Raw genomic sequence first — 72089 nt, 5'->3', positions numbered from 1 at the left:
TGTAGATAAGCAGTTTTTCATGTCAATATTCCTTGACATGTAGAAGGCATATGACACAACATGGCGCTACGGCATCTTGCGAGACCTGTCGGAAATGGGTATCTGTGGCAATATGCTGAAAATAATTGAAAGCTATTTGTTGAATCGAATCTTCCGAGTGAAAATCGGCGACGTATTGTCGCGACCTTTCACACAAGAAACAGGTGTACCACAGGGAGGCGTGCTGAGTTGTACGCTCTTCATCGTGAAGATGAACTCGCTTCGTGCTTCGCTACCACCTGCCATTCTTTATTCTGTCTACGTTGACGACATTCAAATCGGCTTCAAATCCTGTAACCTCACAGTATGCGAGAGACAGGTGCAACAGGGCTTGAACAAGATTTCCAAGTGTGCAGACAAAAACGGATTTCAAATCAACCCCCACAAAAGTACTTGCGTTCTTTTTACAAGAAAGAGAGGCCTGTTTCCGGATCCTTCCTTAGAACTGTGTGGATACCAAATACCTGTCAACAAAGAGCACAAATTTCTGGGTATTATACTTGATTACAGACTCACTTTCATTCCACACATTAAATATCTGAAAGAAAAATGTCTAAAAACAATGAACCTAATGAAACTTCTATCTAATACTACGTGGGGTAGTGACAGAAAGTGTCTAATGAATATCTCATCATCATCATCATCAGCCTAGTTACGCCCACTGCAGGGCAAAGGCCTCTCCCATACTTCTCCAACTACCCCGGTCATGTACTAATTGTGGCCATGTTGTCCCTGCAAACGTCTTAATGTCATCTGCCCACCTAACTTTCTGCCGCCCCCTGCTACGCTTCCCTTCCCTTGGAATCCAATCCGTAGCTCTTAGTGACCATCGGTTATCTGCCCTCCTCATTACATGTCCGGCCCATGCCCATTTCTTTTTCTTGATTTCAACTAAGATGTCGTTTACCCGCGTTTGTTGCCTCACCCAATCTGCTCTTTTCTTATCCCTTAACGTTACACCCATCATTCTTCTTTCCATAGCTCGTTGCGTCGTCCTCAATTTCAGCAGAACTCTTTTCGTAAGCCTCCAGGTTTCTGCCCCATATGTGAGTACTGGTAACACACAGCTGTTGTACACTTCCCTTTTGAGGGATAGTGGCAACCTACTGTTCATGATTTGAGAATGCCTGCCAAACGCACCCCAACCCATTCTTATTCTTCTGGTTATTTCAGTCTCATGATCCGGATCCGTGGTCACTACCTGCCCTAAGTAGATGTATTCCCTTACCACTTCCAGTGTTTCGCTACCTATCGTAAACTGCTGTTCTCTTCCGAGACTGTTAAACAGTACTTTAGTTTTCTGTAGATTAATTTTCAGACCCACCCTTCTGCTTTGCCTCTCCAGGTCAGTGAGCATGCATTGCAATTGGTCTCCTGAGTTACTAAGCAAGGCAATATCATCAGCGAATCGCAAGTTGCTAAGGTATTCTCCATCAACTTTTATCCCCAATCCTTCCCACTCCAGGCCTCTGAATACCTCCTGTAAACATGCTGTGAATAACATTGGAGATATCGTCTCTCCCTGTCTGACGCCTTTCTTTATAGGGATTTTGTTGCTTTCTTTGTGGAGGACTACGGTGGCTGTGGAGCCGCTATAGATATCTTCCAGTATTTTTACATATGGCTCATCTACACCCTGATTCCGTAATGCCTCCATGACTGCTGAGGTTTCGACTGAATCAAACGCTTTCTCGTAATCAATGAAAGCTATATATAAGGGTTGGTTATATTCTGCACATTTCTCTATCACTTGATTGATAGTGTGAATATGGTCTATTGTTGAGTATCCTTTACGGAATCCTGCCTGGTCCTTTGGTTGACAGAAGTCTAAGGTGTTCCTGATTCTATTTGCGATTACCTTAGTAAATACTTTGTAGGCAACGGACAGTAAGCTGATCGGTCTATAATTTTTCAAGTCTTTGGCGTCCCCTTTCTTATGGATTAGGATTATGTTAGCGTTCTTCCAAGATTCCGGTACGCTCGAGGTTATGAGGCATTGCGTATACAGGGTGGCCAGTTTCTCTAGAACAATCTTACCACCATCCTTCAACAAATCTGCTGTTACCTGATCCTCCCCAGCTGCCTTCCCCCTTTGCATAGCTCCTAAGGCTTTCTTTACTTCTTCTGGCGTTACCTGTGCGATTTCGAATTCCTCTAGGCTATTCTCTCTTCCACTATCGTCGTGGGTGCCACTGGTACTGTATAAATCTCTATAGAACTCCTCAGCCACTTGAACTATCTCATCCATATTAGTAACGATATTGCCGGCTTTGTCTCTTAACGCACACATCTGATTCTTGCCTATTCCTAGTTTCTTCTTCACTGTTTTTAGGCTTCCTCCGTTCCTGAGAGCCTGTTCAATTCTATCCATATTATAGTTCCTGATGTCCGCTGTCTTACGGTTGTTGATTAACTTAGAAAATTCTGCCAGTTCTATTCTAGCTGTAGGATTAGAGGCTTTCATACATTGGCGTTTCTTGATCAGATCTTTCGTCTCCTGCGATAGCTTACTGGTTTCCTGTCTAACGGCGTTACCACCGACTTCTATTGCGCACTCCTTAATGATGCCCATGAGATTGTCGTTCATTGCTTCAACACTAAGGTCCTCTTCCTGAGTTAAAACCGAATACCTGTTCTGTAGTTTGATCCGGAATTCCTCTAGTTTCCCTCTTACCGCTAACTCATTGATTGGCTTCTTTTGTACCAGTTTCTTTCGTTCCTTCCTCAAGTCTAGGCTAATTCGAGTTCTTACCATCCTGTGGTCACTGCAGCGTACCTTGCCGAGCACGTCTACATCTTGAATGATGCCAGGGTTCGCGCAGAGTATGAAGTCGATTTCATTTCTAGTCTCACCATTCGGGCTCCTCCACGTCCACTTTCGGCTAACCCGCTTGCGGAAAAAGGTATTCATTATCCGCATATTATTCTGTTCTGCAAACTCTACTAATAATTCTCCTCTGCTATTCCTAGAGCCTATGCCATATTCCCCCACTGACTTGTCTCCAGCCTGCTTCTTGCCTACCCTGGCATTGAAGTCGCCCATCAGTATAGTGTATTTTGTTTTAACTTTACCCATCGCCGATTCTACGTCTTCATAAAAGCTTTCGACTTCATGGTCATCATGACTAGATGTAGGAGCGTAGACCTGTACAACCTTCATTTTGTACCTCTTATTAAGTTTCACAACAAGACATGCCACCCTCTCGTTAATGCTATAGAATTCCTGTATGTTACCAGTTATTTCCTTATTAATCAGGAATCCGACTCCTAGTTCTCGTCTCTCCGCTAAGCCCCGGTAACACAGTACATGCCCGCTTTTTAGCACTGTATATGCTTCTTTTGTCCTCCTAACCTCACTGAGCCCTATTATATCCCATTTACTACCCTCTAATTCCTCCAATAACACTGCTAGACTCGCCTCACTAGATAGCGTTCTAACGTTAAACGTTGCCAGGTTCAGATTCCAATGGCGGCCTGTCCGGAGCCAGGTATTCTTAGCACCCTCTGCAGCGTCACGGATCTGACCGCCGCCGTGGTCAGTTGCTTCGCGGCTGCTGGGGACTGAGGGCCGGGGTTCGATTGTTGTATTCATATAGGAGGTTGTGGCCAAGTACTGCACCAGGGTGGCCAATCCTGCTCTGGTGAGAGAGTGCGTTACCGGTTCTGGTCACCGGGATCAGGCCGCACTCCAGGCCTGTTTGTGCAATTTTCTCAACACACGGTTTTCTTTTTGTATTTTCCGGTGGAGAATAGCGCGGCACCGGGATTTGAATCACGGTCCTCTTGCACTGGAGACGGATAGTCTACCGTCCCAATAGGAGTTAAATTAATAATTAATTTATGGGGTTTTACGTGACAAAACCACTTTCTGATTATGCACGCCGTAGTGGAGGACTCCGAAAATTTCGACCACCTGGGGTTCTTTAACGTGCACCTAATTCTAAGTACACGGGTGTTTTCGCATTTCGCCCCCATCGAAATGCGGCCGCCGTGGTCGGGGTCAGATCCCGCGACCTTGTGCTCAGCAGTCTAACACCATAACAACTGAGCAACCACGGCAGGTCCCGCAGGAGTTGTACGCCTCATTTAACCTACAGTGGTGCCCTATTTGGTCAGTCAAGGTGGAACAATCTGAGCTCGGTTATACCGCATGGATGGCACTCGGCTAGAGAACCTGGTATTTATGACCTGCACATGTGAGTGTGAGGCCATACATATTTGAAGATATATATCTTTCTTTTTTGTTAGGAGGGTTCCCGTACAGTGATGAATATCTACAAGAGCCTAATTCGGTCACGATTGGATTATGGTGCCGTAGTATTCAACTCTGCCGCCCCGAGCGCGCTAAGGATGCTGGATCCTGTCCACCATTTGGGCATCCGCTTAGCTACTGGCGCTTTCAGAACAAGCCCGATTCAAAGCTTATATGCCGAATCGAATGAATGGTCTCTCCGCCTACAGATATCATACATTAGCTTTACATATTTCCTTAAAGTACGCTCCAATCCTGAACATCCATGTTTTCATACCGTTACCGACATGACGTGTGCTACACTTTTCAGCAATCGCCCCTCTATAAGACAGCCTTTCTCGCTGCGTGTGAAGGAGCTTAGCAATGAAATGCACGTACCACTCCTCGAGCATCGCTTAATGCACACAATCAAGCTCTTACCTCCTTGGGAGTGGCAGGTGATAAAATGTGACATATCCTTTATAAAAGTTACAAAGCACGCTCCTGAGGACGAAATCAGAATTCATTGCCTAGAACTTCAGTACAAACACTCCTGCGCAGATTTCTACACAGACGCTTCAAAGTCAAATGCCGGGGTATCCTATGCAGCCGTCGGCCCATCCTTCTCGGAATCCGACGTACTACATCCGGAAACAAGCATCTTTACTGCCGAGGCCTACGCATTACTCTCTGCCGTGAAGCACATAAGAAGATCAAAACTTTCAAAAGCAGCGATCTATACAGACTCTCTAAGCGTCGTGAAGGCCTTAATGTCACTCTACAAACATAAAAATCCCGTATTCAATGATCTGTATTCGGTATTGTGTAAAGCGTACTCATCTAACCAGAACATCATAATATGCTGGGTCCCTGGCCATAGGGGAATCGAAGGTAACGTTCTCGCGGACGAGATGGCTACGTCAATCACATCGCAAGCTGTTAACCCTACCGCTGAGGTGCCTGTCACAGACCTGAGGCCTTTCTTACGAAATAAACTGCGACATAACTGGCAGTGCACGTGGGACGCGCAAACAAATAACAAACTGCACGTTATAAAGCCCCAGTTAGGTTTTTGGCCCTCCCCAACAAAATCTCGGCGAACAGATGTCCTATTCTGTCGCCTCAGAATAGGACACACATTTGGCACCCATAGTTACCTGCTTACTGAAAGTGAACCTCCAACCTGTGGCAGATGCGGTGAGAGGCTTACTGTCCTCCACGTGCTCCTGGAGTGTCGGGAAGCCGAAACGGAGAGAAAGAAACATTTTCCGCTTGCTTACCATTATAACATCCCTCTACACCCGGATATGTTTCTCGGCGAGGAACCGCTTTTTGACACCAAGGCAATCCTCAACTATTTAAATGATGTCGTACTACACGTTATATGCCCATTAAATTCGTAGAGCATCCTCGCTCCAGAGGATGCCACTGCGATAACAGTTTTGCATAGCACATGCCTCCAAGCCCTTGCTCTTCAAGGGCTCTAAGGAGGCAGCAGTGCTCTAGCATATCTTATAACCATATATATATTTGACACATGGTATCATTCTTTTTAAATGCACCTTAAATGCTCATAGTACACGTCATAAGACATCGCCATAATCTTATTGTACAGATTTTGCGCACGTTAGCGCGAACATTTTTAAGGCCCCTCTACAGCCACGTCACACCAACTTCATCGAACTCATCATTTCATTGCAAACTCATTAACACGGACATGGCGCTCTTTGGCCATAACTGGCCCTTGCGCCATTAAAAACCACATATCATCATCATCACATTGAAAGTAGACAGCACTTCTTCCTTAAAGTAAACTGCCATGGCAGGGCGCCAGGTCCATGGAAGTAGGTGGCAAAGCTGTCGCGCACGTCTGCTGCCCTCCTAGAGTAGGTATTGGAACCATGCGGTACGCTTGGGGGAGTTGTGGGGTGGATTTCCTCCAGTCACCTGAAATAAGCTCTCCTGAGCTTCCACTGGTGTCTGTAAACTGCAGAGGACAGTAGCCTGTCTTCCCTCCTGTATTAGGAAATTGTGCAGGCAACAGCAGACAGCTACTACTAGGACGGCATTGTCTGGTAGAAGGCTCATCCGGTTCCTCAGCTCCCTCCAGCGCCCACACATAACGCCGAAAGCATTCTCTATGCACCTACGAGCTCTTGAGAGCCTGTAGTTATAGATCCGCTTTGCACTGCTGGCCGCTTGCATCCCAGGGTACGCCTTCATCAAATTTGTCTTCACAGAGAAGGCGTCATCAGCCACGAACACATAAGGGAGCACTGGGCCTCCGTTTGGAAGTGCACAAGGGGCGGGCAAACTTCCCCAGCTCTGACGCCGCGAATACACCACCATCAGTTTCACGTCCGTAGCATCCTATTTAAAGAGAAGTGAACTTGTAACCTGCATCACAGGACGCCATCAAATTCACTAAAGCCTTGCTTATAATTGAAGTACAAGGTACCCTAGTTCGGCGGCGCATCTAAGTGAATATGTTTGCCGTCAATTGCACCCGCGCAGTTTGGAAAGTTCCACTTCCAGCAAAATTCTTCGGCAATGGCTTTTATGCTTTGCTCATTTACTGGTTTCAAAAATCTAGGCTGAAGAGCGATCCATACCGCCAGGCACACCCTCGGAACAAGTGTCAAAACTCTCGATTTTCCGACCTTGAAGATGTATGACAGAGTCTGGTAGCTGTTTCCAGTGGCCAGGAACCTAAAAAGAGAAAGAGAAAGCATGTATGAAGGTGGGAAAAGTGGTAAAAGAAGGCAAACTTCAGTATAGGTAACAACACACGCAAACTATTTAGCGAAACAGTGCTCTGTAGCGAAACGCATATGCAGCGCACAAACTCGTGAGCGGCTTGGTACTATGCCATAATGGAGGCTAGTGTGCCGACTACAGTGTGTCGACCGAGATGGATTTATGTGCGCCACAATATGATTCCTACACGCATCTCCTTTTGCTAGAGGAGTACTGCCTTTAAAGTAAAAAAGAAGGCTTTGCCTGAACTCCCACACCGTGGTGAGTTCTGTTTCCACAGAAATAGTTATCCTGATACTGGTACTCTGCAATATTTTCGTACAAATGGCGCTGCTGATGAACGCCGACACCTATTATTTTCAGAAGTATGATAAGATGTCGGCAGAAAATATTGAGGAGCTCCATGCTCTCGTTGAAGGGACGCTCACGAAGCCCTTCGTTGTATGGGAACCCATGCCGTCACGCGCAAGACTTGCAATGACTCTCAGGTAGTTCACCACTTTCCATTGATGAATCGCTGATCCGAGTAAGCCAAGCTGACATTACTTCGGCGCTGCCCCCCAGGTACATGGCAACAGGGATGAAAATTCAAGATGTCGCCCTGGCAATCTGTGTGGCCATCTCCACAGCTGATATTAGCAAGTGGCAAGTAAATAAACATCGTCCTATGCGCGGGCTATGCCACGCTAGACGTCCATTGGTCACGTGGCGAGGCGGGCCGTCATTGGTTCGGAAACGGCGCTGCCGCCGTGATGCAATTCCAACTTGCCCAAACCTCACCGCTCTAGCCGCTAGTGTCGCCGCTGTTCCTCGAAACAGGTTTTTGTCTCGCAGCGGCTGGAAGCGCGAGCATTTTCGCTTTCATGTGAAACAGGCTTTAGGCTCATCTTGCAGCAGTCTTCAATGGGAACGAACATTGTCGGATTTTGTGAGGTCGTCTACGGGCACGGATGTAGCCTTGGCTCCTATTCTGGCAGGTAACGCTAACCGAAGTCTACACCTCTCCTACTAGCCGTAGTAAGTCCGGTGACGTGAATGTGAGCGCAGCGTCGACCAGCAGCGGCAGTGTTGCTTTCATAGTGTGTGGTACAGCGCGAAGCGAGACAGTGCACACGTACAGGAACAAAACGGGGAGAAGCGCCTACTGCCAACTGAAATATTATTGCCTCCTAGAAGGTGTTATATAGAAAAATGGTTTGATTGTTGTGTTCATATGGGAGGTTGTGGCCAAGTACTGCACCAGGGTGGCCGATCCTGCTCTGGTGAGGGAGTGCGTTACCGGTTCTGGTCACCGGGATAAGGCCGCACTTCAGGCCTGTTTGTGCGATTTCATCAACACGCGGGTTTTTCTTTCTTTCATTTTTTTTTAAATCCTGTGGAAAATTGCGCGGCACCGGGACTCGAACCACCGTCTTCTTGCACGCGAGGCGGATGCTCTACCTCTACACCATCACTGGAATCTGAACCTGGCAACGTTTAACGCTAGAACGTTATCTAGTGAGGGGAGTCTAGCAGTGCTATGGAGGAATTAGAGGGCAGTAAATGGGATATAGTAGGGCTCAGTGAAGTTAGGACGACAAATGTAGCATATACAGTGCTAAAAAGCTGGCACGCCCTGTGCCACCGGCGCTTAGCAGAGAGACGAGAACTAGGAGTCGGATTCCTGATTAATAAGAATATAGCTGGTAACGTACAGGAGTTCTATAGCATTAACGAGAAGGTGGCAGGTGTTTTTGTGAACCTTAATAAGAGGTACAAATTGAAGGTCGTACAGGTGTTCGCCCCTACATCCAGTCATGATAACCAGGAAGTCGAAAGCTTCTATCAAGACGTGGAATCGGCGATGGGGAAGGTCAAAACAAAATACACTGTACTGATGGGCGACTTAAATGCCAAGGTAGGCAAGAAGCAGGCTGGTCGCAAGGCAGTGGGGGAATATGGCATAGGCACTAGGAATAGCAGGGGAGAGTTATTAGTAGACTTTGCTGAACAGAATAAGATGCGGATAATGAATACCTTCTTCCGCAAGCGGGATAGCCGAAAGTGGACGTGGAGGAGCCCGAATGACGAGACTAGAAATGAAATAGACCTTATACTCAGCGCTAACCCTGGCATCATACAATATGTGGACGTGCTCGACAAGGTGCGCTGCAGTGAAGCAATGAGCGACAATATCATGGGCATCATTACGGAGTCTGCAATAGAAGTCGGTGGCAACTCCGTTAGACAGGATACCAGTAAGCTATCGTAGGAGACGAAAGATCTGATCAAGAAAGGCCAATGTATGAAAGCCGCTAACCCTACAGCTAGAGTAGAACTGGCAGAACTTTCCAAGTTAACCAACAAGCGTAAGAGAGCTAACATAAGGAAGTATAATATGGATAGAATTGAACATGCTCTCAGGAACGTAGGAAGCCTAAAAGCAGTGAAGAAGAAGCTAGGAATAAGCAAGAACCAGATGTATGGATTAAGAGAGAAAGGCGGCAATATCATTACTAATATGGATGAAATCGTTCAAGTGGCTGAAGAGATCTATAGAGATTTGTACAGTACTAGTAGCAACCACGAAGATAATGGAAGAGAGAATAGTGTAAAGGAATTCGAAATCCCACAAGTAACGCCGGGAGAAGTAAACAAAGCCTTGGGAGCTATGCAAAGAGGGAAGGCAACTGGGGAGGATCAGGTAACAGCAGATTTGTTGAAGGATGGTAGGCAGATCGTTCTATAAACTGGCTACCCTGTATACGCAATGAGTCATGACATCGAGCGTACCGGAACCTTGGAAAAACGCTAACATAATCCTAATCCATAAGAAAGGGGACGCCAAATACTTCAAAACTAATAGACCAATCAGCTTATTGTCCGTTGCCTACAAAGTATTTACTAAGGTAATTGCAAATAGAATCAGGAACACCTTAGACTTACGTTAACCAAAGGACCAGGCAGGATTCCGAAAAGGTTACTCAACAATAGACCACATTCACACTATCAATCAGGTGATATATAAATGTGCCGAATATAACCAACCCCTATATATAGCTTTCATTGATTACGAGAAAGTGTTCGATTTAGTCGAAACCTCAGCAGTCATGGAGGCATGACGGAATCAGGGTGTAGATGAGCCGTATGTAAAAATACTGAAAGATATTTATAGCGGTTCCGCAGCCACCGGAGTCCTCCATAAAGAAAGCAACAAAATCCCAATAAAGAAAGGCTTCAGGCAAGGAGATACGATATCTCCAATGCTATTCACAGCGCGTTTACAGGAGGTATTTAGAGACCTGGATTGGGAAGAATTGGGGATAAGAGTTAATGGAGAATACTTTAGTAACTGGCGATTCGCTGATGATATTGCCTTGCTTAGTAACTCAGGGGACCATGCTCACTGACCTAGAGAGGCAAAGCCGAAGGGTGAGTCACAAATTAATCTGCAGAAAATTAAATTAATGTTTAACAGTCTCGGAAGAGAACAGCAGTTTACGATAGGTAGCGAGGCACTGGAAGTGGTAAGGGTATACATCTACTTAGGACAGGTAGTGACTGCGGATCTGGATCATGAGATTGAAATAATTAGAAGAATTGGAACGGGCTGGGGTGCGTTTGGCAGGCATTGTCAGATCATGAACAGCAGGTTGCCATTAACCCTCAAGAGAAAAGCATACAACAGCTGTGTTTTACTAGCACTCACGTACGCGGCAGAAACCTGGAGGCTCAGGAAAAGGGTTCTACTTAAATTGAGGACGACGCAACGAGCTATGGAAAGTAGAATGATAGGTGTAATGTTACGGGATAAGAAAAGAGCAGAGTGGGTGAGGGAACAAACGCGAGTTAATGATATCTTAGTTGAAATCAAGAAAAAGAAATGGGTATAAGCAGAACATGTATGAGGAGGGAAGATAACCCATGGTCATTAAGGGTTACGGACTGGATTCGAAGGGAAGGGAAGCGTATCAGGGGGCGGCAGAAAGTTAGGTGGGCGGATGAGATTAATAAGTTTGGAGGGGCAACATGGCCACAATTAGTACATGACCGGGGTAGTTGGAGAAGTATTGGAGAGGCCTTGGCCCTGCAGTGGGCGTAACAAGGCTGATGATGTTGATGATGATGATATAGAAAAATGGAGGGAAAACGACATAAAAATATGTACGTAAACATCAAACAATACGGGTGAAAAAATAAAGAAGAAAAACACTATAACGGTGTCATCACCGCTCGCTGCTCGCGCTGCCATTTTATAAGAATTCGAACTCTCTTCGTGATAAGGTCTGGGATGGCTAACGTATGCACAGCTATTCTTCGCGCGCCATGCTAGCTGATTCGACAATGATGCGCGTTCGATCATCTCTGTACGTGAAAAGCCCATGTTTTTCTTCAAACAGATTGATGCATCCACACGCGCTGCAATGCAGGGCTAAGAACCCTTGCTTTCCATTCTTAACATTATTCGCATGTTCACGCAGACGATCGTTCAGACACCTCCCTGTCGGATGTACGTAGCATGCGCCGCACTTGAACGGGATTCCGTACGCAACCCCCTGCATATACACAGTGGCGTAGCTAGGTCGTCTGGCACCCGGGGTCCATAGGTCTTCTGTCACCCCCCTCCCCGGGTGTAGCCGGCGGAAAGAGGGGTGTCTTCAGACGTATATGACACCCTCCAACCCCCCCCCCCCCCCCATTGGGCCTTTGCACCCGGGGCCCACGGCCCCCCGGCCCCCCCTGTTGCTACGCCACTGCATATACAATCCACGTAACGGTTGCGGTGCCTGACTTAGCACTGTGCTTTTTGTTTCTTCATAGGGGTGCTTTTGCTTGATATCGAAGAAAGTTTGTGTGGGGCCGGAAAACACTACACGTACACCAACCCCAACCCGCTCACCGATTATTTTAAGTCGATGGGCCATTTGATGCTTGTGTGGAATCACCGCGACCTTAGGGTCCTTTGCTGTGGGCTACTCTTCGGTAACCATGGTTTCGCCGTTAGGTTGTCTTCTTTTTCTGTGGATTGTGTCAGCTGCTGAGACAAGTAATCCGTCAGTATAGCACGAGGTTTTCAGGCGTGCAATATGAGCTTGGAAACTGCAATTTAGTCTGTGGTGGCAGGACCAGTCTAAAGAGTTAGAGAAACATGCCTGAAGAATAGCCATCTTTACTAGCTTGCTCTGTGCTGAGAAGCGCAGGAGACGTTTGTGCGCACGCGTTCATATTGCTACACGCGTGTGGCAGTTGATTGTTTGAACGAGGCACGTGGGCGACATCACCCGAGAAAAAAGAAGGAAGAACGAACTTAGCTCGCACGGTGAATCTAACCGGTCGGCGCTGCAACCGCTTTTGTGAATATGACCTGTAAATAGTTGCTCGCCTTACTGACTCGTCCGTCGCGTAACAATATGTCCAGCGAACTTGATCATTAGAAAACACAAGCTTTAGGTCGAGGAGACGCATGGAATCATCTTGTGGCCTTTCCTGTGTTGAGACCAGGGGGGATAGACATCCTTAGAATATGCCGACAAGTTGTGACGAAGCGGGAAACAACTCCGAGACAGCACAGTGCAAAACTACCAAAAAGTCGACCACGTATCTGAAGGTTCTAGGAACCTTAGTTTCTTCTAGTAGTTGCTCCAAGACTCTCGAATTTTGCCAAAAGCAGGTCCCTCAACAAAGGCGCAATACAAGACCCGATGGACACACCTTTGTTCTGAAGATAGATTTCGTCATTGCATTTCCCGTATGTGGATTCAAGGTAAAACTGTACCAGGCTGAGGAAATTTTCCCAGCTCAAGTCTGCTCGGTTTTCATAGTCAACCTCACCTGAATATTACAGGCAGTTCCATTTAAAGCAACACTGCCTCCCTGCGAAAACCTACTACACGACAGAATAAAGACGCACGTCGCATAAAGATATCAAATAAGCAGTTCAACAAAGGTGTTATTAGTGCTCATTAAAAGGAGTAAATATTTTCGGAACCTCTGTCCAGTTACCCCTTGAAGTTCGTATTTGCTATCAAATTCCAGCGATTTGCACTGTAATAAATAAATGATACGGTTTAATCCGCTGGTACGTTGTTCAAATTATACCCGCCGTAGTTACTCAGTGGCAATGGTGTTAGGCTGCTGAGCATGAGGTCGCGGGATCGAATGCCGGCCACGGCGGCCACATATCGAGGGGGGCGAAATGCGAAAACACCCGTGTACTTAGATTTAGGTGCACGTTAAAGAACCCCAGGTGATCGAAATTTCCGGAATCCTCCACTACGGTGTGCCTCATAATCAGAAAGTGGTTTTGGTACGTAAAACCCCATAATGTATTTTACGTTGTTCAAATTATGAATACTGTCTACGCGTGAAAACGTTGCTCACCGCCACCACAACCCGTGCATGAGCTATGGGCATATGTAAAAGGCGCGAAGCAGAAGCAGCCCTGCGGCTAGTAACGTATGCCACCTACATAGTTGGTACATGGCTTTTAGAAACGGTTCTAGGTGCAAAATATAGGACACGGACAATGTACAGGCGCACACTCGCAAGTGATTTTTATTTTCCCCGGTGCTTCACCTATATACCCTAAGACATGCGCCCAAGAACATACGCAGTTGAGGTCACGTGAGATACAAACCAAACCTAATAATATCCTATCAGCCAGGAAACTAAACTCGTATCGTGAAATGACAATGGCTTTGCTGAAACAAAGCTTTGTTGAAGAAATTTTGGCGTGAGCCTACCAATGCTTCAGAAGAATGCGAAAAGAAGCAGAAAACGCGCCTTGCTGCCGTTCCCTATGTACACAAAGTTGCTCATTCGCCAAGGAAAGCCGCTTCTAGGTTCGATGTACGGGTAGTGTTTTCGGCGCCTCTAAAACTTTCGCACATTTGTGTGTACCTGTCGTCCGTAAATATGGTTGAGTGTGTAAAGAACCACGTAGAGTGTTTCTTGAAAAAATGCTCCACTGGCGTCGTGTATAAGATTCCTTTAGACTGCGGCAAGGTATACGTCAGCCAAACTGGGCGTTGTATAAATGATCGCCTGCAAGAGCGTGTGCTATCACTGAAGAATGGGACTGGCTCACATATTCCCTATCACTGCTATGTGTGCAGGTGCGAACCTTTGGTTGAAAACACATGCATGTTACGAAAATTAAAGATACGATGGCACTGGAACTAGTAGAGGCGAAGTATATATGAGAAAGTGTCAAGACCAGTGTATCAGCATCGCGTGAGTGTATCTTAACGAAAGTGACTTTAGTTTCCTGGCTGATAGGATATGATTAGGTCCCGTTTCTATCTCATGTGACTTCAACTGTGTACGTTCTTCTGCGCATGCCTGAGGGTATATAAGGGAAGCATCGTGGAAAATAAAATTCTCTTGCGAGTGTGCGCCTGACCGTTTTCTGCTCGCATTTTTGAAAGTAAAATCGTCGGAAACTTTCATCCGCTGGCGGACCACGACTATGATGCAGGTACGTGAATGAATCTACGAAACCACGTACACGTTCCTTCACGCAGTGAAAAGCTGAAACTAAAGTAATTACGCACTTGTTTGAGCACACCGTGTGTATGCGCCGTGTTTCAGCAACACGAAACCTCAACGTACGGGCGTTTGCGCCTTAAGAAGTACTCATTTTCTCTATATTTTTGCGGAATTCCAACGCGACATTATTAACGCCATTTACCGATTGACGGCGCAAAGTCTCTCCCAAGTGCTCCGCAGGGCTCGGACAAACTTTTCCGCCGATTTGCTCCGGTAACCAGGCAGTCGCCATGCACTACGGTAGGGACAACATAAGCGGCGCCATTGTCGAGGTCTCGCCAAGCACGGGAGTGGAGCGGAGATGGAATGTGGTTGCCGCTAAAACCCCACAAACTTTGTAAACTAGCGACATCCTTCACTACCCCTCAGTTCTCCTCCCGTTCATGCTGCTTCCTCGACCACGGCGCCGCTTACGCCGCTTTAGCGTTGCACACGGCATTTCGCAGAGTAAATGCACCCGTGGCAAGGCGGTGCGCTTTAATTATTCGCGGTGGCTTTCTAGCTCTGAGTAACTTCGTGCACAGCATATATTTTCTAAACAGACGGTTATGCAAAATAAGTGACAGCTTTTTCTAATCATTTGATAGCTATTTTTCAAAAAAAAAGTTTCCGAACGAGCATTTACGCTATGCACCGAAGACTCTGAATGTATCGCGCGCGTTTCAATTCGGTAACTAACCTTTGTGATGTATTTCTCGCAAGATTTTGTTTGGAATAGTTGTGAATAACACAAGCACGATCGAATGCCAACATCCTGACCTACAGAAAGCCCTCGGCAGCCTAAATATTCCGCGCCATGCGCACCGCGCGAATTCACAGCGCGTATCAGCTATGACGTACAAAGGACGACAAAAGGCACGAACGAAAGCTGCTCTGAAGGTTCGAAAGAGTATTACAAGCTACAGTGCCGCCAACGTGCGTGCTTGCCTATCTTCAGAGCTTCCAATGGCCATTGGCTAAGTGGCGCTACCTTACGAAGTTTAAGGGGTTTTAGTTGGCGCTACTTTTAGAGATCGAGGGGTTTTAACAAAACGCACGCACGAGCGCAGCATACAAGTCGATTGTTATGGCGATGTGCAGATGGGCTACTTCGTTGCCATGGCGTTCGGGCTCCTGCGATGGCTTTTCGCCGCCGTGGTCGCTGCGCTGCGGTTCGCGTTGCGCGGCGCCCGCAGCGACCCCTTCAACGTGGCAGCCGAAGGCCAGCTGTCGGCGTCGACTGAGGAGCCCGACGTCGAGGATCTAAAAAGACTCAACAGGCACCACAAGAGAGCCTTGCATCTGCTGCGATATGCCATCGCATACGATGAGGAGAATGGCGGTGAGTCTGAAAATGCTGCCAGCGTGCTTTGTTTGTGCTGACCTGCGAGCAAGCTGCCCTTCGGAGGGCAAACGGGCGCGTCGGAGCGTAGGGCTAGTCTTTAGCGGGCCACTTTGCTCACACGTTGATAAACACTGTGGTATAAGTTGGCTGTCATATGCACGTCTCTTTCTGTTCGCTTACTCGCGGTCCTGTAGCCCGTCTCGGTTCTTTGCCTCAAGGGCTGAATCTGCGCATGGCTGCCATTGGCTGTTTTTAAGCAGACGCTCTTTCGATGCTAGTGCTAAGGCCCCCTTCAGTTACGGCCCTAGCAGGAGGGCGATACTTTGGTAAATTGGCGGCGCACAGGAGCCGCGAGTCGCTTCTTCGCCCTAGCGCTGTTTTTTCTTTTTGCTATATTATTACGGCCAGCTACGTTCCCTTTCCACCAATACCATGCCCCTCTCCTCATTACTTTTGCTTTCTTGCTGCCTGTCAGCGGCGCCTATTGTTTTATGTCACGTGCGCGCTCTACGCCCGGCACTGGCATGGTAAACTGGTGCGTGGTGCGCCACTAGTTATTTATGTTGTCGCACGCATGCAGCTTTGTCCATACTTTGAGTACGCCAGCGTGTGCACCAACATTCATAAATTCCACTTCCAACACAACAGATCTTTGGCCTCATTTTATTGACTTCCGTTTCGGAGAAAAATTTTTTTTCGCATAACTTCGCATGATACACCCTCCGAAAATAAACAAAAGGGAAAATACATGACATGTACATTATAAACACGAAAGTTCAGACAGGAAAATAGGGAAGAAAATAACTCAAGCAAACGCGAAGACAAAAAGACAAAGTATAGAAGAGCTTCCGATGTACTCTCGATATGTTGCAGAAAACTGGACGAAGTTTACGACAGTCATGACGCCTTAGGAAAAAGAAATCACTTCTAATGGCGTAAACAATAACGCGCGAAACATAACGTAAACAATAACGTAAACAATAACGCGGCCTAGAGTTACTCTGTTTATTTTTTATTTTCCCTTTAATTAAAGCATTATAGTTTTATTTAACTAGCAATTTCAGTATTCGCTGCAGACCCCAAGTGTGATAGCAAAGTTGTAGAGCACCTTGAGAAACATCTGCATAAATTGTTTGTATCACAATATATATCACCTGGTCCTCTCTTCCGCGCTTCAAGGAAAGCCGAGAAATATGAACTTACCACGGGACGGGCGATTGTGCACTGTTGTGCTGCTCTGTTGCGTGTGATGGATGAACAAGGTCGGCTGCAGCGAGACTAGCCCGGGCCAGGGCGTTATGCCTGGCTTAGGAATCTGGACATGCAGCTTTTATCGCATGACGGCGCAAATGCGTGCTGCTGGTCCACTGGCAGCGTTGCCATGTCTGGTGATTTTTCTCCGAATTTCCTATTTGAGGGGCTCCTGGTGACTGAAAATCGTGATTGGCAAATTGGCTACTTCCTGGGAACGTTTGGAGGCGGTAATTGGTATAGGTAGAGCCCTAATCATACTCCCCTGACGAGCAACAGCCGCAAACACCACATCAGGAAGGTCGTGCCTTTGTTTATTGGAAGCGCCTGAAGCAAATTCAGGAGCTGAAGATATATCATAGCTGCCGTGTGGTCCGCCCTTGCTGGGCTGTCCACGACTGCCCGAGATGCGACATATGCAACACTCGTTGGCTGACATCAACGTTTCGTGCAGTCTGCAACTGTTGTGGACGCATGAATTGAACAGGCCCAAGCAGCCTTAAATAGTCTTCAACGAATTTCTTTTTCGTCCTTCGTAAGACTGAAGTCATAAATGGGGTACTAATATAACTCCCAGTGACTCTTACATCTATAGAGTACCTCGAAGACAATGGTTCTTAGTGCCAGAAGCGGCTGAAACCGGAAACGCGTCAAGGCAGCTATGCCGTTACAAATGTCGATCTCTTTGTGACTATGCGACTGTGTTCAAGGAATAGAAGCATGTGACGTCACACGCTTCACACGGTGACGATTGAAATCAAGTCGTAGGTGTCATCATTGAAGCAGGAAACTACAGATGTTTCTCGCTTTTTTCATTTTTCTATTGTGGCAAATTGGCAACTGTTGGTTTTTCGCTCCGCGCCTACTTCTTTCGCTACCAATTAATGCTTTACTGCAGTAGGCCACTTTTCTGGCTACTTTTCGTAATACTTCAGCACCTTTTTCTCCCGAAGACCTGGCAGCCCTGCCGAGCAGTTCCTGCCTGGTAGTGCCAAAGCGATAAAGCGTCTAAGGAGGCTAAATAGAACAAGAACATAGCTTTATTTCTTGGTGGTTGAAATGGGCAATAGGTGGCCGCCTGCCGACGGAGTGTAATGAGGGTTGGGTGGGGAGGCGACGTTAGGGCTGGAAGGATTTTCAGTGATCTTAAATCCGAAAATCGCCCTTTGATGACAATGTGTCTTCGAAGGGATTCCCATCTGCTGCAATGCACATTTGGCTTCTAGTAGGCACATTTTTCGAGGAGTCCGTGATCGTGGATGGAGTTGCAGACTTGTTTTATTTTCCTTTTACGTTCTCTGATGTGGTTGGCGTCTGGTACACTTGATACATGACGTAGCCTTAGAGAAAGAAATCGAATGGAATTAAATCTGGTGACCGTGCCGGCCAAGCAATGGGTCCATGCCTTTCAATCCACTGCTGTGGGAATACTTCATGCAGCCATTGGCAAGCTTTGCTGCTGCCATGCGCGGGAGCACCAACTTGCTGATGCAAAATATCCTCGAACCTAGCCAGTGGAACTTCACAAAGAAAATCTTAAAGCGCACCATCAAGGATGTGGTTGACGTATCTTTCGACCGTAAGCACGTTATCAAAAAAAGGTGCCAGTGATAGTGCCACCGTAAGTTACCCAGCACTCGTTACCCGACCGTCGATATTGCTGATGTGACTTCGAAACCCCTTGAGGGTTTTCGTCGCTATAATAGTGAGCATTGTGGATGTTCACTTGGCCATTACAGGAGAAGCTAGCTTCATCGGTTCACACTATTTTGTTTACGAAGCCTGGGTACTCTTTCTTCTTGATTACGACTTGACTACGAACACTTGCACGTTGGTCTCAAGAAAACTCGCCTCGCCCAGTATTGAAGATTTGTTGTTTCTTCGTAAAACTCTCTCTGTCTCAGTGTTTCGTATGCACCCCCAATCGTAATTGACTTCCGACGCGTATCTGGATGCCAGCGTTGAAATATCTCAAATGCACGCCTTCTATGTCGTTTTTACGCACATAAAGCCAAAACTATATCTGCATTTTCCTCATTGGACCAAGCCTATCTGCTGATCAACGGCGGGCACGCCCAAATAGCGTTGCTGTGTGGGACACTCAGGAATACGGGCTCCTCAGGAGAAGTGAATGTGTTACAGTTCACTGGGATTCGTTTAAACAAGGAACATAAGGTATGGACTACAACCGGTAAACTAGTACAGCCTGTGGGCGCACTGTCAGGGACTGACGCACTGGATGCGGTGCACAAGTGTGAAGCCAGACGCGGCCATCCGATACTGCGACTGCGAAGCGATTCGGAGTGCTATATCAAAAAGAACGTCTGGTAGACAGTAAGTGTTGGAAGCAGAGCAGATGGTGCCAGTGCGAAATGAGTCATCGTGTGAAGGCATGCTTAACCTTCTTTGAATATGGCCAAGATTTTTTTTAGCATTAGTTAGTTTTGTCCCCGTGTTATTGTCCGCCATTATTGGAGTACTAAGGTTTGAAGTTGTAGCATCCTCGTTCAATTCAAAAACCACTACACGGTCATTTGTGTACAACGGCAAAATTGTAGCAGCCGTCATCGCCTTCCGTCGTTCTCACGCGCTTCGCAATTTCATTCTTTCGTCTTTCTTTTTCGTGGCCTTAGATGCTTAATCAGCTCGGCAACGCTTGGCTACGAGCATGTGAGCCCCAAAGCACCACGTGAGATATATCATGCTGGAAACAATTTATTGAGAGGTATCTCAGGTGCTCTGGAACATTGCGTATCGCACTTGGCCACTGCAACCAATACCTACGAAGTTGACTAATTAAACATCACTACTCCATTATTTAAGGCAAAAAATAAAAGCAATGGCCTGAATAACTCTAGGCCAGTGCCAGCATTATGCATTTGGTTCACCTTGTGTCCAGAGTGCCTTCCATTCTTTAAAAGATGACTCAACTTATGTGGGACAACCTGTATACCTACACAAATGTACATGAAATACGTGACATGTTCATTACTTCTAAACAATAAGAAAAAGACATGGCAGAAAGAAAATAACATTGTACTAAAATAATAAATACACATTATCACTTTATTTTGCAATGGTCCAGAACTGGAGTAACGGTGGCAAGGGGGAGCAGAAGGTAGTCGGCTTTTGCAGCAGCACATAGGTCTCATTAGGAGACAGACCTATTGCTCAATCAAATACCAGCGGAATAAGCCAATTGCGCGACTTTTCTTTCACCACGAATGCAATGTTTAGAAGTAAACTTGCGTCAATTAAGAAGAGCGAACTGCTGGGCTAGGTGGTTATCCGACATAATAAACAAGGTTTGCGCCAAACCACACACAGGAAGCGCCCGTGTTGTCTCCTTTCTTCTGTGGGTGGTCGTGGTGAAAAACTCGTTTATTATGTCAGTTAAGGCACTAAGTGATACCCACTAGGTACTCCGTTGTGTAAAAACAGGAACTGCAAAAATCTGCATATAGGACACTTGCAATGCTCATGCTTTCAAGAAAAAAAAGAAGCGTATCGTGCCTTCGCATTTACGTTGTTTGCGCGGATTTTCCATCTGCAATTACTGAGCTAATACATAAACACGTGCATAAATTTTTCATCTGTTTGTACGCTGGTATAACGGTGACGCACGGAAAAAGCACTGAGAGCGGAATGAAAACCCGGGTGATGTACTGAAGTTCCAGAATGAGACTTGGACCCAGTCGGATAAATCTAGACGATTCTACAGGTCCCTATCTTCTAAGGATTGGTGCTGGTTAGGTAATACTGGTTGATACAGTTGCTCAATTAAATCTCGGTAACGAAAAATATTGCTGGAAGCTACTCCACTAATAAAGGGGAAATCAGACATCCACCCGTTCGTAGCAATTGCTAGATAGGAAACCCAAAGCAGTCCCCTTTAATAATTATCGCCACCTGGCGGGTTCCCGCAGAACTATTACTTCATCTACTCCACTGTACTGCAAGTATGGTATGGTATGGTATTCCTTATGCGATGGCGCACACCCACTGTGGGGGATTGGCCAAGATTTGGGTGAAATTAGGCCATCTTTATTAAAAGACTAAAATTGGTAAAATCAATATGCACCTCGTTTTCTTCCAGTAACACATTTCTCCTCTTTTTAAATCTTGGTGCGCGATTGTTAATTGGGACACCCTGTATATATTTGACAGTTGAATGCTACTGACGGCATTTCCATACCTAAGAAATGTTGTAAATTGTTAGAAATTTTTTCTTGAGTCGTTGGCATTGCTTACTGGAAAGTGAAGGAATACTGACTCGCAACGTTCACGTGCATTTCGCCCACTGCTGAACGGATTACTGAAGTCTGTGTTTTTCCATGGTAAAAAAAAAAGCACGCAAAGCAGTTCGAAGCATGGGGAACATACAGCAATACATTCTTTCTCTAGGCACATGCTACCGATATCTTTAGAAATAATTTTTATTGGCTGCATAAATCTCTTTAGAATATATATTGAACTTTGTCTTCTGCGTATATTTAAATACATTGCGTGTGTGTATGTTGTTTACAGTGGAAATTTAAAACCATATTGGAGTTAAAAATATACGGATGAGGCAGCCGCCGCTAGTGCTTCTAATACGCGTGTCCTCCGATAATGAAGAACCCTCAAATGATGTAGGCGACAAAGCAGTGGTAATGTCACTTTAGTTGTGACCAATGGGCTCAGCGCTCCCGGAAAACTCTGGAGGGGGATCGGGCCCCGGAGCCCCCCGTAGTCCCTGCCTATGGTCGTAACACTACACTTTGTGTAGTGTTATGCGAAACTCTAGGCCTGCTTGCGCGGGCAGCACTGGCGGACCGTCCAGCTTCGCTATAGTTCTAGTTTGGCGTAGCTCCGCTGATGAGCGGAGCGGAAGCGCGCATGCGCCCTTCGCATAGCCACAAACACGGTACGCTTGCAAGCTTCCTGAGCGGAGCGTGCTGCGCAGCCGTTCGCTAGCGTTGGCGCCAGAACGGATTGGGTGCAGAAAGCAGGATCGCTGGCTATCACGTGGCATTCCCCAAGACGGCGCTTTGTTTTCCACTGGATAAAATTGACCGGTACTGCACTAGATGCGTAAGTTTAGATACTTCTTGGACAAATAAGTCCGGACAACTATTTGCCTGTATTGGCTACGTTTATACACACACACACACATATCTATGTATACATGTACGTGCATATCTGTATGTGTGTATGTATATAATGAACGAGAAGAAAGGAAACGGCCTGATAGTTGTAGTCTCGTCTGTACGCCACGTAAACTGACATTTTATAACGTGCAGGGCTCTCCGCTATAGCTGAATATATGCCTTTAGGTGCTCGAACTTATAGGCGAGCGTGCGCTATTACGGGATAACGGTTGCACGCGCGCACTTCCTGGCGCAATTATGAGTCAGGGGGTGGGCGAGGTCGGCGTCATTTGCATGGCCACGGCCGCTGCATAGGCGCGCGCGGGGGGCTCCGTCTGTTCTGCTCGGAGGCGCGCCCTCTCGCGTCGCCTCCTGTCACCACCGTTTCCCGAGGTGTTCGCGACGGCGTTGGCTCGCTGTTGGCGCCTTTGGTGGTTGTTACCGAATATTGCAAATTTACGTTTTTAAGAAAAAAAATACAATGGAATGATCTTGAACTGCCAGAGAAGCATGCTAAACGCAATGTGAACACGTTTGTATGTCAGTAAAGGCAGCTCTCCAGTGTCTGCTGTCTGCTTTCAACCACGGACCGAATGCGCAATTGGTAGCGGGACATCCGACTACTCCACCATTACGCAATCGACAAGGGACACATAATCTACTAGTGGATACCGGGTCACTGCGGAATTTCGGGAAATGACAGTGCGGATGACGCTGCCGGGTCGGCCCATGATGGTGCCCAGATTATACCCATACTGCTGTCAAGAACAGATGCAGCCACAAGTCTTCGCTTCCTCGCATGCGAGCTCGCGCGAACTCTGTGGTACACCAGTGAATTCACGAACACACGTCTTCACAGATTGGATCCAAGTTTGCAACTCCGTCTTCCACCAGTGTTACCACGAGCGGAAGCAACACTTGTGTACCGCCTATGGCTCGGCGTGGCATTCAGGAACTCATATTACTTCCGCATTGGAAGGGCCGATAGTGCTGCTTGCGACACCTGCCGCTGCGAGGAGACGATCGCGCACCTCCTCTGTGACTGTCCACGTTACAATGTGCCAAGAAAAGTACTCGTGACCGCGCTCGAAAAACTGCACAATCGCCACTTCCCAGAAGAGAAAGTTCCAGGACACTTGTCCAGACGGGTTTCGGCACTCAAGGCCTTAAGGGCTTTGCTCAAGTTCTTAAGAACATGTGAATTGTGCGACCGCCTTTGACTATTGTTGCGCGGAACATCGCGTTACTGTGTCCATTTTTCTTGTTTTTTTTCTCTTCCTTCTCCTTTTATTCCGTTTACCCCTTTCCCCAGCACAGTGTAGCCAGCCGTCATTTACACTGGCTAACCTCCCTGTCTTTCCTTCCCTTTTGTCTTTCTCTCTCTTGTATGTCAGAATAACACAGCGATATGTCCGAAACAGAATGTAATGAATGGTGCTGCACTTGTACTTCAATCCGCTTGGTCAAATTTTATGAGCACGACTTGTACTTCCATTGTGCTCTGTGGTTGTGGAAGCTTCCTTTTGTAAAACGCGCCTTGGTACGTTAGCACTCTGCCTCAATTATGGCGTATATTAGAACACTCATGACACTTTGCTGCTAGGATCCAGAGCTTGAGGGATTTCTGCAGTGCCCAGTGCTTAGACTAATTATGCTAGCCTGCGCATTTCGCTGCACTACAATAGGCCCAAGTTCCTAGCTTACTGACATTCACAGCAGTTCACTGAGCTTGTACTTTCAGTTGCCTTGATATGATGTGCAGCTACTTCGACATGCAGCTTACGTAACCTGCATGGTTTGACAAGTATGATTAAATTGGACATGCAAATAGGGCAGTTGCCGTAGCATTTTCAAATGCAACCTGAACTGTGCCAGCCGTTGTGTGTTGTCAATGAATGGTGGATATTAAGGAACGAGTGTTGTGGCTTATGGTGGATTGAACTGAATCTGTCAAACGTGTATATGGAACTATGAAAGCATTTACACAAGTTAGAATATGAAAGTCAAGTCTAACCTTCCTGCTTGCAGATCTCAAGGAACTGGCCATGGGGCTCTACCGGAACGGTATTGAGCAGCTCCAGAAGGGTATTGCTATTGACTTCTCCCAAGGACAAGGTCTGGTTCCTTATTACTTACTCTTTTGTTGGCTTATAATCATTTTTCAGTCATTTGGGAAATAAAACATGGGCGTTCTGCTTTAGATGCTGCAGTGGAACAGCAGAGCCGCTTTGCTAGCTACCTGAACTGTACTGTCATCAGATGAACCATTAGCTTGGGATGCACTAATGTTTCCGTATTCAAATACTGCATTTAAAATGTAGAAAAGCTCGGAATTTGCACCTGTTCTAACAATTTCACTGAAATTTGTTGCTTTGACAAAAAACGTTTCTCTGCCAACTGTAGGAAGCAGAATCTTTTCTATCAAAATTTATGGGAACTGGCAAGCATAGAAAGAATAGACATCACATGGCAGCATGATCAAGCGAGTGATAGCGGTCAGGTGAGCATATGCATCTCCCTCGGTCCAGCCATGGCTGCGCATTGCTTCCTGTGCTGCCTAATGCACTTGCAGCGCATGTGCTGTATCTTGGAGGTTGTCAGCGGCAGCTGCAAGCGCTGGCGAGGCTGAGATGGTGATCACTTCACGTGCACTATCTTTCCGAGCGCCTAGTCTTGTGTGTTATGTAATTTCAAGTTTTCAGAAGCGGAAAAGAGCTTGAATCGCTCGATTTCAAGACGAGACCGGCGCTCTTCATCATGTCAGCATTGTGACACTGAGTGTTTCTAGTCATAAAGTGATAGCTAAATGTGCCTGTGCGTCCGTGATGCCATGCCTCTTTAGTGTTACTTTAACAGCCGAAACTTTACTGCTACCGTATTTACTACAATCTAGGCCAGTCCCGATTCTAAGCCGACCCACGCATGTCCGAAGGTATGAAAAGTAAGCTTACCTTAAATGTAGGCCGCACAAAAAAAGGTGAGGACAGCGTCCGCAAAATCATAACAGCATTTACTTAACATGCCGAGGTCACTCTACGTCGTCGCCACCGTCAGCCTCGTCACTATAGACCAGACCACACGTACCCTTGCGGACACGCGCCATTGACGCGCCAATGCATGCGCAGACAGTGGGGCATCGGACGCGTCGAAACGTGGCGCGATCTGGGTTAACAGCTCCTTCCTGTTATTGCGCGCTTATCTTCCTTATCCCTGTAATCTCCTTATTGCGGCACGGCAACGGGAGACGCAAAAGCGTCTCCCGTTGCCCCTTCCAACGACCGTCTTTTCGTTATCGGTGCTGAAGTCCTGCCTGGCTTGCTGTGCCTTTGCTGCTTGTAGTAGTTGTATTAAGAAAGGGAGTGGGGGAAAAGGGTTGAAAGAGCCATGGGTGGCTGCCTTAGTCCTGGGCTCCACTGGCTTTGTCGGCCCGGTGGTCTTGCTGGAGGAGCGTCCTCTGCACCCACAGGTCCGAGCTAACAAGCTGTACCTCCCACAGATCGGCTAATGATTGTTTGTTTATGTTAGGCCGAATAGCTAACTCGGGCCGCACTCTTTCACACGCCCGCGAAATGTGGGAAAGGGTTGGTCTACCGCCACACCACGGGCATCTAGCTTGATATTGTGTAGGGTAGAGCGCGTGAATTTTCGGATGTGCGGTAAACATCGTTCTGGATTTTTCTGAAGCTTGTGGCCTCTTCACCTTTAAGGTTTTGCATTTGATTTATATTTGTGAGCGTATTTGTCGTGTGTCAAACGCTGGTGTTCCGACATTTCGCGTGGGTGTTTCGGCACAAGCAAGGCGCGTGAGCTGGATTGCTCCACTTGGTTACGAAGGTCACGAGCTAGAGCATCAGCGTGATCGTTGCCTGCGGGTCCTGGGCACCATATTGCTGTGTGGTAGAGCTGTAGCTTACGGCCTAGCAACCTAAGGGTAGTAGAAGGTAAACGGCCTGTCATAAATAAGCGACACGCCTCTTGAGAGTCGGGTACGATGGTTGAAAGGGTGGCCTCTCCTCATTTTGGATATCTGGGACTAGGGCTGCAGTCTCCGCAAATGTTACGCAAGATGTGGTTAAGAATGCGATGTCAAGGGTCTAGTGTTTCTTGCCTACAACTACTGCTGTATAACGTCATTGTGCGTGTGAAGCAGCATCTACATATATTAGACGTGGTTTGAGTGCCAAGTGGTGCGTAGCTATTTGACCCTGGCCAAACAACGAAATTTGTGGGTATCGTTATGCAGATACTTGCAAACGGTATGGTGCATATGGGATTGCGGTACTCTTTAGTCATATCCATATAGCATCTTATGTATTCATAGGGGGTGGGACTCCTATGTGGGCTAACATATTTCTGCCTGCAGCGGTAGTGCTGAGGTGGTCTCTCTGCGAGACCAGTACCGCACATTAAAGCTCCGCAAAAGTGTTATGTAGGCCGAAGGCCTAAAGCCTCTTAGTCAGTTTGCATAGTCGCCCCTAAGGCAGATTTATAAGAGCTACGAATTATAGCTTTTACTTCGTATTGTTCGGACTTGCTCAGGTGGTGGTACGGAAGCCCGTACGATATTAGACTGAGGAAGAAGGCTTAGACTAGTCGTAGGGTGTCTTTTTAATTCCTTTATAGTGATACTTCCTGCGGCCTATCATCTTCGAGATTTGTTTAGTTGTGCTGCGTAAAGTTTTCATTGTGTGTAGCCTTGTCATTGCTTTTACTCAGAAACCCAGAATTTGGGCTTGGGTGACCAGCAATGGAGCGGCCGTCCACGCTGAGATTTATTTGTCCATTCGTTCTATATCGAGGATTGTGAACACTGATAACGTTTGATTTATCCGGGGCGCAGCTAAGTGCGTTGTTCCTAGCGAAACTAGACTATGTCGGCCGCCTCCTTAAGTGTTTGCTGTTTCGGCGCTAGAGAGTCCTATGTAGCCCAAAGGGTTATATCGTCCGCCTATAAGGTGTAGCCCATTCGCGCGACTTCCTATAGGGCAAGAGCGAGTCTGCGCATAGCTATGTTAAATAGGAGTGAGCGATGTTATTCCTCCTTGAGGGGTTCCTTTGTTAGGCATGTCTATAGGATCTGACCGAGTCTGTCCCATGCCTATTGCTGCTGTTCGGCTAGAGAGGAAGAACTTGACATATGCAAATTCACTCGCCCCATCCTATGACATTGATTTATTTGAGTATAGCCTCATGTAAGACGTTATCGAAAGCCCCCTTGATGTCGACGTCAAGAATTAGGTGCTCGCTACCCGTAGGTATGCAGCATAAGACTTCTTTCAGAAGAAGAAAGGCGTCCTGTGTGGACAATCCTGACTTGAAGCGTAGCATCCTAGGGGGGAAAAGGTGATCGAATTCGATGGAATTTGTAAGGCGGTTCTGTATGACACTCGTACAGTTTGCCGGTGCAAGAGGTGAGCGAGATGGGACGCAAGGCCTTGGTTGCTGGGGTTTTTTCTCGTTTAGGTATGCTTGTTGTATTTGCTTTCTTCCACTCCAGGGGTACGTGACCTTGTTCTCATCAGCGTTGGTTAAGGTAGTCGGTAATGTAATCCAAGATATCATCACTGAGGTTCCTACGCATAGCCTTTGTAATTTTATCTGCCCCCAATGCCGTGTTTCTTTTTGCTGCTTGTGCAGCCACAAGAACTTTTGCTATTGTGATTGCAGCATCCAGTTCTGGGTTGGGTGCACCACTATACTAAGTGTTACAAGCGGGTGAGGTTGGTCTAGACTATAGCGTGCGACTAAGGCTTGAATCAAATCTTTGTAGCCGGGAACTCGTCCGCCATTCTTTGCAGGGTTCTACTCAGTTATTTTGCATTTGTCGCGTTCCAGCATGTTACGCAGAACGCTTGACCTTTGTGCACTGCCTAAACTGTCCTGTAAAGAAATACATAATTTTAACCCATCCTTCGGTAACTAGCTGCGCTGCGTAGGCATTGGCTTCCACTGAGGGGGCCGCTAACCTGTGTTACAAGGTGCGTTTGAGGCGTTGTTTTTTCCAGTCTGAGCAAGCTTTTGCGGCTCTTCCACAGATGGAGTGGGTGGTGGTCTATTGCTGGTGTTTGCAACGAGTGCGCGAGCTTTTTGAATATTACTCGTGGGCCTCTTTCATGTGTGGAGCCCATTCCTGGATATTGTTCGGAATGTGGTCAGGCAGTGGGTGGGAGCGGAAGGGAACCCAGTCCGTTAGGATGGTGTCACCTATGGCTCTAGGGAGCGTGGGAGGTGATGTGGATACACTCGGGATACGATGATAGCTTGACGAGTTCTCTTCTAGATTGGTCCAAGTTGCTCGTTTAATGTAAGTGAAGGTGAGATCTGGAATTGTGTCTCTACTTATACTGTTGCCTAAATATGTGGGTGTTGTCAGTAGGGTAAATAGTTGTAGTCTTAGCTTTTCCTCCAAGTTGAGGATGTTCTCTCCTTTAGGCCACGGGGTATGGGGAGCATTGTAATCTCCGACAACCACTACTTTGTCTTTGGTGCCCATAATAATTTTACGAGGTTAGGAGGGTAGTAAATTCCCCGTGTCTTATCTTTTGGGGGACTGTACACGTTCAGAACGTCTGCATTGGTTTTGTCCCTTTTCTGGAGCGTAACCGCTATTGTTTGGTGATAAGTTTCGGTGCGGCGAAAGGAATATCGGGCAGTGGCAGTTATAGTTCCGGATATCAGCGTAGCGACGCGAGGGTATATTGCATTGAATAGCGTATAATAGGTCCCAATAGCCCAATACTGTTACCGGGCGGTGGTCCGCCTGTTGTAAGCAGATTATTTCCGGTGGGCTTAGGGTACTTGATAAAACGTATTGGAGGGCTGCTGCTCACTTTGTGGAATGCACTATAATTCCACTGCCATATCTCAAGTTCTGAAAAATTCGGCCTCCTGCAGTGCCATTTGTAGCGTTCCCAGTGCAGCGGTAGGCTGGATTTCTGGAGTTGGGCGAGGGGCCCGCATCTGTGCGCTTACGAGCTTCACGTTGTGCGGTCAAATAAGTGTCGTTAAGCTTGGATCTTTCCTGTTGTATTAATTGTTCCATTTGGTGCGTCTGTTGCATTATGCTTAGCAATATGCTTGCCGTGCCTGATGGGGGTCCTATGGCTTCTGGTGGTGTAGGATTATCTGGTCCCTTCTGCTTCCTAAGCGTAGCACCGAGAGCAGTATGTTGTTGATTGCAAGTGTTGGTGGTTCCTGTGAGCTGTCTATTCTCGGCTATGATTTTCTGATACTCGGGGATGTTCTATTATAGGAGTAGGGAGGGATACGACTCGAACCCAGCTCACCTGTTGGGTGTTGTGTGGCACTGGAGGCATCTTCTTATCTTGTATCTTCGGTTTCTTTGGCTGCTGCTGCGGCTCCGGGGCTCCAGTCTTGGACGAGGATGGCGACTCTGTCGAGGTCTCGCGTTCAGAGCTGAACCATCTAGGTCTTTGCTTTCGCCAGTGTGCTTGGTCTTTGCGACTTCGTCTTGGTTGTGCAGCAACCTTGGCTTTCTTGCTTATAGGCTTCTGGCGACGTTAACATTCCTTGGCACCTGTTGCGTGGTCTTCCAACTTTTCCTTTGAAACCGGCATGACACGCCGCCCGACGATACCATAGAACCAGCTCCGATACGACAAAGGTGAAAACGACGACATCGCTCATGTTATTTAGCTGGCTACGGCCGGGCTAGTAGCAGCTGCTTTTTAGTAGCGGCTGCTGATTTTTAAAATCCTCGAGTCTAATCCAAACCTAGAGTTCTATATATGATTATTTGGAAACACTGTCGGCCTAGATTCCACTATATACGGTATATATACAGCTGACATATCTATGACCCGTATTTTGTGTATTTGGCTGCTGCTTTGCAATCACTATGAATGCTTCGCCAGACAAGCGAAACAAACTTTTTTTTTTCACATAGATCATGTGGAGGACGTCAGTGTTACAAAGTTCGCTTCTGACATATATATGTTGGCAAATGCAGGTCCTACATGGGAGTGGGCCAATACCCTGAAGGAGAAAATGATGGCCAACCTTGAGATCGCCAAGGACAGGCTCGAATTTCTAGGTTGGTCCTGCGGCTCTTCTGTTGGCCCTAGCTTGACTAGTCATCCTGCGACTGCCTCGAGGCACCTACAATTGCAGAGCTTCCTGGTGTGCCCATTTATCCAGTATGACAGATGTTTATTCTGTCGATGTTTAATCTGTTTAAGATGTAATCTTAATATATATTTTGGTTTTGGTACCTTGACTATAGATTTAAGTATTTTTGTGAAAATCAAGCAAACTACATTAGGACGAGTTGGACTTGGAAATTCGAAAAAATTAGAGAGTCATTATCAATTAGTTTCTCATTGTTCAGTTCGGCACACGACACCGCGCTGTCGACGTCTGCAAAGACTTCAAATGCAACAGTGCCACACTGCAGCCTTTCAGGTCATCCTGGTATCCGCAAATGAGCACGTTGTGATAGGCGGTAGGTTCAGCCTGTGGAGTCATTTGGGCTGTGGGTCACCGTTGTTACCATTTAACGAGGCCTTTCAATAAATTCACGAGAAGGACTTCCTGGAGCCAGCAGTGCGCAATCTAAAACGCAAACTAAACAAGCGCAGAATAGCGGAACGCTGTTCCAAAGGGAAACTCAAACAGAATGGCGAGAGCAGCCCATGGGCGGGGTTGGTGTTATAGGATCTCATGATCGCGATGTTGATGTTCTGTAAATTCACGCAAAGCCTCAAATATAGGCATTTAAAGTTAAAACTTTAAAACGTGGTGCTGCGACCAAGGCAAGGCCTCAGGAATTGCTGTCTAACGTGCAATATGAAGCCATAATTGATGTCTCGGATATCAGAGGCGATACTTAGTGCCTTGTCGATGTGTCCAGAGGAGTTAATGGCAGTAACTCAGCGTATGCTCCAGCCACGGAGTCTGGATAATCAAATGTAAAGCTGGCGGCTGTCCCGAAAACCCGTAGTCTTTACAAATTACCTCTATGAGGTCATTTGTAGTTCCGCGAAGCTGTATGAATTACTGTGTCGTGTCTCCCTCCTTGTCCCTCTGACAATGCGCGCTGTTCTGTTTTTAATGGTTTACCACCTCGTCCAAATGTCAGTTTGAACGAATTACCGATCACGTCCGGATTATCCGTGTCCGATTTATTTTTTCGGGACCTATGTTAGCAATGTCGATGCGCACGCATAAATGTAAAAGCTGACAATTTGCTTGGCTGGCGTTTCGCATTCACATTTTAGTGAGCTTATTAGAGTGATGCTATCTTTCTTGCACTCTGTCTTGCTGCTACATCTGTGTTTTATTTATATGCTGCGCAGAAGATATGGTGCGGATAGAGCACCTCAGCGCTGAGGTGCCCTCGCATGCGGGCTTGGCCCGGCGCCCGGCCAAGAAGAAGCGGCGTCAGTGGCAGAAGGTGGTCACCCCGAAAGCCGCAGAGCCGATCAGTGACGGCCCCTCGTGGCTGAAAAGGGCCATGAACGGCGTCGGGATGGCCACCCAGGTGAGGAGGACAGGCGGGGCATGTCGCCAGCGCACTTTCCCAAGACACAACTTGGTGGTTTACTGCCTTTGTTATGCAATCTGCACTGCCGGGCACCTGAAAGTAATTGGTCGCTTTATAGCAGCAAAACACATCTTCATTGAGAATGGTAAATGGGGCCTTGATAAGCAGTTGCCAGTGTTTGTGGTACATTGGGAATGGATAGAAATTAGTACATGTGACCAGTCGTAGGCGAGGTAATATGAAGATAAATGGCGGTTCATTTAACATGTTTGCAGCGAGAGTGCCAGGCTGTTTCAGCTTTTCGCACTCGCATGTAGTTCGGTAGATAGCTGCAGTTTCGAATGGTCACCATATGAATGCAAATTCGAAATGTGCTATATATTTATGATTGCTCCAATACTGCTTTTGTGGATAACTACCCAATTTCTCCGCATCACTAGCGTGTTAAGGGCCCAACGTGTTATCTGCCTATTGCTGCAGTGTCAAGTGTACTGTTTGACTATTCCGGTCTCTCGTGCTAGACTTTTTAATTTAGTGGCGACGTGCCAATGTTCAGCCATGTGGAGAGCACACATGCTCCCTCTCTGTCACCCCGAGTGGTTGCAGCTTTGGGCTGTACTATGCGCTGAGTGTACTTTGACTACACTTGAATCATGATTAGGTAAGTGCTGATCATGATTTGGTAAGTTAGTCCACGGACCAGCCATTTGACAGATAAAGGACGTTGCCACCACTCCTACCGAAGGCGCCGTTTGACGATGAGTGCCTTCTGATGGAGTCTGTTCTAAGGGTTGATGCTACTCGGAGAAAGATTATTTGCACTAGAAGTTTGAGAATTGTACAAGTTGCCGTTTATTCAAGAAGATTTCGAATTTGTCATTGGGTTTGGTTTAGCAGCTGTATTTATTAATTGATACACGTCAGAATATATAAACAGCTTTGCAGACACTTTATTTTGCATTAAATTTTCCCAAGACATTTCGCTGTACGTTCTTTAGGTCTCTGTAGACTGCAACGTGCCGATTTCTGTCCAACCAGCATGTACGATTAGTGGAACTATCCACTGATCACGCCTAGTCTTCCATCAATGTGGAAGGCGCAATGCAGCAGACCAAGGAAGAGAAAAATGAAGTAAGCGGGGCTTGACGACTTGGTTTGTTCCTCGGATCCTGTATGGGAGAATCCAGGGACGTAACACTACTTGGGTGCGCTCCTACAGCTAGAGGGATGACAGTGACTCGTGCCTAAAGATGGCAAGGAAAGAGGACATTTAATCTCTTATATTTCCTCCTCGAATAAGTCAATCTGAACAATTATTTCGGAAAAACGCTACTTAGATAGGTTGCTCAACATCAAGGGTGCATAAAATATTTCTCTTCCGCGGTCTGTTGCAGTTTTAACTGTATATATGTGCATAATGCTATATCTCAGATAAAGTGGCTGTAGGCAGGATTAAAGTCCTGCCTAGAGAGATTTATGGGGGCACATATCTGATTCAATATACAAGCCTCCTGTTGCTTATAAAGAACAAACATTCTCTTTATTAATAGTACCGTCATTACATTATAAAATTTCTTTGTTGGTACTTAGGCGCTCCCTTTAACAGCAGGCCATACTTGGACACTGCAAGCGAGTCCACTATATTGCAGAGCTGTAGTAGTACTGTAATGTGAGACGGGCATTCTCAGTATGGTGAATTCACATGCACTTGTGCACGCAAACAAGACCCATTTTCGTTAGACAGCCTACGCTCGTTACAATGGAGCCACGTACACCAGACTTTCGGATACAACGCACCATATTTCCACATTTGTCTGCTCTACCTATCTTATTAATGCCACGAAGATCGCTTTTAACGATCCGACCTACAACTAACTATCGGCTACAACCGAAGAAATTAGCGGATCTGTTCTTCCGAATCGGCGGTATAAAGCGGACTTTGCCGTGTCGATACGGCTGAATATTGTGCGAGCGAGGGGGAGTGAAGCAGGAGAGAAGTACGCAGTCTCTCGTGCGATAGGCACGGCGTTGAGGCGCGAGGTGGTTCTGCTCTGGTGGCTGCTGTTAACGGTGCGGACGCCGTATCTTGAAAGCGACCTGCGATGTGGATAAAGTGCGCCAGCGCTCGGCCGCCGTATCTTCAAAGCGAGCTGTGATGTGGAGAAAGTGTACCTAGTGTCGGTAGCTTCGTATGCGCTGCGCATTCGGCGTTTAGTTTGCGTTGAAGGGAAAGGCAGCACGAAGGTGAATTCACTCACTGTTTCTTCCGCGTTTCCTCGCTCCAACGTTTCGACCATGACCTTCCGCGGTTATCGAGCGTGATGTGTTCTTTACATGTGCACACGTGAGAGCGTGCTTGGTTATATAGCTGATAGGCTAATCTTTACAACTGCGTACGGTCGAGAAAACTGCTATACTTAATGCGCATGGCTGTCTACTAATTTATTAATGCAATTTCATGCCTCGCCTTTTGGGCGAATCTGTTACTTTAGTTGTTTTTTTTACTTTGGACGGGCGTCACTATCTTTTTACCGCTGTTACACATCGCGACCAAAAGTACGAAATTGGGGCGCTTTGTGTATTACGTGCTCGGGATAAAACACACTTTTTGCTGGAGTGTCGGGGTCCATTTTAATGAGAGCCGAATGTAGTTACGGTTAATATCTTCGATATGTGATGTGTAGCCCGTTCAGCCACATCCTTCGAAGGAAAGGGAAATCTAACCTTCTCATGAAATGCTTGCTTCATTTCCCAGGGTCACCTGCCACCGTCCCGCATTCCACGACCCATAGGCAGGCACGTGTCAAGGGCCTAACAATGTGTTCAATCTAACTTGTCAGTGTTCAATCTAACTTTTCGGTGTTCAATCTAACTTTTCGGTGTTCAATCTAACTTTTCGGTGTTCAATCTAACTTTTCGGCGTTCAATCTAACTTTTCGGCGTTCAATCTAACTTTTCGGCGTTCAATCTAACTTTTCGGCGTTCAATCTAACTTTTCGGCGTTCAATCTAACTTTTCGGCGTTCAATCTAACTTTTCGGCGTTCAATCTAACTTTTCGGCGTTCAATCTAACTTTTCGGCGTTCAATCTAACTTTTCGGCGTTCAATCTAACTTTTCGGCGTTAGTTTTCAATCTAACCTTTCGGCGTTAGTTTTCAATCTAACCTTTCGGCGTTAGTGTTCAATCTAACCTTTCGGCGTTAGTGTTCAATCTAACCTTTCGGCGTTAGTTTTCAATCTAACCTTTCGGCGTTAGTTTTCAATCTAACCTTTCGGCGTTAGTTTTCAATCTAACCTTTCGGCGTTAGTTTTCTGCGCTTATGTGGGGGAGGGGTCTAAACAGGTTGAACTAGCTGAGCAACAGTGTTGGGCGTGACCGTTGGAATAGATGGTGACAACTGAACGCATTTCGAGTTAATCGCGCGGGCACCTAATCGATGTGAAAACTTGCATTCACGCCCGTTGGAGATGCCGATAACTACCACCATCCAAAAGGAGGGATAACGGCAGCAGAATGTTGAGCGCCCAATAGCTGTCGAGTCTCACGAATGATTTGGCGGTGCTTTAATAATGTTTGTGAGGAGTACTTGGACAGTTAGGAGGGGTATGCTTCATAGTTTCGGGAAGGGTGCCGGGCACCCTCGCTCCCCCCCCCCCCTTGGTACGTGCCTGCCCGGCGGAGGCTCCTTCCGTGGCGAGGGAGGCAAGTGTCAACATTGAAGGGTGCCGACTCTCGTTTGGCGCACATCATCCTGGACGAGATCGTCGATGGCGGCTCCGAGGTGCTGTTCAGCGGCATTACTTCCGAGAATGTGGCCAAGCAGGCACTCAACGATATGGTCATACTACCTGCAGACCACCCATAGGTGAGTTGTCAGTGGTTATGTTACTAGGGATGTGGACGACGGAGGTTTTACAGAATTCTTCTCAACCTGTTTGGTCGAACGTACCGGTATAAGTATCTACTATATCACCCACGCAAAAAATGCGGAAGATAACCTGCATAAGCCCCACATAGGGGTGGCAGAATTGAATAGGCTGATCTCATGTGAGAGTGCTGTCCGCCGCTTTTAGTTATTGAATATAACGACTACAATTAGGGAATTTCCGTAAGTCCTGCATGATATCAAAAGGCTCTCGGTATGAAATTCAGTATTTTATTATTGTGCTTATCACATCATAGTGCAATATGGATTGGTAGGATAGGCGTATTAACTCTGGTTACCAAGAGAAAATTGTATTTTTTTAAAGGTCACGGAGAAAAATTATTTGCCACTACAAACAACATTCCAGCACATTATGCAGCCTGTCAAATTGTACAAAACGAAGCTTTCTTTCCAATATGTTCAAAGGAAAAAAATTATTGGTTAACATATACCAATTTAAGAAATCGCCATTTTTGAGGCCAGCTGATAAATTTAATACAGGAGGCACACCTGCGAAAGCAATCATAGCATAGGAAATTCAGAATATACATTTGATAAATATATGACCTAGGAATAATGTCCGAAAGAATGCTTGGTACACTCTATTTATCGGATACAAAAAAAAGCAATCCACCAACAGCTTCCTTGCTCCTGCCATTCGTTGAAGCAGTTTCTGAGTTTTTGACGCATAGCTGCACTCCGCAATTTTCCCACAATACGTTCTTTCTCAACACATTTTGCACTTTCACCTTTTCGGCATCTCGTGATGCAAGTCCCATGAGAAGTTCAATAAACCTCCCCAATTCATCTGAAGTTGCCTATTTCCAGGACGCAGCTCTCTCAGCGTCGCTGTGCAGCTCCAGAATATGCCTCGCACCATATTTGTTTATATTTATTGAAGCGGTTTTGTCGCCTCTGTAGTGAAGAGCAGAAACAAATCCCGCGCCATTGTAAATTGTTCTGCGTTGGACAGTAGTGCGGGGCCAAGTTGTGCCTGGGGCGGCACTCTTCGCGTGAACTCAATTTGCTGCTGGTGGCAGCGCATCCTGACGAATCGAGGTACGCACCTTGCAGATAATCCTTCCAACTCTCAGGTGTCGCACAAGGATTCGCAAATAAGCGCGCTCAATAAAGACTACTCAATGCCATAAACGAAAATCGCCGAGTGAATAGCTGCGGATGTACCGGGCTAACATAAGGAACTGTGGCCATTGAAGCTTGAAATTAAAGTGGGCGTGTTGCGTAGTTCCGTGTGGGACGCTTCTGTTGCTGCATAGTTGTGCCAGAAGCCGACGCCATGACAGCCACTTTTGATACACGCATAGTAACAACGGCAGCACCTGGATTTTACAGAAGCAAAATTGGAACTCCTTGAAACAAACCGGAAATGCCAGTTCCACATGTTCGAGCTCCCTAAGAAATGCCTCCAACATGTAGAAATCTGGAAATTCAGTCACTGCAATTAATGTGAAAGGGTGTAACGAAATTAAGTAGAACGCAAGAGGCATGAATGGGACAGCACTAACACTACCAACAGATCAATTGTCATTAGTGCAAAAGGAGGCAGTAGCAAAAAGTGTTCCTCCTCATGGGAAGGCATCTCCAACCTACTAGTATTCATGAACTTGCATGTTCATATTATCGAGCGATATCTGTTTCAATGTGCCTATTATTCTATATGTATGATAACCCAAAGCTGTTCTATGCTCATACTAATGCACTTACTGAAATTCATTCTTGTACCCAAATAAATTTCACCATAGATTCTTGCCAACTTGCTTAGCTTCCTGTTCTGAAACCGTTGGGTATAAATTACTGAACATTAATCTTGTTTCACCTGGTCGTGCTACATATTTGAAGTTGCTTTTTTTCATCTGCAACAGCTGTTCCCAGATCTGAGGGCACCAGCCAAGGGCCTGTTGCTCACTGGGCCAACAGGCAATGGCAAGCCGATTCTGGCCAAGGCAGTGGCCCACGAGTCTCACTGCACGTGCCTCAACATCGGTGCAGCTTCGTTCACTTCTAAATGCGTGCGTACCTCTTCATGGCGAAACTTGTAGGTGCACTTCAATTGGTCGCAATATTTGGACTAGGTATAAGTGCCACAGGAGTTTCAAGGAGCATAGCACAAAGCTGCGCAGTCAGCTGCAATTTAATGAAAGGGGCTTTTTCATAGGAAAGCCTCTGCTGTGCCTTTGGTTCATACACCCTTTTGATCGTCCCATTTATCGACCATGCCAGCAAACGTTTATCAGCCCAAGTGACCATTCCCCCCACCGTCTCTTAAGATCTCTTCTTCTTCTTCATCACTAAAATTTTCATTTTCCTCTAAATGGCAGCACCTACCTAACAACAGCTGCCTAAAAAAGCCCTTCTCCACATTACCTGTCATGTAGCTAGGCCCCAATCTTAAAGCTTTATTTTAGATTATTCTCCTTGGCAGCATGCTCTTTGAAATAGCCAGGGATTGTGCTGTTCGTTGTTGATGAACATCTTTTCTTTATCTATGAAGGTTCGCCATGCTCAGAAGCTGGTGCGAGCCCTATTTGCAGTTGGACGTGAACTGCAACCTACCGTAATCTTTATTGGTAAGTGATGAACACAGCCTTCTGTATGCTGCTCAAAAGCTTGCCCGGACGCACGCATTCTTCGGATCTCGCGCCGCCCGCATGCATACAATGGCATGCACACATTCACCCGCAAACACATTTGCGCATATTTGTCTATGTGAACGTGGGCGTGTGCGCCCACATGGTGTCATTGTTTGTTTACATCTAACGCTCAGACTGAAAATTAGCCCATCGGTTTGCTTTCTTTTTGTCGAGTAAATATGCATATACAGGTAAACCTGGATAATGCGTAACTTCCGACGCAAGCATTAGGCGGTCACCTGCAGGGATTGCCTGAAAAATACCAATCAAATGCTCTCCTAGTTCATAGGAGGTCACTTTTGTTTGCTTGAAAAACGAATAACATTGCCTCCACTGAGTGGCTTGTGAGCGGCTTGTGTTAACCGCATTGAATATCAATAACCGGATGAAGAGGTTGGTGCCAGCGTCTGCGATTGGTCCGCGTTCTTTCACTTAGGTTAACGGAAGCTTAAGAATAACGCTAAAACGGATGATCAGCAAAGAAGGATTGCCAGAACGGGGTCGTAAACGTGCCGAAAGTTGTCGAAAACGTTACACGGCCACGCAAAAAGCCAGTGCTGCAGCGATCGGCGGCAGCCGGCTTTTATTCCTTTCGGAACGGGGCAGCCGGCGGCAGTTTGTTCGGCATATGAATGCATCATTAATGCGTACACGTCACTTTGACGCGGTAAGTTTCTGCGGTTTTGTGACGTCGCGTGAGAGGCAGGTGAAAAGGATGCAGCCCGAAAACGTTTGACCAATAGCGGAGGGCTATTCGCCAGGTATGCGCTGTGCGGTCATGCTTGTTTTCTTTTCGTAGTATTGCATCAGTTTGCAAGGGTTGTCCAAGTATTGTGAGATTTCTAATAACAAATTGAATAATGCCTTATTCGATTCGTATTTCCCCCTGAATAGCGACTATATCGAAATGAGATTATTTGTTGGAATCCTCATGTGTGCTACATGAAACTTAAATTTGGAACAAAAGTACAATAGGTTTCCCGTCCGTGGGCTGAGACTACTATAGTACACTATAGAACACTATACGCATAAAGCACGAGAACCTGCATAGTGTCGTGAGCTATGCTTTACCACTATATGGCGATCATTCACGTGAATCATTGGATATATTTGTTGAAAAGAATTTCGTGAGCGAAAATAGGAACACAATGAGAAGAATATAAAGTTCCCATTATCCCTGTATCAGCTTTGTATGATTGAAGTTCATAAGAAAACGTTATATAATTTCGTAAACTCATTGATTATGTATCCTCGGGTTGTGTTGGGTGGAGTACATGTTGGGGTAGGTTAGGCCATAGTGGCCGCATTTCACTTGAAGTGAAATGCGAAAATGCTTGTGTACTGGGATTTAGGTGCACATTAAAAAGCCCCATGTGGTCATAATTGAGTTCCCTACTACAACATGCCTCAGGCAGGTCTCGTACAACTACCATGTGAAGAAAGTCGAGAGGTCCTTAACACTGCGAGTGCTAATTGCTAATGGGATGATGTTAATTGCAGCTTCCGTGCTTAAATTTACTCAGTAAACGAAGTCATTTTGACGTCAATGGTGACTTGGACCACTAGCCCTTTGATGCCAAATAGTCGACTGTCGTGCTTGAACCGTGATATACACATGAACTGAAAGCGTGGCGCAACTAAGATCTGCTGCAAGGAATTAAACTGTGGCATATGTGGAGTCACGAGCAGTACACGTAATTTCTTGTGCCGAACTCAGTCGCGTTATCTTTATCAGCATCTAATTACACTTGCCGCAGACTCGAAACTCGCCAATGTTCTTGCCAGGCAAAGCAGCGCACTTGCACTATCACCACCTTGTGCCGTCACTTTTCAGACCGTATGCCGTTGATTTCCGAGCGGTCGTTGTCGAACCACAATCGATCACATAGCCGACAGCTTGATCTGAAGTTCTGATCCAGGAAATATCTCTAGAACCTTGCGTATGCGCCGTCGAATCCCGGTTTATTGAACGTCACATGAGGGGATTACATATGGAGAAAGGTATACGACAAAAGACTCCTCAGTCTGAACATTGCATTGGGACCTCTTGTTAAAATATACATAAATGTAATGCAAAATAACAGAAGCAATTAGCAAAGTGCAGATATGCAATACAAGGAAATATAATCAATTATCAAATACAAGAAAATAGTGCAGACGCATACAGGGAGTTGGCGATAGGAAGTAACGAATGGAATTAATCAAAATTGAGTAATATATGCAAGCAGGTGAGTAAATAGGCGAAGGGATAACGAAGTGTCACATATGCAATCAATAAAATAGAACACAAGAAATCGCCTGACATGACGTAACTGAACGAACATAAACGAGAATACACGAAGTGGACTGGATAGAAGGAAGCAAAGACAGCGATCGTCATATAAATCAACTGCTCATCAACAGGCAAACTGAACGTTCGAAAATAATTAATGAGGATGAGGGATTATCCTTCAAGGCTAGCCTATTCCACGCTTGAAGGCAGTTAGCGGACCCTCTCCTCGTGGAGTCGCTGAGGTTTAGCTGCGTTACCTCTTTTATCAATCGTGGCGTTGCCTTCATTTTGCAAGTCGGTCGTCAGTCTGGTTTATGGACCTTATCGTTACCCTGCCGAAACTATTTGCACACACCGAGGGGTCATTGCATGGACCTACGTGGGAAAGGCCAATGACGCTGAACAAGCTTGATCCACGGCAAAACCTGCCCTGCGCATTTACACGAAGTCTCCTTCACTGAACATAGCCACTCAACTCCAATGTCTAATGGCTTCCTGGAATTCCTTTTGCGCGATCTGCTCCACAGCAGAGGGCGTGACCAGGTCCAGCGTAGTTCTGAGGTATCTCCACCAGAGCAAAAACAGAGGGTGCCTCTGCAGTAGTTGCTTGCGAAGTGCTGCCGTACAACACAAGGAAGCCTTAAAGGTGTGTGGGTTATGTGGATCGGCAGGACTTGAGAAGCGGGGCCTTGATCATCTGGACAAACCATTCTGCCAGACTATTGCTTCTTGGATGGCAGGTACCCCTAGAAATCATTAGAGGTGAATTGCGTGCTGTTGCCAGACACTAAGATGTGTGGAAATTTTAATGTGCAAAACAGCTTGTGCAGGCATGAAATGGTTGTTTCGGTTGCGGTTTTTCCTAATGGAAATACTTCTGGTCACTTCGAACGTACATCGACCACCGCAAAGTACGTTACACCGTTTACAGGGCAATCCAAATTGACATGTAACTGTTAACAAGGATGCATAGGCCGTACCCAAGTATGCAAAGGTACTTCAGTGCTAATTAGCGGTTAGATGCACTAGTTGTACTAGAGGTGAAGTGCTGAATGTTTGTGTCGATGTTAGGCCACCACATGTAGCTCCTTGCTAGTTTCTTGGTGCAAACTGCCCCTGGATGCGCTTGATAAACTTTGTCCTGAAATATTTTAGGAAATTGTATTTAGAAATTTTAGGAAAGTGTATCCTCGGGGTGTGGGCAGTTCTAGTCCCCTGCGAACAAAATGTTTATCTCATCAGGGACGCTGTGTCGCCAGCATGGCAGAATACCCTAAGTCACTGAACACCAAACTGTATCACGTAAGGTCCCTTGAGCAATATCATAGTTTTTATTGGCATCGTACCGAAACATAGACCATCAAAAAAACTATTCCTCCTCCTCGTCGACAGCCGGCTTACTTAACAGAAGCTGGAACTAGCAGTTCGCGTTAGCATTACGCGCTGGGTATAAGAAGTTTAATGAAAACGAAAAGGATGACGATCCAACTGCCTAACAGTGGAATGTTGCGGCGGAAATCGCCACGATCCCAGTTTTCGGATATAAGATTGTAGACGAAGGCTTGTGATCCTTGAGCAAAACAAAATGTCTTGCGTTAAAACAATGGGATTTTACAGTTCCGAAAGCGAGAGCTAAGGTTTCTTTTTCTACTGGCCGTAGCGTTTCTCAGCATGACAATGTGGGTGAACCAATGCATGACAATGTGCGTGAAATAACTCCACAGGCAGACGCATTGCAAGACAGTTGCAGCGACAGGCTTTGGTCGCCAGAATTGGGGCTGAAGAAAGCGTGCTGAAGAAGCAGTGCTGAGAGGCATTGTCGCAAGCTGCAACACACTCGCGCAAGATGTTTCCGTAGGAGCGTGTTAAAAGGAGAATGAACAGTGGACAAGTTTGAAGCAAGCTTTCCGTCGTAGTCAAGACATGACTGAAGCAGGTGCCTGTGGATTGGCTATCGCGGCCAGTTTTTCAACCGTTGGGTGAATGGCGTACCGGTTAATCACATGGCGAAATGCTGAAGCTTGTTGTGAAAACATTCGCATTCGGACTGCTCTGTGCGAATCCCATGTTGGAGTCTTCTGAATACTGCGTCAAGGTTGTACAAATGCTCTGGCCTTGAATCTGTCAGTCACGATGTCATCGATATACCAAAGCCGAACTTTCAGGTCCTTCAGAACATTGTCCTATATTTTTTTTAAAGTATTGTGCACACTGAAGGAATGCCGTCGGGCACACGACTCACATCGTAAAGGCACTTGTGAACGTTTAGCGTAAGGCACTGCTGCAGCTCACGGTGTAATTGTTTTGTTGTTGTTCCCCATTGAGGTCGATTTCCAGAAAGTACTGTCCGCAAGCAAAGGCCCTAAGGAGCTATGTCGTGTCTGACGGTAACTTGTCGGCAGCCTGCGACCCCGGAGATTTCTTAGCCAGCAAGATATTTATGGCTACGTTTTGATGCTGAACGCCACTTGTGAGCAGCGGGAGCAGAACGCAGACACTTGATAACTGCTTATGTAATCTGAAGCATTGCTGTAGGCAGCTTCATTTGTCACCCCAGCCCGACAAGACTGGCAATTGAAGTTAATAACGTAGTCGCCTTGAGCCGTGCAATTCGTCGCTAAACTGGCAGGAGCAGCGCTGTCTCGGTCGGTTTAGCTGGCCTTGCAATGAAGTCGCTCCAGGTTTGATGTACTCGCGCAGTTAAAAAAATGATAGACCCAAAAGGGCAAACTAAGAGTGGAGCGCAGTGACACAGTTCAGGGGCCACTTTGAAACTTCCGCGTCGACGAGGCCAGCGAGTAAATAAAACCGGCAGTGGCATGAGCGGTCTTGAGTGAGAAGACAAGTATACGCCAAGACTTGTCTATACACGAGAATGAACACTCAGGGTCTTCGCCAAGACACAGGTCAGCTGTTACCCAGTTTGCTCTACTCCTAATGCATGGCCTCTTCCTATCTTTTATTCCCGTTTTTTGTTGGAGAGGGGACGACTGCGTCGACTTTGGGAGGGTGGAAGCAATAGCTTACTGGGGCAAGCGGGAACGGTGGGAGACGGCATGGCTTAGGTAGGTACCTCTGTTTTGCAGTCGCATAACTGCCTATATTTATTTCCTGTGTAAGAACGTAGGTGAAGCACGCTATGTTACACCACTACCATAATGGACCAAGAATGCAGGGGAGGAACATTCGCGGCTGCCCTTCGTGACAATACCGTTTCTACGCATAATTAAAAATGTTTGCTATCCCAAACTGCCTATTAATTTTAGAATGTGCTACTGCACAGCGGTAGAGTATAGAACATTTCGTGAGGGCAGCGCACCATTCGCGTTCAGTCCTGGGAGACTACGCGTTGGCGATAATGCGTGGAAAGAATGTTCCCTCTCCGGCAAACCACCGTTGTACCTAATGCTGCTCACAAGTGCTGTGGCTTGGCCTACAGCGTCTGCTGCTACTGCGGCATCGGCACTTGCTGGCAGTGTTAGGTGTCTCTTTTTCGCGCTGCTCCACGATTCCTTGCTGGCATGTCATCCAGCCTTTACTGAAAGCTTGGTTCACCGCCACAATGTCTTGACAGTTACATTTGCCACATTCCTGTCCTGTTCCTACCCAGTGAAGGACTGCACGAGTTAGTGCTTATTCTGTGTGTAGGAAATGGCCTGCAAAATTTTACAATCTTGTGATATTTCATTAAAATGCACCAAGGCTGCACTGTGTGGTCTCTTAACCATCGGGCATCTTCTTTGCCCTTTTGTATGGTGGCCCTTGGATGCATTCTTCAGTTGCTGTCGGTGCTTTTAATCAGCCTTCTGGAGGACAATATCAAGGTCTACAACAGTGAAACATGCATTAGAGTGGCCTTACAGGTTCTCTGAATGTGGCTTTTTCAGAACATGGTGGCGCATGATCCTTGCCGCACCAGTTCAGTTGTAAAATTTTGTGTTGGGGTCTCTGCGACAAGCGCTATTCCCCCTTCCCCTAAAAGAAGAGGAAGCGCACGGATGCACATTGCAGCGATTACTTGTGCCATGCATCATGCTGCAATTCCACCAGTAGTTCGATGCCAGTGGAATGCTGAGAAAATGTACATAACATACGAATGCAACTTCATGTTTAAAACGGAAACAGACCCGTGCTTTCTCCCGACTTTACCGTCAACCACACACAGCTGACTTTCATTGATGGCTAGCAAATTTATTGAACAAAAAATCTGCATTGCAATACGGCGACACCTCAAAACCGCCAGGAACTTCATTGCGCATGCGCTGCTATCCAGGAATTAGTAGAAAGAATTTTAACTGCTGTTATAACTTTTAACTACTGTTATAGTTCAGGTGTGGCCTTTGTGATTTTTCACGGCAGGCAAGAAGGAGGAGACGACGGTACAGTGCTGTGCCAAGATCTCTATGCCACCATTCCAGAAGGCTGGCCAGACGCATTAACTACTTAAATGGGTGGATCTCTACGTACTGTCATACTAAGACATTTCTTTATTTACGGAAATGCTTTTCTTTACCTCTATGTCCATCGGGAAGTAAGTGATGGTGCATTCTGAAAGGCAGCCTTAACAACCGCCTCGGTCAGTTAGCCGTGGGGTCAGCGATGGCATCCGCATTTTCAAGACAACTACACGGCCTGCAGAACTACGTGGCTTTATTCAGCGTGCAGTCTGTCGCAGGAATAGCACTCTGCTTAGTCTGCAATGCTTTAATATTGTAACGATGTCGAGGAACACAGGTTAAGAAAACGATATTTATTAAGTGCGAAGCCGTGCCCGCAACTAAAAGGCTCTGCTGCCCTTTAGGAATCTCTGGCAGTCGCGCTCTAAAACTTGCTTCGAACAGTCCCGTTCTGTCCTCTCATGTGATACCTCGTGCACGTGGCCTAGTCCAACCGGCTGCCCGTGCCACGAAGCTCTCTGCCTGTTGCTGAACAACACCAGTGTCGAATACGAATGTTACCAAGCTGTCGTGTCAATATAATTATTTCCTGATAGATTCTCAGTCCCTCATTTCGTCCACGTGCTCACATGGTTGAAGTGCCCCAGGGGCTGACTGTAGTGCGAGACCTCAGGCGACCCTGGTGAGCGGACGCCCGCACGAGCAGCAGTCGTTCCTTGGGTCCCCTCGCGCTTTCTATTATTGCGGCGGATGCCGTAACTCGTCCTGATTCCCACTTTTTAATCGCAGTTTTGGAATTGCTGACCACCTCTACCCTAGGTTGTCTAGCTTCAAGGGCTATGGACATATCTTCGGCCTCTATGGTTGTGACCCCGCTGAGCGTACAGCAAATTAGAGATGAATCTTCGTTGAGTGCTACCGCCACGTGCGCAGTCCTGTCTTTATTCCACGGAGTCCGCGTAAGCGTCGTCGTCCCTGCCTTGAGTTTGTCCATTAAGGCCTCTACTTTATCCTTCCTTATACTTTTGTGCAAGGCTGTATTTGTGTTCTGGGTAGTGGAAAATCATTAAGTTTGTCCCAGACGTGCTGATCTGTATCCCGCGGACATCGTTGTTCTTGGGCTGAAATCCCAGTCTCTCCAGTAAGACACCTGTCTTACATCGTCAAAAGCTTTGGCAACATGCGATCCCAGGATCACTTTTGTCTCCCTTGTGTTTTTTTTTCTTATAGTTGCAGTATTAGATCGCAGGCCGACAACCTCGACCTTTCCATCTGTGTACCGTGTAGTCAGTGATGATGGGCTGTGAGTGCCGTCTCAACACGCTCCTCGACTGTGCCAGATACGAGTCTAGCCCCCGTTCGTTAGAGTCGCTTTGCTATCTCCGAGGAAATCTGACATAGTCGTACACTTTCTTGCCCACATGAAAGAAACTAAGGTTCACATATACAGACACGTGCCTTACATTGTCAAAAGCTTTGGCAACATCCAATCCGAGGATCACTCTCGTGTCCGTTGAGTTTTTCTTTTAGTTGCAGTATTAGATCGGAGCCGACACCCTTGACCTAAAGCGAAACATGATGTAAGTTAGAAACATCTGTTCCCCACAGGCGCGTCTGTGTCAGCAGGAGTTTGGTGTGTTGCGACACCACGTACCTGAGCACGCGAGGGTCGCCCCCCCCCCCCCCCCCCCCCCCCGCGTGTATACATGCGCGGCTTAGCGCGTGTCCAGCGCCTAGCAGGGGCCATGTACACAACCACCAGTAAGATGGCGCCACCAGCACCTAAGAAGCGGCGAGGCTCTCTAGAGCGCTTCAAAAAAGGCAAAACTGGCATCGCGACATCTCCAAAGGTCCCGTGAACTAATCATAATCTCTTAAACACACAGCACCCAACACATTTACACGAATGGACACAAATACTACAATGGACTTTTAGAGGTGTTCTTCATAAACTTGACCACATGAGAGACATCCTACACAAACATAATCCAAGGTTGCTATGTGTTCAAAAGACACATCTAAAACACAAAAAAATAAATTTTCTTCGTCAGTACGTAATCTATCGTAAAGACTGCATGGAGGCTAAAGCTTCCGGCGGTATTGCAATAGTGTTGAACTAGTCTGTAGCATGTCAGCAGATCACCCCCCCTAGACGTCCCTTGAGGCAGTGTCAGTTCGCGCAACCCTTCTTAACAGGTTACTGTGTGCTCTATATACAAACCTCCTAACTATCATCTGAGAAAAACCGGTTTCTATAACCTAATTATTCTGCTTCCTCACCCCTACATACTCGTGAGAGATTAATTAAAAATTGTCTTTTGACATATAGTGCCTGCCTGCTTAAAAAGGAGCCGACCTATTATAGCATACAACACAGTTCACATTCATTCATAGATCTGGCAATATGGTGTGTTTCCTCTGCCTCATCTGGAAAGGAATGTGATCAATAATCCTTTTGGAAGTGACCACTTCCCTATAATTTTAAACTTAATAACGCAGCATGACAACCGCCCCCGTGTTCCCGTTTGCAAATTAGCACCGGCTGACTGGGAGCATTTTAAAGTATCAACAAATTTATCACCCGCTTTTACAAACAATTTTAGTATAGATGACGGTGCCCCATATTTTCCCGCTTATATTTCTGATCGTGCTGAAAAGTTGATCGCGCAAACAAATGGTGGCTAATTTAAGACATCTTCCCTAGTGGAATGAAGACTATAGAGATGCGCGAAAGAGGCAGAATAAAGCATGGAGCATATTACGCAGATCGCCGAATGCAAGAAATGTCATTGAACTTAAAAAAAAAACACGAAATCGCGGGGGAGGCGGATACGACGTCAAGCGAAGAGATAAAGCTGGGAGAGGTTCCTCTCAGGTACAAGTTCAAACACACGGTAGGCAAAAGCTTGTAATGGTGTAAGGAGGCTAAAAGGGCAGCAAATTAATGGGTTGCCTCTGGTGAACGATCAAGGGAATACCTAAGGAGTGCAGGCAGACTCTCTTCGAGAGCACTCTCAGCTCCAGCCTAGTCCACTATTCTCAATCCTTTTTTAAACACAAAGAATAAAGGAACGTAAGCCAATCATGCGTAAATGCTGACAGAATGAACCGTATAACCGGCAATTCAGTATTGCCGGCTTGAGAGCTGCCTTGAATTCATGCAAGAGCACTGCACTGGAACATGACCGTGTCATGTATGACATGATAAAAACCTACACAATGACTCAAGTTGCACTACCAGCAGTCTTCAACACTATTTGGGCTGCCGGATACCTTCCACACGCATGGAAAGAAGCGACTGTGGTCCTTGTTCTGAATCTCTATAAATGAATGTTTAATGAATCTCTATAAAACCCTCATTCCATCGCGACTACACTATGGTGCCATGATTTATCACTCTGCTGCCCCGAGCACGCTAAATATGCTAGACCCAGTCCATCTAGGAATCCGTCTGGCCACTGGTGCTTTCCGAACAAGTCCCATACAAGGTTCATATGCAGAATCAAATGAGTGGTCACTTCATTTGCAGAGAACATACATCAGCCAAACATATTTTCTGAAAGTCTACTCTAATCGTCAACATCCGTGTGTTACTACAATTAACGATAGGACATATGCTACCCTTTCATAATCGTCCCTCCGCAAGACAGCCATTCTCGCTACGTGTGAGGGAGCTTAGTCATGAAATAAATGTCCCACTCCTCGAGCTTCGCCTAATGCATCCACCCAAGCTGCTACCTCCTTGGGAGTGGCAGCTGATACAATGCGATATATCTTTCATGCAAGTTACAAAACACGCTTCAGAGATTGAAATCCAAATGCATTTCCGGGAACTCCAGCACAAACACTCCTGCACGGAGTTCTACACAGACGCATCTAAGTCGCACGACGGTGCGTCCTATGCAGCCGTAGGTCCATCCTTCTCGGAATCCGACGTATTGCATCCGGAAACTAGTATCTTTACGGCTGAGGCCTACGCAATCTTGTCGACCGTGAAGCATATAAGGAAATCAACTCAAAAAATCACTTATATATACTGACTCCCTTAGTGTTGTGAAGTCTTTGATGTCGTTCTGTAAGCACAAAAATCCTATAATAATTGAACTCTATTCCGTCTTATGTAAAGCATATGTATCTAACCAGCATGTGATTATGTGCTGGGTGCCTGGCCATAGGGGCATCCAGGGTAACGTTTTAGTGGACCAGATGGCCACATCAATTTCATTGCATGCAGTAAATCCTACTGTTTCTGTCCCTGTCACAGACCTGAAGCCTTTCTTAAGAAGGAAACTGCTAAATCACTGGCAACGTATATGGGACGCAGAAGTAAATCACAAACTGCACGTGATAAAGCCACAATTAGGTTCTTGGCCCTCCGTAACAACATCACGGAGAACAGATGTCCTATTCTGTCGCCTCAGAATAGGACACACATTTGGCACGCATAACTTTTTACTCGCTGAAAATGATCCTCCAATCTGCGGTAGATGCGGCGAGAGGCTGACCGTTCTCCATGTCCTAGAGTGTCTGGCAGCCGAATCTGAGAGAAGGAAACATTTTTCTCTAGCATACCGGTAGCACATCCCGTAATGCTACTCGGCCCAGAACCTTTATTTGACACCAACGCAGTCCTATGTTTTCTGAAAGATGTCTTGCATTTAGTTAGCCCCACATGTTCGTAGCGGGTCCTTTCTTCAGAGGATGCCGCTGTGATAGCTCTTTCCTATAGCACATGCCTCTAGGTCCTTGTGTTTCAAGGGCTCTGGCGAGGCAGCAGTGCTCCAAGTAATTTTACTATCTTATATAGTTTCTATTTTGCAGCATTCTTCTACGATTTATTTTAATGTTTATAGTATTCGTCATTGGTAATCGCCATAATTTTAGAGCACCTAGATTTTACGCACGTTACAGCGACTATTTTTAGGCCACTTTACAGTCGAGTCACATCTTCACAGAACTCATCATTCCACAGCGAAATCACTAACACTGTCTTGGCGCACTTTGGCCATATCTGGCCCTTGCGCCACTAAACCACACATTTATTCTTCAACAAGGACCCAACGTATTTTAATATTCATCACAATTTATTTTCGCCAGTAGACCTGTCGATTGGCTCTGCTTCAATTAGAATCATATTGATGTCATACAAAATTATATGACTAATACTTACACACCTAAACATAGATGACACTTCTGCCAATTTTCAACTATGTGGGCTGCCGCATACCTCCCATCCTCATGGAAGGAAGCTATTTTTATTCCCGTCTTGAAGCCCGTCTTTCTTGGCGGCAAGTTATCGTGCGATAGCTCTTAGAAGTTACCTGTGTAAAATATTTGAAAAAATGATTAATCGTAGACTCGAAAATTGCGGTCTACGAGCCTACGAACATTCTACGAAATCTACGAACATCGTTTAGCCGGCTTCTTTTTCGGAACCTATAATACCCACCGAGATTCAATATAGTGAATATGTTCACAACATTAGGGCTGGTGTGTGCGCGCAGGTAAAAGTGAGTGGGTGAAGTACGGGCCATGCTATATGTTCCATCATCCCCAAAGTCAAAGCGCATTGTGTATCAAGAAAAACTAGAATTTTTCGCCTTTATTTTTGGCCACGAACACTACATGGATTTGAACACCAATAATCTACATAATTTAAAGGTTAGGGGTAATAAAGGGTTATTTTGTACTGAGTTTTTTGAACTGTCCACAACTAAAACGTCGCTCTAGAATATCAGTTACACTACTTTGCGCATTGCACTGTGTTTGCCGAGGTATATAGCAAAATATGAATTTTGAGGCAACAGCTCCGTATCTATGACGTTTCGCTGCTGAGTACGATGTCGCCGGTTCCATCCCAGCAGCGGCGGCTGCATTACATTGGGGGCGATATGCAAAAACTATCGTGTGCTGCGCCTTCGGTGCACGTTAAAGGTCCACCATGGTGCTTGAAATTAACGCCTAATTTTTGGACGCAAACGGTACACTACAGTCAAATACAAACGGATTCTTATAGAAAGCCCAGACTCATGCACTCCATGTATCCAGACATGTACACTACAAACAGATGAACATCGTGTGGCGAGTTTTGGGCACTTAGTCACATGGTATGGGAGTGCCAGGACTTCACAAAGAAGTCGGGCAGTGCCGGCTCCTCCATGTCTTCCACCGCCAGCCATCGCTCGCGCTGGAAGACTGCACTGATCAGCTCGAACCTGACACCAGCACTAGGGTCGTTCAGCGAGCCGAGGAAGCCGCCTCTAGGCAAGGTCTCGGAACTCCGGAATCCAAGAAATTGGTGTACCCTAGGGAGGCGTGCTCAGTTGCACTCTCTTTGTCGATAGGTGAACACGCTTCGTGATTCGACACCACGTACCCGAGCAAATGAGGGTTGGCCCTTCTCGCGTGTAGCCTTGCGCGGCTTAGCGGTGTCTGGGGAAAGGGGGTCCTCGGGTTTGAGCCATTGCCGGGTGTTTGGACCTTTAAGGTGGAGTCAACACACCTCTTTGCCCTCTGCCACAGAGCGACAAACCTTTAGGAGTGGAAACTCCGCTGTTTGCGGCGACCAGAAAAGGTCAGAAGCCCGCGGAGCCACTATCATGCTGGCGGGCTGGAAAGAAATTGCCGCCGTTTCGGTTGCCAGGGCAACCGGTCGAGCGCGTTGCACCCGTTCGGCCGCACGCGCCTGACTTCTATTGAGGGCACTCTCGCGCACTTCACCGTTTGTATCACGAAGAGCAGCTGCTGCTACTCTTCAGCCATTTGAGCACAGTAAAAAAATAAAACGTGTTCTTTTCCATGGCCGCTACAAGATTATATGTAGCTTCTGGTTGTATGCAGGGCTATTGTTTGACACCCAAGCGATGACTTTGATTGGATGGGTATAAGCACTGCTGGCATTCGTCGAAGGCAAACATGCCTTCACGTTCGTCGAGCATGTGACCACGCCGAGTTTTATCTCCTTTTCCTCCATTTTCCACTGCCGCCGCTTTGGTTTGGCCTGGCGCCGGGCCACGCCCGCATGCCAGGGCAGATCATCGCCGAGGTGCTGAATCTGCACCATTGTTTCTGCGCAGCATACAAACGCAAGACAAATGTAGCACCAATACAGAGCGCAAGCAACGTGCCATCACTCTAACAAGCTGACTAAAATGTCTATGCGAAACGCCAGCCAAGCAAATTGTCAGTTGTTACATTTGTGCGTGCATGTCGACATTGCTAACGCGGGTGCCGACTAATAAATCGGACACCGATAATCCGGACCTGATCAGTAATTCGTTCAAACAGACGTTTGGACGAGTTGGTAAGCCATCTTAAACAGAACAGCGCGTATTTTGACAAGGACAAGGAAGGAGACACGACACGGTAATTCACACAGCATCGCGGAATTGCTAATGGCCTCGTAGATTTCATTTGTAAAGACAACCGATATTCCGTACTGCAGCCAGCTCTACATTCGGTTATCCGGACTCCGTGGCTGTAGCATACGCTGGCTTGCTGGCAATAACTCCTCTGGCAACCTTGACAAGGAATTAAGTATGGCCTGAGATCCGAGACATCAATTATGGCGTCAGAGATTGCACGTTAGACTGCAGTCGCCGAGGCCTTGCCTTGTTCGCAGGACTAGGCTAGAGAGTTTTAACTGCAATGCCTATGTTTGAGGCTTTGCGTGAATTATACGACACGTCAACATCGCGATCATGAGATTATTTCACAGCTACCCCGCCCATGGGCTGCTCTCGCCATACTGTTTGAGTTTGCCTTTGCAACACGTTCCACTATTGTGTGTTTGCTTACTTTGCATTCCAGATAGCGCACTGCAGGCTCCAGGAAGTCCTTCTCGTGAATTTATTCAAAGGCCGCGTAAATGGTACCAACGGTGCCCCGCAGCCAAAATGACTCCACAATTGAACAGCCTGAACCTACCGCCTATCACAATGTGCTCAGTGCAGTGAGCCACTGTTGCATTTGAAGACAGCAGAGATCTACAGCGCGGCGTCGTAGTGTGCCGTACTGGACAATGACAAAATAATTCTGCAAGTTCTACCACCATGAAACAGCGACTCTAAATTGGATGCTAATGTGCCGTGTGCTTCGAAGCCTTCACAGGCAGATCTGAGTCGAACTTCTCAATTCGCTGCACGGGCGTGCAGCTCGAAAATGCCAAAAATACAGGCGTACTTGTTTGCACATAAGCGAAGTCAATGTACCAATGAATCGAGAACTTTGTTGCAGGGGGGTCTTAAGACGAAAAAAAAAATCTGTTTAAAGATACATTCGTTTTGATCGGAATTCCATAGTTCAGACTTACGTTCGCCGTGGAGTATGAATTATTGGTCATTGACTGTAAGTTACTGTAAATGTAAGTTAAATGGACGGACCCTGCTACGAAAGATCAGCTGCAGCTACAATTTCTTTAGCTCATATTGCTACGGAATAGTATTACCAATGACGAAGAGGCGAGCAGTAAGAAGACGACGACGACGATTGGAGGCTAGCGCGGGCTGTTGCCTCTTGTCCAAGTGCGGCGTATTACGTTGTAAATCTAGTTTTATATAGCTTTTCATCTGCGTCTTCTTACGTAACAATATTGTAGATCTACCTGGTCCAGACTAATCGTGGGACCGAAGATTGCTTGTTTTACGCGTATTTTTTTAAAATCTTCCGCGTGGGTCTACTTTTTCTAGAGCATCTGGTGTCAAAAAGGCCTGTGAAAACTACGAATGCCAAGAGAATCGCTGATGGTCTCCATCGCACTCACAATTAGTATTACTCGAACTCATGAAAGAATTGTCAAGTGGGTCTGTCCATGCTTTAGAGCTTATTACTGCAAATAAAGCAGGAGAAGCTTACGTACCTAACCAGAGACCGTTGAGCACCATTTTAAACACACTGCAGATATTAAATTTCGCTTGTCTTTGGGCGCATCAGTTGTGAAATTAATCACATGTTTACCACCCTCAGAGAGGTACAAGAACAACGGAACATACAACCGCTCAGAATATGAATAGAGATAATCCTGCTGCTGGAATGATTCCCTGTCGTAGTGGCTAAAACAAGCCATGTTATTGCGTTAAACGTGGATTTATATTTTTACTTATTCACTAAAAGTCGCCAAAAATAACCTTTGCCCGCCCACGCGGAAAAAAAAAAAAACATTTAAGCTGCGTAAGGAGTCCACGTGACCTTCTGCTTGTCTGCACAGTTCCTGGTGTTTTTGTTATTATTGCAATTTGCAGATAAGCCTTTGTTTGCAGTGCACAGAAAAGTGGTGCTGCCTTCGTTTCTCATGAGTTGCCTTGACTTGTCTATTGACAGAGCGACAACGGGGGCCAGCTCGCCATAACTCGCCCGCCTTTTGTTTTCAAATGTGGTCGAAAAGATCAGTCTAGGTAGTCAAGCGCAGTTACAATCCCTCCTGTGAATGCAGAACCATAGGCGGCTTTCGCAATTTGCGAGCAGGGCTATCAACAACGCTGACAATTTTGTCTTTGCTGGAGGTGGGACGCATTTTTATAGGGGCTGCTGATGTCCAAAAATTCTTACTAAATATTCACACGCTTTCGATGTACCGCGCTGCAGATGTCAACACCACCGACACCACCACCAGCACACACCACCACCAACACCACCGGCAACACCACCACCACTCCTCAAAAATCGATTATCAGTCTCTAAGTTTCGAAATACTTGAAAAGTGCTTGAAATCACTTCTAAATCATTTCTGCATATTCTTTACGGCAAATCCCCTGTTCAAAATAGAAAAGAAAGGTCGAAGGCACCCTTGTTATTCAGTAACCAATCATAGGTAAAAATTAGGCATAAATCAACGGTTGATGTAGTCAGCGTAAGATCAGTCAATGAAAGAACAAAAACGTTGTCGGCCAGCCGTTTTTTGATGCACTGGACAAACAGTCACTAGAGCCAAACTGTTCTGAAGCAGGGTAAAGACCTTTCTTTGGCGGCGAGCTACCGTCTGATAGCTCTTACAAATTGTTTGTGTCAGCTTTTTGAAGAAATGATTGGTCGCAGACTCATACATTTCCTTGAACCCAACAATATGCTCGATCCCTATCAGTGTGGCTTCAGAGAAGGGCGGTCGACAACCGATCATCTTGTGCGCATTGAAGGATATATGCGCGAAACACTTGTACATAAACAATTTTTCTATGGATATTCCTCGGCATGGAGAAGGCGTACGAGACATGGGGTTTCGAGATCTTGCGAGACTTGTCGGGAATGGGTATCTGTCGAAATATTCTGCAAATCATTGAAAGCTCTTTGTCAAATGCTATCTTGCGCGTGAAAATCTGCAACGTATTATCGCGCCTTTTTATACAAGAAATTGGTGTACCCCAGGAAGGGGTACCAAGTTGCACTCTTTATCGTTAAGATTAACACACTTCGTCTTCTGATCGACCTTCATAACGTTCTCGGAGGCGCTGGAGGATCGGGAACTAGGCGCTGAAACTCGCGTCTCAGGCCGTAGAGTTTAATTTAGCTTTGGAGCCTGCGGAACCGAAGTCTGCAGGCCCACCTTCGATGTTGATGGAGCAGCATCTGCTGCTGCCACCAGAGGGGCAGGCGGAGTGATTACCGGACCACTATTCGTGACCGCGGTAGACTCCCGAGGTATTTGTGACGCTGCCCCCCGTCGCGCCACCTCGGAATAGCTTGTGTGATCTAAGTACGAAAGACGTTTCCTTGCTTCGTGAAATGTAATATTTTCTTTGACCTTTAATGCAATGATTTCTTTTTCTTTCTTCCATTTAGGGCACGTTCTAGAGTAGGCTGGATGGCTTCCATCGCAGTTCACGCAATGTGGAGATGAGTCGCAAGTGTCTGTTGGATGATCGTTCGAGCTGCATTTCGCGCAAGTCTGCCTTCCTCGGCATGTCTGGGATCCATGTCCATACCTCTGGCACCCAAAGCACCGTCGAGGATTTGGAATGTACGGTCTAACACGAACTTTGATATAGCCTACATCCACTGTACTAGGCAGCACACTGGTACCAAAGGTTAGTACAATATGCTTTGTTCGAAGTTGTTCGTTATTCCTGCGGATTAGAATTCGTTCTACCTTGAAGACATTTGGTCCTGAAAACATTCAAGCAGCTCTTCATTACTAAGGTCCATGAAGTCGCCTTCACAGATTACTCCACGGCTCGTGTTCATGGTTCGATGTGCGGACACAGTGACCGCTACATCGCCTATGCATTTTAAGTCATTCAGTTTCTCATATTGGATTTTATCTTCCAATTCAAGGAGTAGGTCTCCATTAGACATATTTGTGGCTTTATAGCCAGGTCCTATCGTGCTTGCAAGGCATTTCGCCACCAAGAACAGCAGGCGTTTGGTGTGTTGCGACACCACGTACCCGAGCACACGAGGGTTGGACCCTCCCGCGTGTAGCCGTGCGCGGCTTTGCCGTGTCCGGGGAAAGGGGGATCCTGGGGGTTGAGCCGATGCTGCGTGTTTGGACCTTTAAGGCCCCCCGGCGGAGGCAACACACCTCTTCGGCCTCGGCTTCACATAGACGGCATCCCCGGACTGACCCACCCGGGGGAAATCGGCAGTTGCGTTTCAAGGGCTCTGGCAAGGCAGTAGTGCTCTTAGACAATTTTAGTCTCTCGCATATTTTATATAATGCATCATTCTTTTTTAATGCATTTTAGTGATCATAGTACATGTCATTAATCATTGCCATAATTTTATTACGGGTAATTTTTATGCAATTTACACACTCTTTTAGGCCCCTCTACAGCCAAGTCACAAGAAATTCACAGAGCCCATCAGACCACGACATATTCATTACCACTAGCATGGCGCTCTTTGGTCATACCTGGCCCTTGCGCCATTAAACCTCAAACATCATCATTTCTACACAGACGCTTCAAAGTCAAATGCCGGGGTATCCTATGCAGCCGTCGGCCCATGCTTCTCGGAATCCGACGTACTACATCCGGAAACAAGCATCTTTACTGCCGAGGCCTACGCATTACTCTCTGCCGTGAAGCACATAAGATCAACACTTTCAAAAGCAGCGATCTATACAGACTCTCTAAGCGTCGTGAAGGCCTTAATGTCACTCTACAAACATAAAAATCCCGTATTCAATGAACTGTATTCGGTATTATGTGAAGCGTACTCATCTAACCAGAATATCATAATATGCTAGGTCCCTGGCCATAGGGGAATCGAAGGTAACGTTCTCGCGGACGAGATGGCCACGTCTATCACATCGCAAGTTGTTATCCCTACTGCTGATGTGCCTGTCACAGACCTGAGGCCTTTCTTACGAAATAAACTGCGAAATCACTGGCAGCGCACATGGGATATATTTTACCTATCGCATCATTCTTTTTATACGCATCTATATGTTCATAGTACAAGTCATACGTCATCGCCATAATTTTATTATACATATTTTACGCACTTTAGAGCGTATATTTTAAGGCCCCTTTACAACCATTTCCGCCGCAGGGGCGTCTGCGTCAGCAGGCGTTTGGTGTGTTGCGACACCACGTACCCGAGCACACGAGGGTTGGGCCCTCCCGCGTGTAGCCGTGCGCGGCTTAGCCGTGTCCGGGGAAAGGGGGATCCTGGGGGTTGAGCCGATGCCGGGTGTTTGGACCTTTAAGGCCCCTCGGCGGAGGCAACACATTTCTTTGGCCTCTGCTTCACGTAGACGGCACCCCCGGACTGACCCACCCGGGGGAAATCGGTAGTTGCCTTTTCCTGTCTCTCTCTTCCTCTGATCTTCGTCTTTCTCTCACTTTTTAACTTTCCTGTCTTCTCCTAGCTTCCACTTACTTCCAATTTTTCCAGGCAGCAAGGGTTAACCTTGTGTGAATAGCCAACCTAGGTTATTTTGTATCTGGTTATAGTGGTAACGTACTGCTGGCGTTTGCAGGCCGTGTTTTACGGATCCTGCAGCGTCCCCTTGTAGAACTGCACGGTGGGTGGCTGGCGTTACTGCCGAAATTACAATCTCTTATGGCTTCTTCTTTCCCCCCATTACCTGATCGCTCCCTCATAAGGGGGCGCACCGATGATGTCGTTGAATTTTTTGCCCGTCAAAAAGAAACCCGGTCAAAGAATCCGTCAGGGCTATCTTGATGGACTTGTAGAATTCTTGAAGGTCCGTCAGGAATTTCTACAGGCACTCTCCCAGTACCAATAGGATTCTTAAAGGTCAGTCAGGAATTCCTACAGGCACTCTCCCAGTACCAATAGGATTCTTAAAGGTCAGTCAGGAATTCCTACAGGCACTCTCCCAATACAAATAGGATTCTTAACGGTCAGTCAGGAATTCCTACAGGCACTCTCCCAATACAAATAGGATTCTTAACGGTCAGTCAAGGATTCCTACAGGCACTCTCCCAATACCAATAGCATTCTTAAAGTTCAGTCAGGAATTCTTACGGGCACTCTCCCAATACCAATAAGATTCTTAAAGGTCAGTCAAGAGTGTCTATATGCACCCTCCCAATACAAACAGGGCTCTTAAAAGTCATGTAAGACTCTTACAGGCAACCTTCCAGTGCCAATAAGAGTCTTGTCATTTATTGGAGATACTTTACATGTAGCTTTCGTAGACCAATAGGGCGCCTAAAGGTTAGATAGATTTCTACGGGCATCATGGCCGTCCGAAACGAAAGCGTCCGTCCAGCCGATTAACTGAGTTGAACGTGTAAATCCTCGTGAAAAAGCTGCAGTAACCAAAAGCGATCAGTCTTTGGTGCTTCTACTTTTATTTACTCTTTGTGTTGTCGAGATCGGCAGATGCGTGAGGCAACTCGCAACCGAGTGGCTTTCCGCAGTACACTAGGCGAATGATTTCTTCACCTCATGTTAATTACAGCTACAATAACATCAGTTGCGCTACCTTAAGAGTGTCGAGGAGAGCGGAAACTAATTGCCGCTATTGGCACAGTTACCGCGTGAGTATATTATGTATGTATAGCATATATAAGCGACATTACAAACTTGGGCCAGTTAGAGAGAGAGAGAGAGAGAAAATATTTATTTATCATGAGTTTGGGCGACTTCCTCGCAGGGTGGGCCAGTTAGAAGCAGAATGAAGGCTGCGCTACAAACTGAATTTTTTCGGTGACTTGTCATCAACTCATAAGCTCAGCGGGTGATTAAGATCGCGTACTCTATTTTTGTGGCTGCCGAGCAATACACCATGCATCTATGCGTTGTGACTTCGCTTCTCGCTTAATTGTTTTCTCCGCGTGCGCGTCTTTCCGAACCATCCGCTCTGACAACGTCACTGCGCAATATATACAGTGTAATAAGGCCTCGGCGGCGCGTGCCTAGCTTTGGCAGCTAAACAAACACGTTTTCAGTTAAAGATCAAAACATCCCCGTGACGGCAAGGAGCGGTATATCGGCAAGGCATCATTTAGTGAAGAAACTGTCCAGAACTGGCGTAAACGGCTGTCGACGTCTTACAGCGAATCGAGTGTATGAACGCACCATCTGAATGCAGCGCTGCGGCAGCTGCGGCGCGCAGTTCACAAGCAGAATCGTGGTCGAAACGCGACCTCCCTGAGCAGAGCGATTGTGCAGTTTTGTGATGTATACCTCATGCACCAAACATACGTCCGCTAGGAAAACGAAGAGCTTTCCCGATGTATACGCACTGCCGTATGTTGCATACGGCCCAATTCGATTACAAACGGGAAATCATATGTCTGCATGTACTAAACTGGGCTATATACGCTATCGCCGATCATTACTATAGCGTATGCGATAGCTCTGCATGCATTCACGCTAAATGCTGCATGAACAGACTTCCATTGCACGCCTTTCATTCTGAAGCGAGTTAACAAAATTTTTATCAGCACAGCAATTAATTTAACAGCTAACAAATTTTCATTAGGATATACAGAAATTCTATACGGTTCTCATATTGTTGCTGTGGGTGCACCGAGCTATCTTCAGGCAGAGGGCTCAATGTTTCTGCAGACATTGTGTGTTTAGTCTAGCTTTGAGTGAGTGCATCAATTGATTATTGGTAGACATGGAGCACACCCATGCAATGCAACTGTCACAAAATGTGTAAACTGCAAGGTTAACATATAACACACAGCCAGCCGGTGAAAATATGCTCTATAGCCCCGAAGATGCATATGCGAGCCTGAAGAATATGCCATATGCCCCATACACTGGCAAATGCTGTAACAGCTAGCCGACTTATTTTTTCCATGATAAAGGCTGTCATCTATGCATGCAGTCCACAATTATATCTTCTGGTAAATTTTAGCAACCTGTACAGGCTGCTAGCCTGGTGACCATGTCAATGCCACCAAAAAAAGTGCACCAAAACAATTAATGCATAATGTTAAATGTGTTCTGTATTTAAGCAAAGGCTGTGACAAACTCTTTTTGCTGGTAGTTGTAGCAGTGTTGTATATCAGAAATTGTATATATAGATCATCAGTAAGGTGAACAAGATTTCAGCATTTTAGTATTGTGTAATAAAATTGGTTGAAGTCAGTGCTTACTTACATCTACATTTACCCTGTGTACTCATCAATTTCATGCTGCCTGATACCACGGCACTTTACCAACTTGCCTGCAGGATTTCAGCAATTGATGCTTCTTAAATAAATTTGACATAGATGTTACAAGTGCTGCTTCAATGTCAATCAGTGCTTAATGTAGCAACAGCTTTGCCCCACAGTACTTTAGGAAGGTGATAAATGCATGAAAAACAGGTTTCATGTTTGAATTCAGCAGCAGATATAAGCAGGATTGCTATTAGGCAGGCATGCCTCAAACACTAGATGGCTTCAGCTCCGTCGCTGCAGCATGTGCAATATATTGCACGAGCTTTCCCTTTGGCTTCATGCTTTTCATTTTAACTAATAGTGTACAAAAAGCAATATTTTATCATTGTATTGGATACAAATATTCAAGGAAAGCCACCTTCAAGTATCAAACAGGCCCAATGTATAAACAAAACTTAAAAGTTTCATGGGGTCTGTGCAGAAATAAATGCCAGATGCATATATAGATATTAGTGTGTAGTTCTCGTTGAGAGTTAAGTGCAATATAAAGCAGCATTCATCATTTTGAAGGAATCCAAATGTGGCAAGATCTCCCAAATAATGAATTGCTGTCTAGATCGAGACAGTGAAATTATAGGCAGCCTAAAGCAAGACATGCTCACTCAAGGGCGGTTAACTATTACGAATAAGTGACCCCCTCCATGTGTTTATCCAGAAACTCTTGTCTCTATACAACTGTGGTTCTGCTAAATTAGAATCGTACCATTGCACACCTCATTTGCATCAAGCCTCACTTTGCATCAGTCTTTCCCCTTGTTAACTGCAACAACTTTTGTTGTACCTGATAGTCTTTGAACAAAAATGTTTCACAAACACTTGCTAGTGGCAGCTTATTCAACTGCCCCTCTTTTTTTTTGTTTAGATTCAGCTTTCATTTCTCTGTTCACTTCAAGCTGGTTTTGTTTCTTCAAGGAAAATATAATTTTTCTTTTTTTTTCATCTCCCATCACACGTTTGATGAAGGGTGCTTCACCAATTGTCATACCGATTCTTTTAGACTACTTGCTGCAAGTTTAGCACATTTATCCTCACATCCCCGTTCATCCTTGTTCTGCTAGCACAGTCTGTAGTCGTTCGTCTTGAACCAGCTCATAAAACATATGGTCTCACTTGAAAATATGTTGATCTTACATGAAGCTTATCCCAATAGTCCGCTAATTCACAATGGTCTACAACAAATATCCTGTAACTGTACAGTTTGTTAAACATTCTACATGAAATATCTTACAGGAAGTACACTGCACTCATAGTGGATTCTTTGCATATACGTTCATTCTCGTCATCAGCCTATTTTGGTATCTACTGCAGGAAGAAGGCCTCTCCCTGCTATATCCAAATACCCGTCTTGGGCTAGACAATTCTAACTTGCAGGTGCAAGTTAGAATGAGCTCAAATCAAATATTCAATATATATTGGGTGGCATCCCCGAAAAGGTTGCAAGGCCTGGAAGGTGCGTGGTGCCACCCAAGGGACTGAACTTATAAATCCGATCACGGAAAGTAAGATCTAGTGTGTCGTTGCATTTAATCCACGGGGTGCCACAAACACCACTGACAACACTAATGTGGCTTACCCATCTAATAGAGGACACCACTATAGTGGTGCCGGGCATTTGTACCAGTACAAACAGTACCAGGCACTTCGTTCGTTGCCCGTCCAGCCGAAGGTCGTACCGTTCCTCTCGTCTCGACAGGTCTACAACTATTCTACAGGCTTGCAGAGAGCTAAAAGAAAATATCAAGGGTTGACTTGGGCATGTTGGTAGTACATGTTCATAATAAAAACACCACAAGAGACAGAGACAAATGAAGAAAGACACAGCACTGTGTTTGTCTTTCCTCATTTGTCCGTGTCTCGCACGCTTCATTTTAAAAAAGACAATATGTTCAGAAAATTTCACTTTTTATTGGTGAATAAAAATTATGCACAGATGTACATCAACAAAGCATGGGCTAAACAACTGCCATGATGTGAGAAGATACATTGACAAAACAGTTGCTTAGAGGTGACAAAGCAATTTTCTTAAAAACGTCTAAAAAATGAGCAACATAGCCTATTTAAAATCCACATCAGTTAGACCAAGCACTACGCAAACAAACACCGCAGATAATACAACATGTAAGCTAGCTCTCAGTGGTAGTGTCATAAATGGGGATGCAAGAGTATTTGCAAGGGTACCCCCCACCCCCGCCTATGTAATACCCTCTCCTGGAGGGCCTTTAGGGGCAACGTGAATAAACAAACTTGCATAACTGTGCAACATTATCATAACTGTGCGACCCAACAGTGAAGCCTACAAGAAAATGCACCAATGTGTAGGTATATGTCACTTATCCTTTGTCAGATAATGTGCATGTAGTGATATCATTGTTAAATTTTCTCACCATGCTTGTCTCTAAGTAAGCACTTTTTTTTTACATCAAAATCACAAGTATCACTCATGGTTCTCAAGTGCCTGTGCCTATAACTATGAATGCCTCAATGTACAAAAGTTGCTGCTGAGCATGTTGAGGGGCATTCATTTTATTAGGTACTTCACGAAAGCAAATAAACACACAAGCTTGGGTTTGGATCGTAGAGGTGCACCAATCGGCTACAGCTCTACTGAGGAAGGAGAATGCCACATGCAGATTTGCACATGAATAGAACACATTAGCACGTTCTGCCTAGGCAGCAGAGCTTACCAACCACTCTCACAAACTATTGGTGCCATGGCTGGTCAATTCAATGAACAGTTGCACCTGACTGCTACCTCTCCCCAACCACCTTCACGGAATGGCGACTTCAGGCAACCGAGCCAACCATGCAAGCACAAGCACAGCCACTTAGAGCGAGTGTGACGGCAGCCTTTTTGTACCAGCCGACTTCCCACAGCTCCACGGCCTCCTGGAGTTCTGCATCGCCTAACGAGCCCTCTGGTTTAGCCAGCCGGACAGCCATTTCACTAACAATGTGACTGACTTACTGCTGCATTACCACCATGCATTACGGGAGCTTTCAGAGGGCCGAATTGTGGAACTGTGAATGGCACCTCCTGTGCCAAACATCTGTAAGAACCTGCGGCACAGCGTAATCGGCTACTATACTTAGTCTTCCTCCTAGCACGCTGTCATGACCACTTTCACCCCATGACCAGTGGCCTCATTGCATATCTTCACAATGCTTACCCATGTTCACCCATGCTGATTGTTATCACATGCCAGTCCAGACCTTCAACCTCTCTTCATCCCATGAGTTGTCACACCAGCTCAGATAAGTCCGCACACCTGCTGTTCCCACAAAAGAAAACTGAGCCAACCACAAATCCTGTCCGTTTCTTTACAAATCCCACTTCTTCCTTACACACTGCCACGGGCTCTCATCCCAACCTGTTGTATCTGGTAACCTCTCACAACCATTTCCGAGGCTTTACCACTCGCTCTACCAGGCACACTTTCTCTACATGACAGTCCAAGGACCACTTCGAGCAACCACCACCCCAACTTTGTTGTCATAGGAATTCTCCTAGCAAGCAGGAGCAAGTAGACAGTCTTCTGAAGAGCAGTGCTCTTGATCCCCACAGATGCCTGAACTGCAAAAGTTTCACAGATGTAGCCTTGTCATGTATTCATTCAGCTTGAGTGTCAATTCTACCTCAGCATGAGTAAGGCACCACGCCACCATGCTGCAGCTGCAAGTCCTACACAACTGCCGCTTTTTCTGGTATCACTGCTGCCGCCAAATTCGTGTACTCTATATTCATGTCCCCAGCAGCAAGTAAACCTGCTCTTAATAAATTAAGCAATGACGGCTATCGGAATCCGAGATTACCGAGATACACCGAGATTACCACACCAAGACACCACTCCCGACGGCTTCTCGCACCAGCCACCTCCACCTGTCCTTTGCATTGTTCCTGCAGCTAAGCTTGTGAAATAGCATAAATCAGCTGCGACTGATCGTGCAGACACCAGCTTTTGCTGTACTATGCCAGTGCCATCAGAGCACCAATGGATGACACGGTCCTCAACATCAGCTCTTGCTGGACCCTTGCCGTCAGCATACACCTACCTGGTGCACCTCGGCCCCGATTCCAAGATCCGTCACACTGGAAAAACATATGTATATTCAACATAACACTGTCAGTGGGCAAGACTGCACGTTTCATGTACAGCCACAGGCTTGGTCTTCCCATGGCTATGTCTTCCTGCAGGCTCGCAGCTGACAACTTTCAGATAGGCAACTACGACTGGCATGTACGTACTTCTTGAATCTATGCAACCCACCGCCCATCCCCAGCACCACTCTCAGCCTTGACCTCTAAAGAACCGTATGTACCATTCACCCCAACATGAACTCGACCAGGACAGCCCAATTGGCCCTATGAACTGCCACCATGTGTACGCACTCTCTTATTCGAGCGTTTCTTTTGCATATATTATTCAATCGCACTGCATGCTAGGGGAAGTACCTTAGCAGAAATGTGCCAATCAGCTACATTATCGCCAAGGACAAAGAAAGCTGTAAGCAAATTTGTGCATGTATAAAATGCTAGCACAACTGGCCTGTGCAGCTGCACTTGCGAAATGCTCTCAGCTTCAAGGCTATTTGGCTTCGACGAACCATGACCGTGGCATCTCCCTCTCCTCAAATGCCTCCACATGCTTTTCAACTCTGTCTTGATTAGCAGCCTATGGCATTATTTTACATGTCGTAAGAGGAGGGAATGGCTGCACTCTTTGTGTGCATCATAAGTGATTCATAATCCCATAGAACCAGTAATGGCCTTCATGGCATTCCCACAACCAGTTTTCTCATCTGCCATGGTCCCATTTGTTACATGTGGTGGCATAAAAGCCGGCTCTGCTTGCCATTCTAGACAGCTCACAATGAAAGGCATGGCACACTTGATGAAATTGCTACCGAGCAGCCATTAGTAAACCTTATGGAGGTGCATGCGCTCGCCCGCCTTACCACAAATTCGCATAGTAATAGAGGCACACAGCTCCTACACCTTGCTGCATCTACGTCAAGAGTGCTGGAACATGAGCTGCTACATTTGCCACCCCAATTAGGTCCTCTTGTCGAAATGCTTACTTCAAGTTTCTTTTATCCGACCATTCCAAGTTCCAAGGTGATTTCAGTAACAGGCACTGACGAGGACACAGACAAGAAGCAACAAAGGCTTGATGAGGTCTGCACACCCTATTACATGGCAAGCATGATGTAAGGTGCTCACAGGTTGAAACACAACACTGCAAGAGGGTGGCCGCCGGTATATGCAATGTCGCGTGGGAGCAGGGTGATGCAGTGTGGTATACCGCGAGGGTGAGAGCGTTTTGTGCATAGGCTTACTGCTTCCAGCTGCCAATGAATGAGACTGCGGTTCCCCGCAGCGCCCCACTGATGCTGCATGCCTGGCGCGCTAGAGTGTGCCGCCAATGTCGTCACACTGTCTGCTCGCATGCTCTTGTTACACATGCCCTTCCAATATGGCAGATATTCTGTGCACGTAAGGCACATTTACGTTCATCTTAATAAAATGAATGTCTGCATGAAGGAATAGCAAACGTTATTCTTTCTTTTTTTTTTCTAGAAGGTTACATTCTGCAATAAAGTTTGCTATTCCTTCGTGCAGACGTTCGTTCTATTCAGATGAACGTAAATGTGCCTTACGTGGACAACACATGTGCCGCATAGGAAGGGCATGTATAAAAAGAGTGCGTGAGCAAATAATGTCGTGAAACCATCGGCACGCAAGCACGCTCCAGCGCACCAGGCTTGCCGCGCCCCTCCGGCGCTGCAGAGAACCGCAGTCCCATTAATAGGCAGCCAGAAGCAGTAAGCATACGCTCAAAACAACCTCTCTCGCAAAGTACCACAATGCAACACCTTGCTTCTACGAGCAGTGCTGCATGTACTGGTGGCCACGCTCTCAGTGTCGTGTTTCAATCCGTGAGCACAGTACATATCTAGGTAATGCAATGCATGAAAAGAGCCTTTTTTATACAGGTGCAAAAAAAGAAATACAACTTGTGGAATATCGGTTAATAAATTAGATGAACAATTACATATTGATCGATTCTCGTTTTATAAAAGACCACTAGAAGTAAATGATACAATAAACAAGAAACAGCAATAGAAAACTAGCTATTCTGCAAAAGCTCAGGACACACCATGCAATGCCACATAGAAACGAAGTAGCAATACAGCAGTGCAAGGCACTGGGAAAAAAATAGCATTCCAACAGTTTGTACAAAGCATACCATGACAGGCACACTTCACTAACAACAGCTTTCACATGTCATTACTCGCACACAATAACAGTGAAAAATACATAATAAAATAAACAGTCCAATGGTTTGTGCAAAGTGTTCTACTATAGACACTTTGCAAACAATATCAGCAGACAGGACTATTGATCAGTTTTTAAGCATGTTGATGACCAGATGCAAAATACAAATAAATAAAAATGCCACATTAGTGATTGAGAAAGGGGGAAAAATTAATTATACCCTCACACTACTTCAGCTTGCGGCCAGACCAACAAGCCCCAATTCAATGTTATCAATAAGGTAGAAAAACTCAATTTTATGACCAGATCACACGCACGTAACAAAGCAGCTCCCTTCTCAGCAGCAGTCTACAAGACTTGGCACAGAACCATTGCAGTTAGATTCCTACAAGAACATGGATGTGCAGATGCCAAAAGGAGGACATGCCTGCCTCTAGAGTCACCAACATCAATAGTATACTGGGCAGTTTTCAAGCAATCCACGACTGTATGGTGAAATAGAAAAGATTCCCGAGAACTAGAAAGGGCGGCTAAACTTTGGCCATGTTAAAGAACAATTGAGCACTGCACATAGCGCTAGCCAATAGCCATGACAGCCTGCCTGCTTGCCGCTGCCAGGCAAAATAAATAAACTGTAATTCACCCACAATGACAGAAAACAGAACCCCTGACAAATAAGTGGTCAACATGCATGCAGCATCAGCAGAGAACATTCCTAACAAAAGCTGAAAACACTTTTGCAGCTTTTAGTCTGTGGTGCTCTCCCGATTTTTGTTATATGGGAAAAATAAAGGCAAATTTCAAATGTCGCGATGTTAACCTTTCCACCATGTCCAAAAGAAATATAGGCTTCGATTATACCACTCAGCAATAAAAGCTCAGTGGAGCAGACACCTAATAGTTTGCATTTTTTTTTTGCGCAGCTTCACTTCACTGAATCTATGTGCCTGTAATGCCCACTGGCAAGAACAAAGAGATTGCCACAAATAAAAATTGCATCTGCTGCAAAAAATATGTGTGCAGGAACAAATGTAACAGATTGTCCTCATTTATCATCAGATGGTTCCTTGTGCTTTAGTTTCACATGGAAACAGTATTACAAGCTAGCCTAGCAAAAACTCAATACGAAGTGCGACACAAACAAAAGTATTGCTATCATTTGCATCTACAGCTTCTAGACCATTCATGACAGGAGCTTCTGTGCAAACATTCTGGCAATGTCATTCTTGTCTACGACCTCCAGGGCAAAGTTAGTTAGCATAGAGGGTAAAAACTTAGTCACAGTTGTCTTGAACAACTTCTCGTGATCACTGGGGCTTGAATACTTAAGACTTAATGCTGTCGCAGCACTTCAGCACCATTTTTGCCAATATCGCACACCAATGCTTATGGTGCCGCATTGATCAAATTGCATTGATCGCAAAATGGCATTTAACAGCAAGAATAATTAGAAATCTAAGCTTTCAAACCCGGTACACAGTCGACGACAACTCCATTACATGTTTAAACGCAAGCACATTAACCTTGCGACTTGTTGACAATGTGCAAAACAAGAACACTAACCGATACATATATATTTTGTTTTTTTTTTTCATGTGGCACACGACTGGGGCTCTCGGCCAATGCAGCTAGCTCATTGTATAAAAGTAAGCCACGGAAATCCTACAGCGAAGTAAGGGGCTCTTGAATGCAAAACAACAGATTTGCTATGACAGCCTAATGTGTGCTTTACTTCACAGACAGCAGTCATTGCTCTATTACTATATCCTTCATTCCAAGCCACAGTTTTAGTAAGGCGAACAGGTTTTGTCACATTTTAAGACTTCCAGAAGTGCATACACTGCCATTGCGACTTTTCCGCATAGGTGCTTCGACAGAGAGAGCGCTGCAAGCCTGGATTGAAATGCGAGGCGGCTCAGAAACTATACAAGAGACTATGGTGTAAATTATGCAGAATGAAGTCCCCACTGCTCTCTCAGTTCAAACATTGCTGGTGTTGATGCACATCAAGAGAGTTCATATGATTAACTACTGCAGGCAAGAATACTTTCAGCTCGCTCTACACATTTCGTAAACTCGCCATTTCACCACAAAGGATTCCTTTAGAAGATCAGTAGTCAGTCCCTGTAGGCCTTGTACATCTACAGGTGGAATCAAAACTTCTCTACAGAGTTCCCAACATCACAGATGTAGGATGAGCTGCCTACAGTGAAGAATGCACACTGTGCCTGCAAGTCATCACTGCTGTACAGGCATCGATTTTCTGAGGGCGGTGGGTGTTGGCAGTGCATAATGTGAGGTACATCAAAAGCACAAGCCCCAATGAGCATGTGCTGACAATGATAATATATGGAGCTTGTGTCCGCATAAATTCCCAAGACATGCACGTACTTGCCATCCTTCATGCTGACATAATATGAAGAGGTTTTTCGCGGAACTAAATCGTCTGCAGCATGTACGACTACTGTGCCAACCTGTGCTCGGAAGTACCTTGAAACTTCAGGCACTCTCTCAAATTTAGATATAAACAATTCCTGCAAAGTTTCTGACATCCCTGAAAATGGCTGGGGCACACCAAGAACACATGTCTGAAAGCATGCCTTCTACTGAATTTCCATCTTCGCTTTCGCAGATGCTATGCGAGCAGACATAGTCACTGTTCTTTCCAAGTTACGATACATCTCTCGCATAATGCACCTCTCAGCTACCTGCATTGGCACAAACTTCGCCGCAGAAATAAGACGCAATACAAAGCCATTGCCATCTTCAAAGGGAAATGTCGATGTTGCCCAAAGAGGACCAAACATGCGTGTTGACTTCGGCAAGTGTAGCAGTTGGTGGACATTAAATGTCATTGAAGATTCTCCATAAAGTCTTGACATATGAGCAACAAATCTCAGCAACAGCTCTTCTGCCTCATTTATGCCACTTGCAGTAACAATATCTTTAAGCAATAAAAAAACAGCTTTCGAAAGCAGAGAAAAATGAGCCAGGAAACTTTGTGCAAGCACACCTGAAAGGCACGGAATACTATAAAATAAAAGCCAATGCCGCCATTCAACAGCCTTCCAAAAAGAACGCTCCGAGAGCGGTCGCGGTGTTCGTCCGAATGTTATTGGTGGCTTGATGCTACACAACTTCCCATCCAGCAATTTCAGCTCTCTGCCAATGTAATAGGCAGATCCTACAGATGAAAGCCACAACTCAGTCAGCTGTTTTGTTACACCTTCTAAAACACAATGCATATAGTCTGGGGGCAAGCCCCACACAAGGTCTAGACTTTTTAGCTTCATCAAAGGAGATGGCCCCTTAATACCAGCGACTGTAGTTCTCTGGTGTACAGCTTGAAGCATCGCCTTGAAAACACCTTCATGCGTCCTTTCTGGGGCTGGCTCTGCATGGCACAAGTACTTCAGTGTTCCTGCAAATATAAGCGCACAAATGCAAAGGTCATCTCCTGAACGCATCAGAATAAGCTATGAATTACATCATATGGCAGTATCAGCAATTCAGCTTTAGTAAGTCTTCACTCACATACACTAAGAAGTATTCCTGCAAAATAAGTGACTCAGCAATCGGCCTTTGTCCATAAAGCATAACAAAACCAGATAAAATATGGTGATTGCAGCTATTAAAATTGGTAAAGTGTGCAGAGCGTGCCACCTAAACATAATGTGATGTGGTACTACTACTACTGGTGGCAGCACAGAGCATTGCAGCAATGGTGCTTTCGGCAGTACAGTGGGAAAATGATCAGCGATGTAAATAAGAGGGTTAAATGAATTCTTGATGGGCTCTGCAGTTAATCCACCAATGTTTAAACCACAATGATTTTTATGTTTCTATAAGTGGTTTAGCACACTAGCTTAAAAAGCCAAGCATTCAGCATAAATTTATGTGCGCTTTTTAGGCAGATAGCTACCATGTCCAAGTAATTAACCACTTATTTTTCATTTACATTTAAATCATTTAAAACATTACCTTTCAGTGCATTCCCACTTTATTCGCATACATGTGGCAGCTAAATCTGCAGTAAAAAACTGTCAAAGGAAACAACAGAGATAGACTCCAATTCAGTGGTGCAAGCTAATGTAGTGCCTTTAGGGATGAGAATATCTTCAGATGTCATGTTTGTAGCGTAGAGAAGTGCAGAGCCATGATAAAACTAAGCCAGCCTGATGCAAAGGTTATCCCTCTTGAGAGACCGCTTGCAGATGGTAATACGAGCACGTCGCCGCAGTCAATGACATCAGACGTCATAGTAACAATGCTTTGATGGCGAGGAGGTAGCGCAGTATCTTCTGCAGCAAGCAAGTGAAGTGGAGCATCATCTGCATGAAGTGAATAGGTCGCGTCGTTCATGTGGAGAATGCGTTGCCCGCAGCAGATGGAGGCGGAGGCCATAGAAAGAAAATCCCATCCCAATATGAGCTGCTGGGCACACGAACTTAGCACTGCAAATTGTACGTAATGCAGAAGTCCATCAATGGATATACAAGCAATGCACATGACAGTAGGTCGAATGGCGGCCCCTTGAGCAGCGAGTAGCGTAGGTCCATCATAGGGGGTCGTAACTTTCCGAAGTCGCGAACACAATTCACGGAGAATAACTGACACACTAGCAGCAGTGTCTATCAAAGCTTCTACTTGTACACCTTCTACTACAACCAATATCATGTTGCACGGACGCGATAGAGGAATTTCTGTCCTGTCGTTTGATGCAGCTTTTCCTCCAAAAGCCGGACGACGCTCTGCGAATTGAGAAGCAGGTCCAAGTGGGGACGTGGAGTGGCGAAGGGGTGATGGCGAGCAGCGTCTCGCAGGACGGTACGTCGGAGCCATCTTGGATGCTACATTAGGCGATGGTGAGCGGCCGCGTGGTGGAGCATAAGGATGGCATTGACCATGGAGGCTCCCTAGACAATGGAAAGTAGCTTTGGGCGAAAAGTCATCCCGTTCGTATACGTCATATCCGCAACGCTCGTCTTGCTGGCGCTTGTGGCAAAAATGTGCTATGTGGCCACGATAGCCGCAGTAGTAGCGGATGGGACGAGGAGGATGCCACTGCGGATAGCTGGTTTGGCTAGGTGCGCTGGTAGTCATGGAAGCCATGTGGGCCGGCGTTGGTTTTGAAGGCATCAGTGGAACGATGACTGGAGTAACTGCGACAACTTGTGCATATGTTGGCGCGGTCCAGATATTTCAGTAACTCAACTTGTTTCTAAACT

General features: G+C 46.1%; 1 protein-coding gene across 1 annotated transcript; it reads left to right on the top strand.

The window, feature by feature from the left end:
• Positions 1-15652: 15652 nt before the first annotated feature.
• Positions 15653-45048, top strand: LOC126530594 (spastin-like). The gene is made up of 6 exons (XM_050177863.1): positions 15653-15875; positions 24287-24373; positions 30228-30311; positions 31573-31757; positions 37570-37690; positions 44969-45048. Exons 1-6 carry the CDS (start codon positions 15653-15655, stop codon positions 45046-45048), a joined length of 780 nt encoding a protein of 259 aa, XP_050033820.1.
• The last annotated feature ends 27041 nt before the right edge of the window (positions 45049-72089 follow it).

The sequence above is a fragment of the Dermacentor andersoni genome, chromosome 3 (genome assembly GCF_023375885.2).
Source record: "Dermacentor andersoni chromosome 3, qqDerAnde1_hic_scaffold, whole genome shotgun sequence".
Lineage (NCBI taxonomy): Eukaryota > Metazoa > Arthropoda > Arachnida > Ixodida > Ixodidae > Dermacentor > Dermacentor andersoni.
Note: the sequence above shows the minus strand (reverse complement) of the source record. Positions and strands in the feature narration are given on the sequence as shown.

Bases quoted from the DNA above. Each gene is read 5' to 3' on its own strand.
- LOC126530594 (XM_050177863.1), top strand. From the start codon at position 15,653: ATGGCGTTCGGGCTCCTGCGATGGCTTTTCGCCGCCGTGGTCGCTGCG. The intron at 15,876-24,286 runs GTGAGTCTGAAA...TCCTGCTTGCAG, and splicing joins ATACGATGAGGAGAATGGCG to ATCTCAAGGAACTGGCCATG. The intron at 31,758-37,569 runs GTGAGGAGGACA...CATCTGCAACAG, and splicing joins GCGTCGGGATGGCCACCCAG to CTGTTCCCAGATCTGAGGGC.